At 32.4% G+C, this 72,089-nt stretch overlaps 4 protein-coding genes and 4 pseudogenes across 7 annotated transcripts; all 8 read left to right on the forward strand.

The window, feature by feature from the left end:
• Positions 1-11,027: 11,027 nt before the first annotated feature.
• On the forward strand, positions 11,028-13,965 carry LOC107430643 (G-type lectin S-receptor-like serine/threonine-protein kinase At4g27290; annotated as a pseudogene).
• Positions 13,966-20,332: 6,367 nt separating this feature from the next.
• LOC132800391 (G-type lectin S-receptor-like serine/threonine-protein kinase At4g27290) lies at positions 20,333-22,727 on the forward strand. Its single transcript, XM_060813960.1, has 8 exons — positions 20,333-20,381; positions 20,487-20,678; positions 20,817-21,046; positions 21,149-21,296; positions 21,373-21,480; positions 21,622-21,774; positions 22,417-22,577; positions 22,671-22,727. The coding sequence occupies exons 1-8, from the start codon at positions 20,333-20,335 to the stop codon at positions 22,725-22,727; spliced, it is 1,098 nt and encodes a 365-aa protein (XP_060669943.1).
• A 15,913-nt stretch (positions 22,728-38,640) lies between these two features.
• On the forward strand, positions 38,641-42,159 carry LOC107430653 (G-type lectin S-receptor-like serine/threonine-protein kinase SD1-1). Of its 2 annotated transcripts, XM_048476839.2 has the most exons (5): positions 38,641-38,854; positions 39,277-39,407; positions 39,553-39,672; positions 39,824-40,125; positions 41,274-42,159. In XM_048476839.2, the coding sequence occupies exons 1-4, from the start codon at positions 38,746-38,748 to the stop codon at positions 39,827-39,829; spliced, it is 366 nt and encodes a 121-aa protein (XP_048332796.2). In that variant the 5' UTR covers positions 38,641-38,745; the 3' UTR covers positions 39,830-40,125; positions 41,274-42,159. The 2 variants fall into 2 exon arrangements, with proteins under 2 accessions (XP_048332796.2, XP_048332794.2); XM_048476837.2 differs by having other exon boundaries at positions 38,648-38,854; positions 39,553-40,125; positions 41,274-42,157.
• A 2,053-nt stretch (positions 42,160-44,212) lies between these two features.
• On the forward strand, positions 44,213-49,373 carry LOC107430835 (G-type lectin S-receptor-like serine/threonine-protein kinase At4g27290). Of its 3 annotated transcripts, XM_060819149.1 has the most exons (8): positions 44,213-45,644; positions 45,876-45,989; positions 46,362-46,522; positions 46,612-46,822; positions 46,957-47,194; positions 47,276-47,426; positions 47,567-47,874; positions 48,855-49,373. In XM_060819149.1, the coding sequence occupies exons 1-7, from the start codon at positions 44,372-44,374 to the stop codon at positions 47,870-47,872; spliced, it is 2,454 nt and encodes an 817-aa protein (XP_060675132.1). In that variant the 5' UTR covers positions 44,213-44,371; the 3' UTR covers positions 47,873-47,874; positions 48,855-49,373. The 3 variants fall into 3 exon arrangements, with proteins under 3 accessions (XP_060675132.1, XP_048332785.2, XP_048332791.2); XM_048476828.2 differs by lacking the exon at positions 48,855-49,373 and having other exon boundaries at positions 44,214-45,644; positions 47,567-48,041; XM_048476834.2 differs by lacking the exon at positions 48,855-49,373 and having other exon boundaries at positions 44,214-45,644; positions 46,407-46,522; positions 47,567-48,041.
• Positions 48,996-51,427, forward strand: LOC132800394 (S-locus-specific glycoprotein S13-like; annotated as a pseudogene).
• Positions 51,428-51,734: 307 nt separating this feature from the next.
• LOC132799367 (G-type lectin S-receptor-like serine/threonine-protein kinase SD1-1) lies at positions 51,735-54,412 on the forward strand (annotated as a pseudogene).
• A 1,302-nt stretch (positions 54,413-55,714) lies between these two features.
• LOC132799305 (G-type lectin S-receptor-like serine/threonine-protein kinase At4g27290) lies at positions 55,715-59,965 on the forward strand. Its single transcript, XM_060819148.1, has 7 exons — positions 55,715-57,112; positions 57,272-57,394; positions 58,469-58,629; positions 58,720-58,930; positions 59,065-59,302; positions 59,378-59,528; positions 59,648-59,965. Exons 1-7 carry the CDS (start codon positions 55,840-55,842, stop codon positions 59,951-59,953), a joined length of 2,463 nt encoding a protein of 820 aa, XP_060675131.1. The 5' UTR covers positions 55,715-55,839; the 3' UTR covers positions 59,954-59,965.
• A 7,711-nt stretch (positions 59,966-67,676) lies between these two features.
• LOC112492938 (G-type lectin S-receptor-like serine/threonine-protein kinase At4g27290) lies at positions 67,677-71,431 on the forward strand (annotated as a pseudogene).
• The last annotated feature ends 658 nt before the right edge of the window (positions 71,432-72,089 follow it).

A 72,089-nucleotide genomic window follows, 5' to 3' on the forward strand; every position in this document is an offset into this window, starting at 1 on the left:
TGTACTATATTTCAACTTTATAAAATTAGGATATTTTTGAGATATATTGTTTAGATTAAAACCAATGAATATATATATATATATATATATATATAGGACACCCCAATAAAATATGGAATGGATGAATATATAATTTTGATTGAGTTGTCCTGAAATGACAACAATATTAATATTGTTAAATGCTAAAAATGTCACTCTTACTAATATGTCCCATTTTATTTCTTTTTTAAAACAAATATGAATCATTGAATTGGACAACAAGCATATTTTTATACAATAATATAACTTTTTAAATTACATTGTACACGTAAGTTTTCAAAAGTTTTTATAACATCAAAATTCAAAATAAACATAATTTATTAAGTAAGCATAATCTAAGTTTTATTATTTTTTTTTATCAATTATTATTATTATTATTATTATTTGGGTTTTAACACCTCTGCCCGTCAATTATTAGAATTTTGTTGGTTCGACTTTTTTTTTTTTTTTTTTGCGCTTAGTTCTTAAATTTTAGTTAGTTCTTAAACTTTAGTTATAATTTTAATGTACTGTTAATCATTTAAAACTATCTTTTAATTTAATTTTTAGCTGTTTTAAACAGTACATTTATTACAAAAAAAAAAAAATATATATATATATATAAATTATAAAATCACATATCCCACAAGCATGCATATTGCATCAAATGCAGTGCACATTTCAAATACTAAAAGTTCAAAGACCTAAATGCGAAAATAAATAAATAAAAAACAATAACATAAGCAATAATATTAAAAAAAATATCTGGAACCATCCTGCAGCTACAAAATAATTAAAGACTAGCAAGGTTAAGAACTTTTTTTGTTTGTTTGTTTAATTACTTTATGCAAAGAAAAATGCAAAAAATATTATTTATCAATGCTAATGGATGACCACTAGTAATTTATATAATAAATGACAATTTAAATTATTACTATTAAATGCTCACTTTTTAGAGATTTTAATATAAAAATAATAAAATTAAATGTGTACATTAAAATTTAATGTAATGTATAAGTTAGTGATTGTTATCAATAGTGACAAATAATAAAATTTTTATGCATAAATATTTTGCACTTTTTCATAATTTTATAGCCTAGATAATGATATTTTAAGGCTCCAATATATTCCATGTTAGTTTACCTCTTGCTTAGTTGACTTGTCTAAATTCCCACCCCCCCCCCCCCCCCCAAAAAAAAAAAAAAAAAAGAAAGACTTGGCCAAAATTCTCTATCTCAAGGGACATTGGTGTTCAATTTTCTTTCGGCCCAATTTGGTAAGTATTAAATTTTTTTTTTAAAAAAAAAATAGTTTATTAGAAATTAGTTTTCTAGAATTTGATTTCCTATGAATTAGTTTTTAAAAAGTGTTTGGTTTATATAAATACTAGCATCCATCCCCATGCGATGCACGGTATGTGTAATCATAATAGATAAATTTTAATAATAACATATAATAATTAATTATATTTAAAAATTTACTTAAAAGTTTTATTATTAATAAGTATATTTGAATTCTTTTTTTAATCTATACTATAAAACTTTGTTAATAACTATAAATTTGACAGCTACATATAATATTATTCAATTATATAATTCAACTTCAAAAATGTTTATGTTTCTAATTTTTTAATCTCCATGCGATGCACGGTATGTATAATCATAATAGATAAATTTTAATAATAACCTATAATAATTAATTATATTTGAAAATATACCTAAACGTTTTATTGTTAATAAGTATATTTGAATTGTTTTTTAATCTATACTATAAAAGTTTGTTAATAACTATAAATTTGACAGCTATATATAATATTATTCATATAATTCAAATTCAAAAATGTTTACGTTTCTAATTTTTTCCATTTATGAAATTTTCCTATCTAATTTTTTTATATGTGAAATTTAAATTCAAATTCAAATGTATTTATATAATTTAATTTAAATTCAATGTTTTCATTCTATAGAATTTAAATTCAAATATATTTTTTGATTTTTTGAAAATTATTAATTTTCTTATATTAAATACTAATAATATAATTTATTTATTATTATTATTATTATTATTATTATTTATTCTATAAAAATATTTTTGCCTTATAAGATAAATTATTTATGGAATTCAAATTACAAAATGGTTACCTATTTAATTTTTTCCATCTATAAAATTTAAATTCCAATTCAAATTTAAATATATTTATATGATATTTTTCATATATTGAATTCAAATGTATTTTTTAATTTTTTACAAATAATTAATTTTTTTATGTTAAATCCTTATAATATAATATAATTATATTTATTATTATTGTTATTATTATTATTACTATTATAACTTAATTAACAATAATTTAGATTTAAAAAGAGGTTATATATATACCATATCTACTCTTTTTATTGTAAAATAAAAAGAATATCTTTTATTATATAACAAAAGAAGGAGATTAATTTCGTTATTGTATATAAAATCTTTTTATTTTATAATAAATAAATATAATGAACTAATAAAAATATATACAATAATAAAATATTTTTTCTAATGTTTTCTTATAAGGATATAAAATTTATGTATCCATAAATTTAAATACACTCATAAATGAAGAGAATGTTTTGATGTCCTAATAATTAAAGATGAAAAAAATGAAAATTTGGCTCATATATATATATATATATATATATTATCATAATCTACATTATATTTGACCATATATAAATATATTATCATAATATACATAATAGTTGACTATATATATATATACACATATGTATTATCATAATGAAGAGAATATTTTAATGAATTATCATTGATAAAATAAAATATACATGATAGTTGACCATATATATACATATATATTATCATAATTTTAAAAATATCTTTTAATTGCAACTTAATATATATATATATATATATATATAAGTCATTTTAAACATTTGTTTCCTTTGTTACTTAAGGTATATATATCTATATATATAAAAGTACATCTTAAATACTTTTTAGAATATATTAATAAAATCCATTATTTACTATAAATTTTATGATAAGAAAATAGATCTCATTATTTGTTACCGCATTTTAATTTTATTATTTTATAATAAAATTCTATTTATTATTGACTATATGTATATTATCATAATTTAATATTATCTTTTAAATACAACTTAAAATATCTATATATATATATATATATATAAGTACATCTATATAAGTACATCTTTAACATGTATATATCTATATACATATATATATATATATATATCTTTTGTTAACTTATACATATCTATATATATATATTGTAAAAAGTTTTTAGAAAATATTAAAAAAATACATTACTCATCATAAATTTATTAATAAGAAAATAAATCGTATTATTAATTACTATATTTTAATCTTATTATTTCATAATAAAATTATATTTATTATATATCCATATAATAAAATCTTTTATTACATATATATATATATATATATTTTTTTTTTCCTGATCTTTTAAAATTTAAAACAGAAACCAAATAAAGAGCTTAATCTCATTATTAATTTATTTATTGTTACATATACTTTCTATTTATGGAATTAAAATTAAAATTCAAATGTATTATTTGATTTTTTGAAATTTAAATATATTATTTAATTCTTTGCAAATAAATTCAAATATTATTTACCATGCATATATATTATTATAATCTTAAGATTATCTTTTAAAAACAAATATATATATATATATATATATAGAGAGAGAGGTCATTTTAAGTATTTGTTTCCTTTGTTAACATATATATATATATATATATATTTATGTCATTTTAAACCTTTTAGGAAAATATTTTAAAAATGCATTATTTACCTTAAATTTCTTAGTAATGAGATCAACATCATTATTAGTTACTCTATTTTAATTTTATTATTTTATAATGTAATTCCATTTATTAATAAGGAGACCAATAACATTATTAGTTATTCTAGTTTAATTTTATTATTTTATAATATAATTCCATTTATTAATATACATATATGAATATGTATTAGTATATGTAAATTTTAGAAAAAATATATTTAGTAATAATAAGAAAATCATTTAATATATTCATTTTTTTTTTTACCAAATAAAGAGATCAATCCCATTACTAATTTATTCATATTTAGATATATATTTAAGAAGATCAAATAAGGAGTTTAGTCTTATAATTGAAATATATTTGACTTTTTTATAGCAAAATATATTTGATTTATTTGGTAAATAAACTAAAATTAAATATTTTATTTATTTTAATTTTATTTCAAAATTATTACTGTATGTAGTTATTGGATGCAATAAATGTTGCAATTCCATTATTATAATAATGTTCAATTTTTAAATTATATAATATAATATAATAATAATAATAATATATAATTTAAAAAGATAATAGCTGCGTTCTTGAGTAATGATTTTCATGATTTTTCCTATTCGCTCGTATATACTTGATTAAAATTTGGTCTTCCTAAACCGTCTATCTAATATAATAATAAAAATATATATTAATAGATAATATAATAAGATTAAATAATTTGTTTTGAAAATAAATCTTATTTTACTATGTTTAATAATTATTATTTATGACATTATGTTTTTATATCAAAATAAAAAAATGTCTTTATTAATTTCCACATAACCATATTTATATATATATAAATATTTAAAATATATTTAATTAAAAACACTATATATATGCAAATATATTTTATGTATTTGACTTATTTGGTAAATTAAGTAAAATTAAATATTTTATTTGTTTTAAATTTATTTCAAAATTATTACTATATATCATTTTATACATAAATAAATGAATAATAATTAAGATAAAAATAAAAAATATATTTATGAAGAAAATTTGAAAAAATAGTATGCTGACATATAGTGCATACGATTCTTTTTTTATATATTATATAGATATTTAGGACTTATAAATAATTAATAAATTTAAATTTTAAAAATTAAGGATAAAATTTCTTTTTAATAAAATACATAAAGCTTAATAATGAGAAATCTTAAAATAGCACACGTTTGGAGGAATCATTTTCCATCTATTTTTCTAACTTGTGAAATTTAATTTCTCCTAAACTTATAATTTTCTCCTTCTAAAAACTATTTAAATACAAAAAATCTTTATTTCTTTAAAAATTTTGAAATTCCCATTAATTTTTATACTTTCCAAATTGGATCCAATGTATTTTTTATTTTATTTTTACAAAACTCGCAGCACACTCATTATTTTTTATTTATTTATTTACTTTTTTTTTTTTTTTTTTTTTTTTTTGTTGTGTGTGTGGTCATAGTACAGTCACTTGTTGGTGGCCACAAAAATCATCATTGACCTACCAATTGGGAAACGGGTCATCGACTATTTACTCAGCTTAAAAAATACTCTTCAGGGAAACTACCAACAACCTCTCTTATTGATCATGGCAGAATTTGCTCCCACGTGGATCCCACCTGTATTTATATTGAAAATTTTTCTAATGGCACGTATAGAATGTAGTGTTGACTTGTAAGAAATTTTTGGGTTACTATTCAAAGTTGTTGAATTTTGAAGATGGGATGGGGGTGGGTGTGAATGTGACCACCTGGCAAGAAGCTGTTAAGCATGTTCTAGAAATTTTTATTTTTATCTATGTTTCAATTTATCTTCTAAATTTTTTTTTTTTTATCAAAACAATTTTTTCCGTAGACCATGTCGTGATGTTAAATTCTTTCTTGTATATATATATATATATATATCTATATAGACACTTGATGAATTTCAGTACAGATTCATATCATGCAACTGTTATGAGTGTGTGAACAAAATCCAACAAAGATTACTTCCGCTATTGAGTTACTGTTTAGAGTGGAATTCGAAATATCAAGAAATGGTATCGGAGTCAAAATCTATACAAAATGATTTGAAAAAATTTGATCATTAGCATTCTAATATATAACATATAAAAACTATATGTCTAAATTATGTTTTTTAACAAAATTGATAAAAATTGAAACATATGATATCAAAACCCTACCATAATTCTTCGCCAGACCCTATAATAGTTTTGATTAGGAAAATTCCATTGAAAATTCTACAAAAGGTCTGTTAGCATCTTCTTGGTGAATTGAACTTCCACAAATTTTCCTTGAACTAAAATCACACTCTTAACCTGCATTCGCTTTATTTCTCCTCTTTATTACAAAATTTTTTACAAAATTTTAGTACTTTAAAAAATAAAAGAATATTGCATATAAATAATTAATAAACATAAATAACCTTATATAGATCTCTAGAACAGCAGTTTAATATCAAAATATTCTAAAATATTTTTTTTTTTAAATGTTAATATTACAAATACATTGAAGTAATAATAACAAAGTAAAGGAATAGGGAAAGATGCTACTTGGCACTGTGACAAAACAATGCAGTTGAAAAGGGGTGCACAGCTTGAAAAATTCGTCCACTAACTATTTTAGCCTAGAGAAATGGATTTGGAAAACAAAGAAAACTAATAAGATAGTAATCATTCCAATGAGTGGTATCTATCTAATATTAATAGTAATATTAATGCAAAATATAATAAAATTAATTAATAAAATGAAATAAAATAATAATAATAACAATAATATTGACAATAATAATAGTGATAATTTAAGAAAATAAAATAAATATTTTTAAAAAAAATGGATTTTTCTCTCAAAACTTTCAGTAGTCCACTCAATTTAAAAAGCTAATAAAATAAAGTAAAGTAGAGTAAAATAAAATAAAATAAAATAAGATGAGGCAAACTATTATTTAATTAAATATCCAAAAAATTTTCTTTAAAGTAAATAAGAAAAATTAAAATGAAAAATAATATAATATAATAAATATCATACTTAAAACAATTAAATAAATTAATAAATGATTAATTAATTAATTAAAACCACAAATTAATTAAATCCATTAAGAAATTTAAAAGCACATAAATATTAGGTGTATAGTTGATGCACCACACTATATATTAAGTGATGCCATGTGGTGTTTGGCATCTTAAACATCACCTGACAAGAAGAGAGGTGAAGAGATACCTGAAGTTCGACACCTTGAATCCTAACAATCTATCATCCAACGGCTAAGGGGAGAGCGGCTAATGCGCATATTGCAAGATATCTGCTTACCTTCTCCTATTTTAGCTCCCATATGATGACTAACTGATACATGTGCCCTAGTCAATGATAATGATAGTACAAAACACTAATATTGTATAATGCATCCAAAAACAACATAAATATACATACCTTTACCCAAAACCATTTCACAAATTATACTGAAATATCATACAACGTCAAACCCATATAAAGTATTTAATTGAGTAAAATAATTATAGCAAACCTCAACTAACATTTTGTTCAAAAAAATATACGTAAAATATATCCATAAAACAATCATATATAACAATTTCCTTTAATTCATATAGCGTGGTATTAAATCTAGATTAAAAACAATTATTTATTTAATCAACCCCAAAAATATTTCAAAAAATATATCACTCGCTTAAAAATAGAGACCACTCCAAATCTTCTATGAGATATGTTATACAATTCGCATGGGTACCTAAAACATCATCAAAAATATTAAAATATTAATTTTTATTGGGTATTTAATATATAGCTTACCTAGGGGGTCAAACATAAAACTTAACTAAAATTAGCAATCCATATACCAAAACAAAGCTTAAAGCATAAGGATCACAAATATGATCTTACCTCTCAGAAATTTTGCTGGCGATGGTCGGAATTTCACAAAAAGATTTTACTAACTTCAAGCTTTTGGATCTCTCAATCTAGCTTGAATTGAGCCAAAAAGAAGCTTGGATTTGGATTTATAGGAGTCAAAAATGGTGGAAAAGGATGCTCATTTGGCTAGAAACTCACCAAAAAGAAGTGAACATTGCCGTTGCAACTCACTAGAGAAATTTCTCCAATCTTGAAATGTCGCCGGATTTTAGGCCAAGGAATTTTATAGGGTGGTGGTTTAAGCTCTCTCTCTCTCTTCTCCTTCTCTCCCATTGGTTTGAATGGGCTTATAAATGGACACAAAATGGCCATTGTTCATCCATGTAAGCCACCCAGATGCCAACGCATGGCATGTATCAGCTGATATTTTAATTCCTCATTTTTGCAAGTTTTTCCCCCCCAAAAAAAAAAAAAATACATGGTAAAACCAATTCCAAATAAATAATTATAAGTTTATAAAGCTATAACTTTTCATCCGTAGCTCTAGATTAAGCATGTTGCCAGTGCACTGACTTGTATTGACAAACACCTCACGACGGTACACAAGTCAAAGCCATAACTTATATAAATAAAAAGTCAACCTTGGACCTTACTTAATTAGTCCTGATCATACCTTATTCTGACCATAGCTTTCATATCTTGACTTCGAATTTGGCATACTATTAGTTCATGAACTCGTAATAATGTGTACTTTGCAATGGTGCCCTGGTCAAAATGAAATTCTAGTTGTACCAAAAAGTCAACTATGAAAACCTTTTGGTCAATCCCTGTCAATTCCCGTCAAACTTGATTAAAATGTAAAAAATTCTGATACAATTTGGTACGAGATGTTACATATGAAACAGAACATGTATAGATTTATTTTTTGTAATAAGAGAGAAATTAATTGTTTAGATCCCATCAAGTTCACTCTTTATTTCTTTTTTGTTTTTGTTTTTTCTATTAAATTGTGTGTAAATTACTTACTGTAATTGTTTGTTAATGTTAATTGATAGTAGTTAAAATTTGTTAGATATATCAATTAACTAAAAATGTTAAGGGACAAAAAAAAGATATATCAATTAACTACAAATGTTAAAGAAAAAAAATACACAACTAAAAACTAAAAACTAAAAACCAACACAATTTTAAGTTGTATTTCATTTTCTATTTATTTTTTCTCCTCACATTTATAGTTAATAGATACCTCAAACTACCATTAACTAAACATTATTAAACAATATGAAGTAAGAAATATATATATATATATATATAATTTAGAAGAAAAAAACAAAAACACAAAATAAAAAATGAACTTTTTATCAAGCGGGGCTTTATATTTTATAACACCTCACTTCCATTATCATCTTATTTTCTTTCTTCATAGATATTGTTCTTAATTTAGGCATCATACTCAAGATGGTATAAGATTTTTTGTTCAGACTTGGAGATCTCCTATCTTGTGATTGCTCTTATTAGAATATGCTTAACCTTAGAATTTTGTTGACCTTCGGTTTATAAGAAAGTAGTTATATTTACATCTGAATTATTACCATTCAATACCCAAGCAATGAAGAATTAGATACCATATAGCTTGCTAGTACCCTGTATAGTTAAAATGTTTATTTGAACGAAAATTTTAATTCTTTCCTAATTAATTTTTGTAATTTCTTTGGAATGCTTAACAACATTGACACTCACTTAAAAAATAAAATAAAAGTGATACTCTTTTATTTTTTTGGGTAAATAATAAAATTGATAATACTATGTGCCTATCTAGGTGGCGTCTTTGCATACTGACATCGAGTGGGTGGGATGGTTACGTGGCTAACATGCTTATTCTTTTTTTGTTTGATAAATGAGGGAGTGGGGAGGGATAATGTGCTTATTAGTCAAGCACTTTGTCCATATAAATGTGATTTCAGTGGTTAAAAGAATTCCCGTCGAAATCCTTTGTAATTTCATATACCATCATCATATTTCAAGGCTCCAATAATATTCAAAGGTTTGTCTTTTTCTCCACATGAGTATTTGACTCGTCAAAAAAGTCTACTTTTGCCATCTCTCGGTAGTCATAGTTTCTGTTCGTGCATTTGCAGAAAAATTTCAGTTGCGACCCTAATAAGAATTTTAACTAACTTTGTTTCTTTTGTTTTTCTTTTTCTAACACTGCCGTGTCAATTGAGTAGCGGGTTTCCACGCTTTGCTCCATGGTTTCCCAAATGAGTAGTCGTGTCAAGTAGAATATAGTGGTGAGTGACAACTTCTTGGTCAGCCAACCAATCAACAATCAATGTAACATAAATTGTCTCGTTGTTGCATTAATCATTGTCCAGCTAAGCCTATGCGCATCTAAATTGGAAGCAGAGGGTCTGTTCTGGCCAAGAAAGGAAGAAATGGGGATTCTTTCTTTGACATTTTTTGTCAGTACCGTTTTACTTCCTCTCTTCTCTAAGTTATCTATGGCTGTTGATACTATTTCAGCAACCCAATCCATAAGTGAGGGCAGCACTTTAATTTCCAACTATGGAAGATTTGAAATGGGTTTCCTCAGTCTAGGTGGTTCCACAAAACGGTACGTGGGAATATGGTATAAGGATATCCCAGGTAAAACTGTTGTCTGGGTGGCGAACTGGCAGGACCAAATCAATGACTCTTCTAGGACTTTGATGATTAACAAAACAGGCCATCTTGTCCTTCTTGGCCAGAAGAACACTTTTGTTTGGTCTGCAAGCCCAACTAAATCTATACAGGCTCCAATTTTACAGCTTCTGGATACATGAAATCTAGTTCTAAGAGATGAGAAAGACAATTTGAACTCAGAGAAGTATTTGTGGTAGAGTTTTGATTATCCTACTGATACTTTATTATCATGCATGAAGTTGGGATGGGACTTGAAAACTGGTCTTGAGTGTTGTATAGTATCATGGAAGAGCTATGATGACCCTTTTCCAGGAGACCTTTCTTGAGGGATAAAACTTCATGACTATCAAAAGACTATGATGTGGAAAGGCTCCAATAAGTACTATCGGAGTGGTCCTTGGAATGGCCTTCGAAATAGTGGTTCACCAAAGTTAAAACCAAACCACCCTTTATTCAGATTCAAATTCATGTCAATAAGAATGAAGTTTACTACATATTCTACCTCAAAAATGAATCTGAAAAATCAATGGCAGTTGTGAACCAGATCAATGGTTATAGTAGGGAACGCTATGCTTAGAGTTCAGTGACTCAAAGTTGGGATGTGTTTGCAATGGTGCCTAGAGACAACTGTGACAAGTACGGTCTCTGTGGTGCCTATGGAAAATATCTCATTGGAGAAGCCCCTATTTGCCAATGTTTAAAGGGTTTCAAGTTGAAAGGAGACTTGATGGCCTGGTCTCAAGGCTGTGTACGAAATAAACCATTCAGCTGCCAGGACAAGCATTCATCAGCCTTTGTCAAATTTCATGGCTTAAAAGTACCTGATACCATATATACTTAGGTAAATGAAAGTTTGAATCTCAAGGAATGCAAAGCCAAATGCCTGAGTAATTGTTCATGTACGGCTTATACAAATTCTGATATCAAAGGAAAAGGTAGTGGCTATGTCATGTGGTTTGGGGACTTGATTGATGTTAGAAAGTTCCAAGTTGGTGGACAAGATCTATACGTTTGAATGCACGGCTCAGAGCTAGGTAAGAGATCACCATCTTATCTGTTCATTGCTTAGTTGTTAATAACATTAAAGCAATAATTAGGATCCTTATTTTCAATGAGTTTTACATAATGGCTCTATTTTCATTAGAGTTGAAAAACTTTCCACTTTCTAGCTTCTTTTTATTTCCTTTAAGATGTAGTCATAATACCTTTGTATACTGTACCAAAACTAAATGTGAAGGTGCAATTGCCGAGCATAAGGTGAAAATAGCTGTAGAAGTTTTATCTGCCATTCTTGTGGTCTGTGGGATGTTCCTGTTGGCTCGTTACATTGACAAAGTCAGGGCAAGGAAAGGTTTTGAAGGTAAAATTAAAGTACTTTGAATACCTTTGTAGAACTTGTACATGTTAACAAATTGATGGTCAACTGTAGTTGTCTTGGACTTGTGATCTTTGATATTAAAAAAGCTTTGATTCATTGCTCCTATGATTATCAAATTTGAAACTAGATTCCATTTCAAATCAACTTAGTATATCCAATCCAAGCATATCAATTTTTTTTCCTTTTTCCATTTCTTAATGTGAAAACACCTTTTTTTTTCTATATTCTTTTTCATTAAACAATGCAAAGACCAGCCAATAGTAAAGAATCCAAACAATAAAAGCCAATCATAATACCTGGAGGTCCTGATCTTTGACTTAGTTACAATTTTTAAGGCCACTAGCAGCTTTTCAACAAGTAATAAGCTTGGGGAAGGCGGGTTTGGATATGTTTACAAGGTAACTCTACAACATGTTGAAAAAACTAGTCCAACGACACTAAACCTAATTACTATATATCATAATTGTTCAACAAATAAATTTCAGGTTACATTAGAAGACGGGCAAGAAATAGCTGTGAAACGACTTTCAAGGAGTTCAAGACAAGGACTGAACGAATTCAAAAATGAAGTTAGTCTGATAGCAAATCTTCAACATCGAAATTTAGTAAAACTTTTTGGCTATTGCATTCAAGGGGAAGAAAAAATGCTGATTTATAAGTATATGCCCAACAACAGCCTGGACTCCTTCATTTTTGGTTTGTTTTTCCACATAATCCACCTTTAAATATAATAAGAAAAATAAAGAAATTTCTATAGAAAACATTGAACTTCTTAACATTGTTGTATATATGATTACCTTCAATGATGTTCTTTTCAGATCAAAAGAAAAGTAAACTATTATACTTGTCCATGTGCTTCCATATAATCTGTAGAATTGCAAAGGGCTTTCTATATCTTCATCAAGATTCAAGATTAAGGATTATACATAGAGATCTCAAAGCTAGTAACTTTTAGTTGATACTGAAATGAATCAAAAAATTTTAGACTTTGGTATGGCTAGAACTTTTAGTAGAGATCAAAGTGAAGAGAATACAAAGAGAGTGGTTGGAAAATAGTAAGTATTTCTTAAAATGTTCTTTGTTTCAACCTTTCATTTAAATGATATATGTATCAATGATGTTTTACAGTGGTTACATGGCACCTGAGTATGCCATAGATGGGATCTTCTCAGTGAAGTCTAATGTCTTTAGCTTTGGGATTTTATTGTTGGAGATCATAAGTGGAAAGAAAAATAGAGGTTTCTATCAAGTAGACCACACTCTCAACCTTATTGGATATGTAAGTGACATTCTGTTGTTATTATTGTACATAATTCATTCTCAGTCGATCTCTCATATATATGTTTGAGATCATAAGATCAATAGTGTTTTAACATAATAACAAAGCACCTTGATTGAGAAATTGGTTTTGATATGTTATAGGCATGGAGATTTTGGAAAGAAGGCAGAATTTTAGAACTTATCAATCCATGCTTCAAGGATTCAAGCAATCTTTCTGAGGTGCTTTGCTGCATTCATATCGGTCTATTGTGTGTGTAAGAGCACCCTGGAGACATGCTAAGTGTGATGGTCCACATCCTAGTGGCATTTTTGTAAATATTTAAAGTTCCAGATCTTCGATTCTGGGCCATGGAAATCTTTTAAGAATGTCACTAGAATGGTGCATGTCGAATGGCAGGCTGAGATATAAAGGTTTGCTAAAGAAAACTCCATTATGATTCCTCGCACAAAGTGATATCTATAACTGCCATAATGGAAATGGCTAAATAAGCTCTTTAGGGGAGGTGGTCCGTGTTTGGCTCTCCACGGCCCCAGCTCCAGCTTTGAGCTTGGGCTAAGTTAGCCTCCCATGGGCAATGGCAAGCCATAGGGTGGGCATAACATGCCACAGAGGTAGTCTTATATCTCCGAGGGATAGGAAGTCCTGAGGACAGTATTGGTAGGCGTTACAAGCTGGTATTGTGTGTCACCCCTGTGCCAGAGGCTGAGTGTAGCATTCGCTATGTCGTTTCCTATCGACTATGCTAAAGACACACGTAGGCCTTTGTTACAAGGTTGTGGCAAATGTGCCATTGAGCGGGAGCTCATGTTTTGCCTCGCTCAAGAGGGTTGGAAGCTAAGTAGGCATGGATGGGGTGACACCGTGCCATCAGGTGGCACTCATATGTAGGCTTCCGATCTTATGTTGCTACCTTGGGTGGCATGTTGGTAGGATGCTAGCGTGCATGCCTCAGGGTCATGTGCTATTTGGGATGTGCATGGACCAAGGTCAAATGGAGAGCTGGGTTGCTAGATAGATCTTGGCATAAGGTTGAGCTGTAGGCTACTGAGTGGGCATGAGGTCATCGAGCTAGCTTGTTGGGCGGCGTGAGCCTTGATGAATATGAGGACCTATAGATGGGGCAAGCGTCTAGGCTAATAGCCTTGATGCCGGGAAGCAATCATAGTCGCCTACGTGCGAGACTCGCCAGAGTAAGGGGTGTACAATTGGTATTAGATGGGTCGATATATGAACTCGAATAGTGAGAAGGATGGCCTCGACTAGAGAGTCTTAGCATCGCATGGTCTATTTTTATTGCATAAAATGTAGGACTGTGACAGTTGGTATCAGAGCTTGGTTTGTCCTACAATAGGCAAACCGAGGAACGGACGGTATTAGTTGGTGATGCTTGGATCCATAGAACCCCGATGCTATTGTAAAGGGGGCATTCTTGCATGGTGTATAGATAGTTGTGGCAACATGCCCAACTTGAATATGATGTGGGGATGTTCACCAAATGAGTATCAGTGTGCAATACAAATAAACCTTAATCGAAATACTTGAGCAGCGAGGCAAGTGCAAAGTTTTTGAATGGGACAAGCATTTGGAATAAAGGATTGGTGCTCAGAAAGGAATTCGTGCATTGTTTAATGAGGAGCCGCAAGAGATTGCTAGCCACAATACTCTTATGGGAGTACAAGCCGTGGGTAGTGCAGGGCTTCATTGAGAGAGTATAAGTCGTAAGAGGCGCATTCCTTCTTGAAGACCATGGGTGGTTAATGTACTTCTTTTGGAGGTAGTGTAGTTCTCTTGGGTAGTCGAGGGCTTGTTACCCATGTGTTTCTTTTGAGGTATTGATCTTAAAAATATGCAGAAAATACCAAAAATAGATCCATTTTGATCAAGAGTCTTGACAGCCACAAAGAGTGGGGACGAAAGAACAAGCCAATGTGGTTGGGTGGTAGAGGCCACATTTGTCCAAGGAGAAGGACAACCTTGTCGAAGCGAATGAGAAGTCAAGAAGAGTGGGTGCGGGGGTATGTTCTAAGTCAAACTCCCATTGATTATCATTGAATATGGGGCCATAAGGGCCAATGACAAAGCCACAAGGGTGGTAAGGAAGCTGAGCGGCATTCATTACATGGCCATGTGAGCTAAGTGATAGGGCCAAATTAGTAGTCTGATATAAAGCATAACCCAAGAATTCGGCCATGAAGGGACCAAAGTAGGTGCCATTAAGGCATAGGTGCAGGCGAGAATTGGAGATTAGGCCAATAGGGTCAAACTATGGGTGCCGCGAAGGCACAATTAAGGACAAAATTATGAACTAAGCCAATGGGGCCAAGAATCGTGCATGCCATAAAGGCATGATGGTGAGCGAGAACTTAAAGATCAGGCCGGCGAGGCCAATGTTATGGGTTTCCGTGGAGGCACCAATGTGGGCAACATAGCAGATACGGAAGGGCCACGGTATAGCCAAGATGAGTGATGATGTCGACAAGGTCCATAAATTTTGAAATGCTGCGAAGGCATGGGCTTCGGGAGGAACCAAAACTAGACCATAGAGCTTGGGTAGCCTCAGAGATATTGGTGCAAATGGACACAAAGTATTGGTTATGGAGGTAGAGAGCTTCAATAGAAGCGATAGCCAGGAGGGCATGGTGGTCCATGCCATGAGGGCATAAAACTCTGGTGCAAGTTCGCAAGGAAACCACAAGTGAGCCAGTTCAGTGAGAGGGTAAATGCATGCTTGGGTGGAATTCAGATGAGCACTTAAGGTGGGCGTCAACGGCATAAGTAGGGAGTGTTCATCATGTTGACACCCCATACCTTGGACACAAAGAAGTGGCGATTTTGGAAGCTCTAGCCGAGTTGAGCAATGTACATTGAAGTAGAAGTCTAGTTAAAGAAGTTCATGCGGGACAATACCTTATTCTTAAATTTTTTTTTTTGGCTAGAGTTGGATGGAGCCGAAATAGGCTAACGATTGAGTAGCCTTGTAGAGTTTGAAAGCCATTTGTGGATGGATAAAGGCCAGACAGTTATGAGTCCATGGAAACCAAAAACCTCACAGACCAAGGTGCCAAAAGATGTATGTGAAAGGATGGTGAAGGAAAGTCTTAGCGAAGACCAACAAGATGTCCTTATACTACCAAAAAGGTCAAATTCGAGCGTGGTGTATTGTCGGAGGGCAAAATTTGGTTCAAAGAGGAACGTAGGTCACGTGGAACATTGCAAATTTGGCAGAGGGCAAAGTTGGCTCAAAAGGAGGAGTCAAGATGCAAAGGTGAGCGAGATTGAGGCAAAGAACTAAGGTAAGGACTTAGTTCAGGTTGACACTAGGTGTCAAAAACTGAAATGAGGGGGTCTTAGAAGAGGAGACTTCCATTTAAGATGTGGCAACTCATTGCGTAGAGGATGCCACTTGCACGAAGGATACGCTTTGGAGTCGTGAAGATAGGTGCACACTTAAGGGAAGTTGTGCATCAATTTGGGGTTTGAAGAAGATGATCTAGCTGGAGACTTGCTAGCCAAAAACCATTATGGGGATGGAAAAATTGAACGTGGGAACAAGAGTTGAGAAGGCAACTTAGTTCGTCATGGCAAAAGGGTGCCGATGAAGCATGAAGTGGAGTTCAAGAGAGAGAAGAACTACCATACGAGGAACTCTTGAGTTTAGGTATTGTTGGGGTAGTTGACACATGGGCAACACTTAAGAAGAGATGGTGTGCTTGATGAGAGGGTTAAGATCACCATCGGATTATTTAATAGAGTTCGGTCCATGTAAGGACCTTGAAGGCAAAGGGTGCCTTACATCAGAGCTTAGGAATCTATCCGTCGAAAAGGGACAATAAACGTTGGCTTGGGTACCAACGACTGAAGATAACATCGTCCAAAAGGGACATGAAGTTAGCTAGAGTGATGCCAACAAGTGAAGAAAGCATTTGTCCAAGAAGGACACAAGTTTGGCTAGGGTGCCATCGATGTATATGAGAGGCAGAATTTGTCCAAGACGGACAATATCTGCTTGCGGAGCTGAAAGTGCTAGGCGAAGCACTAATATATGCACATAGAGGTGACTATTTTAAGGAAAGCTTATGTTTGGGTAAATGCATGCAAGAAAGTCCTTGGCCAAGTCCAAGAGTGGGCACGCGAAGGTCGTCACAAAGGTGATTCTACAGAGGTAGAGGGACGAAGTATGCAGGATCTTAAGTTTGAGCTAAAAGAGCTTATGTGGGCGAAGAGTTACATGGAGTGCGGGAGTTTTGAGAATAGCAAACAGGCATGTTGATGAGGATATCAACATAATGAAGTGGGGGAGGATGTGACGGTCCGCACCTTTGGAATGGCCTAGTGGCATCTTCAATCTCGGACCATGGGAATCTCTTAAGAATGTTACTAGAATGTTTCATGTCGAATGGTGGGCGAAGATATGAAGGTTTGATAAAGAAAATCCCATTATGATTCCTCACATAAAGTGATATCTACAACTGCCAAAATGGAAATAGCTAAATAAGCTCTTTAGGGGTGGTGGTCCATGTTTGGCTCTTCACAGCCTCGGCTCTGGCTTTGAGCTTGGGCTAAGAGCACCTCTCATGGGCGACGACAAGCCATAGTGTGGGCATAACATGCCACAGAGGTGGTCTTATGTTTCTGAGGGAGAGGGAGTCTCGAGGACAGTACCGGTAGGCGCTACGAGCTGGTATTGCACGTCACCCCTATGCTAGAGGCTGAGTGTAGCATTCCCTATGTCGTTTCCTATCAGCTATGCTAAAGACACACGTAGGCCTTTGTTACAAGGTTATGGCAAATGTGCCATTGAGCGGGGGCTTGGGTTCTACCTCGCTCAAGAGGGTTGGAAGCTAAGTAGGCACGGACAGGGCGACACCATGCCATCGGATGGCACTCATATGTGGGCTTCCGATGTTATGTTGCTACCTTGCGTGGCATGTTGGTAGGATATAAGCGTGCATGCCTCAGGGTCATGTGCTATTCAGGATGTGCATGGACCAAGGCCCGAATGGAGAGCTGGGCTGCTGGATAGATCTGGGCGTGAGGCCATCAAGCTAGCTTGTTAGACTGCGTGAGCCTTGATGACTATGAAGACCTATAGATGGGGTGAGCGTCTAGGCTAATAGCCTTGATGCCAGGAAGCAATCATAGTCGTCTACGTGCGAGACTCGCGAGAGTAGTTCTCGTCAGTGAACTTCAGAGTTGTACGATTGGTATTAGATGGGTCGATATATGAACTTGGATAGTGAGAAGGCTGGCCTAGACTAGAGAGTTTTGGCACCGCATGATCTATTTCTGCTGCACAAAATGTAGGACCGTGACATCAAGCATGTCTTATGTTGTTGTTATGTTGGGTAGTGAAAATGTCTTGCCTCAACCTAAATAACCTGCTTTTTTATTAGGTAGAGACATTGCTGTAGCGGATTCTTCATTGAACAAGCTTGAATCTTCTGCAACCAATGAAATTACTATAACTCTGTTAGAGCCTCGATAGAGGTTTGTGTCTACAGGTCTAGTAGAGTTACTTTTCGTCATCAATGCATGTCCTGTTTTTGTATTTTAGCAATCTAAATTGTGTGATCCAAACCGAAAAAATTTAATGGTCATGATTTTTTTAGTGTGCCAGTTAACCAATTTGTTCAATCTCTTTATGAATCTAGGATGTAATTACAATTTACAAGTCTACTATAGTCAATTTTAGTGATTGGGTTCATATTTCTAGAAAATTTTCAATACAGATGGTGCAAGGGCTGATTTGGTACACACGGCCAATAATGTTTTAACTTTTACCATGTTTGTAATTAGTACCATGTCACATAAAAAAATTAATGGTTAATACTAGTCTGTTTTAACCTACACAGACATTTATTTGTATGCTTGTACAAAGAATCTCCATCTCATCCAGAAGATGGATGAGCTGGAAAATACTCTCTCTTTGTATATCAGAAGTCCACTATCGATTATTAAAAAGAAACAATTAAAGGGTTTCTGTCATTGACGTATGATGTGACTCTTTCTTTGAACAATTTTGCCTTTCTTAATCCTTATGACTTTGATAAAGTTAAAGTAATAAATTTTGAAAACAAATTTAACATTCAACATCATCTTCCATCTCATCATCTCTACATTTTATTATTATTTTCTTTATCCCTTTGATTAAAATGTATTAAAGCAAATCATGGTAAAAGAACTAAAGGAAAAACAAAACCAAAAAAACTAAATGTTAAATGGAAGAAGTTCTGTTTTATGATAATAAAGGAACGCATTATAATTTACTTATATTGCATATGCCTACTAAGAGGTATAGTAGATACGTATCTTTGCGCACTCATCCTTAACCCTTTTTTTTTTTTTTTTTTTGTCTCTTTATTTATTTACATCTCTAGGTAAAAGATGCGCCGGTTTTGTACCATTATGATGCTTATTATGCTAAAACAGACAAATAAGGGATATAATCCCCATGAAATTTTGTTTAACAAAAAATTTGAATGGTTGGTTGTACCAAATCATAATAGACCAGTCCTACAAATATTTTAAAGCTTCAACAATATCAATAATATATAACAGTTATTTTTCCACAAGTATTTTCTTTCCGCAAGTACTTGACTCATTCCAAAACTCTTTGCCACAACGCGGAACATGGGAGTCCAATTTTCTTTCATTGTATCTGTAAAAAAATTCAGCCACCTTGAAGACTGGAAAAGATTTCTGTGAGCCTACCTACCATTTTATTTTTCTTTCTTTGACAAGAAAAGCTCTTGAATGGCAAGAACTGCAGCATTTACTGGTTTGCAACCTTTCTGTTTCTTTGCTAGTCTTAAAAGTACTGTTTAAGGAAATTATCACTAACCACTCTCACTATTAACGGAACAACTACATAATATAGTATTATATTCAAATGTAGAATTTCTGAGTAACTAGAACTATGGGACCGCTACATTAATATACTATTGCTGCCTTGTAAGAAATTTCTGACTAATTATTAAAATGTAGAATTTTCAGCAGTATACAAAGGCGCAGCTAATGAGATTGTAACTGGGACGAAATCTCGGCAAACATATAGAAAGAATCTGGTCCATGTGACAGGTCTATTCCTGTATATATTTGATTAACTTCTAATCAAGCAGAGAGCTTTGATCAACATAGGAAGACATGAGGATTCTTTTGTACTATTCTAGTCACTTTCTTGTCTGGCATGTCCATGGCGGTTGACACTGTTTCTGTAACGAGTCCATCAGTGAGAACAGCACCTTAGTTTCCAAATATGGAAGATTTGAACCGGGTTTCGTCAGTCCAGGTAATCCCACATACCGGTAGGTGGGAATGTGGTACAAGGATATTCTCGTTATGACTGTTGTTTGGGTGGCAAACCGACAAAACCCAATCAGTGATTCTCCTGGGACTTTGATGATTAACAGAACAGGCCATCTTATCCATCTCAGACAATAAGAGTAGTGTTTTTTGGTCAGCAGGCCCAACTAAATCTGTCCAAGCTCCAATATTAAAGCCTTTGGACACTAGAGATCTAGAACTACGAAATGAGAAATATGACAACTCAGAGAACCATTTGTGGCAGAGATTTGATTATCCCTGTGACACGTTATTGCCAGGTATGATGCTGGGATCGGATTTGAAAACTAGTCTTGATTGGCGTCTAATATCATGGAAGAGCCCTGATGAGCCTTCTCCAGGAGACTATACCTGGCAGATAACACTTTATAACTATCTTCAATCTAACGTGTGAAAAGGCTCAGAGAAGTACTATCGGACTGGCCCATGGAATGGTCTTGGATATAGTGGTGCACCAGAGTTGAAACCCAACCCTTTATTCAACTTCGAATTTGTTTCAAACAAAGATGAAGTTTACTATAATTTTTACCTCAAAAATGAATTTGCAAAATCAAGGGTAGTTGTGGACCAAACCAATGGTTATACTAGGAACCGCTATGGTTGTAATTCAGGGACTCAAAGCTGGGAAGTATTTATGTTAGAGCCGAGAGATAACTGTGATAGACATGGTCTCTGTGGTGCCTAGGGAAATTGTATCATTGGAGAATCCCCTGTTTGCAAATGTTTAAAGGGTTTTAAACCAAAAGGAAACTTCATGGATTGGTCTGAAGGATTTGCACGAAATAAATCATTAAACTGCCTGCACAAAGATTCAGTTGGGTTTGTCAAATTTCAAGGCTTGAAATTGCCAGATACTACACATTCTTGGGTGAATGAAAGTTGGAATCTCAAGGAATGCAAAGCAAGATGCTTAGGTAATTGTTCTTGTACTGCTTATATGAATGCTAATATCAGTGGGAGGAGGTAGTGGCTGTTTCAAGTGGTTTGGAGACTTGAATGATATTAGAGAGTTTCAAGATGGTGGGCAAGATCTCTGTGTTCGAATGCATGCTTTAGAATTAGGTGCACAATCATTTTCTTACCTGCTTATTTTCCATGTCTTTTGCATAATGATTGTTTTCGTTAGAATTAAAAAAAAAAAAAAAAAATACTCATTATAGCTTCTTTATGTTATCTTTAAGCTGTGATGATGTGTTGATACAGTTGTATGCTGTGCCGATATTAAATGTGAAGGTGCAAATGGTGAGGGTAAGGTTAAGATAGCTCTGGAGGTTTTGGCTGTTATTTTTTTGATCTGTGGGATGCTCTTGCTTGCTCATTATATCCGCAACTTCAGGGCAAAGAAATGCTTAGAAGGTAAGCATGAACACCTTTTCGAAACACTTGTATACCATGTTAAATTATAGATTTCCACAACCTGCTTGTACTGTTTATTTGAGTTGCTAGTAACTGCAACACATTCAACTTTGTTGTGTGACATCCTTCAACTTCATAAAGTTACTTCTTTTGCAACAATATCTTGTATGCACATATCCTGCTCCATGTTGTTTTGGGTTACTTTTAAAAAAAACATAATGAACAATGAGTGAGGTCTTATTAAAAATATATACATATATATATATATATATATATATATCTAGTAGGAATAGTTAAAACGAATAGTTTAACTGTTTTAACTGCTAAACTTGGCTTGCTATTTATTGGGCATCCAGAATTAGGAAATTTGAGAAAAGTATAATATTTGGTTAAATTTGCATAGACATCAAAATTTGCATAGACATTTTTTTGTTGGCATGTAGTTCAATTTCATATCATTCCTAATTGTACATGAACTGATCTTTGTTGATAAGAAAAGCTTAGATTCATCGCTTCCATGATTATGAAATTGGAAATAATATTTAGCTTCCATGTTAATATCCAATCCAGACATATTTCTGTTCCCTTTTCATTTATCACTCTCAAACCACATTTTTATTTTATTTCTTCATTCTTAATTAGACAATGTAGGGACCTGTTCAAGAATAAAGAACCAGAACAATGAAGGCCAAACAGAAAACCTGGAGTTGCTATTCTTTGACCTAGATAAGATTAGTGAGGCCACTAGCAATATTTCAAGCAACAATAAGATTGGGAAAGGCAATTTTGGACCTGCTTACAAGGTTATGCTACAACAAGATGAGAGAACTACTGAAAGTAACAGTAATCTTAGTTATTATGCATCATAATATATCCTTCTAGAAGTGTATTTTCAGGGTACACTAGAAGATGGCCAAGAAATTGATGTGAAAAAGCTTGCCCGGAGTTCATGACAAGGACAGAATGAATTCAAAAATGAATTATTCGAGTTATGAAACTTCAACATCGAAATCTAGTAAAGCTTCTTGGTTATTGCTTTCAAAAGGAAGAAAAAAAATGCTGATTTATGAATCCATGCCCAACAAAAGCCTAGCCTTCTTCATTTTTGGTTTATTTTCTTCGCAAGCCTCACAAGTTTAATTAGAATAATACCCTTCAAAGTGTGGAACTTCTCAAAATTGTTTTATATATGAGAACTCAAATTAAACAATGGATTTATTTGAGTGAGGTTCTTTACAGATCAAACAAAAACTAAACTGTTAGACTTGTCCAAGCGCTATCACATTATCTATGGGATTGCAAGGAGGCTTCTATATCTCTATCAAGATTCAAGATTAAGTATTATACAGAGAGATCTCAAATCAAGTAACCCTTTACTTGATAATGAAATGAATCCAAAAATTTCAGACTTTGAACTGGCTAGAACCTTTGGTGGAGATCAAAGCAAAGAGAGTGGTTGGAACATAGTACGTACTTAAAATTTTCTTTTCAACATTTGATCTAAATTATGTCAGGTGTCAAATGATGTCATGCAGTGGTTACATGGCACTTGACTGTGACATAAGTGGTCTATTCTCGATGAAATTTGATGTCTTTGGCTTTGGAATTTTGTTGTTGGAGATCATAAGCGGAAACAAAAACTTATTGTTTTATCATCAATACCATAGTCAAAGCCTTATTGGAGAAGTAAGTGCCAATTTGTTGTTGATTTTTGTCTTTACATAATAAACCAATGTTATATTATGTCATGATATTAAAAGCATAGCTCCCTAATTAAGAAATTGGATTTGACATGTCATATAGGCATTGAGATTGTTGAAATTTTCTATGAAGCATGGAACTAATGTTGCTTTAAATATGAGAATTCAGATTAGACCTTTGATTAATTTGAGTGAGATTCTTTGCAAATCAAACATAAAGTAAATTGTTAGACTGGTCCAAAAGCTACCATCTAATCTATGGAATTGCAAGGGGGCTTCTATATTTTCATCAAGATTCGAGATTAAGGATTATGCATCGAGATCTCAAAAACAGTAATATTTTACTCGACAATGAAATGAATCCAAAAATTTCAGATTTTGGAATGGCTATGAAGGAGAACTCCTAACCATTTAGCAACCAAGTTCAGATACCCTCACCATATGAAGGAGATTGTTTACTGCCACTAAGCAGTGTTGCAAGCTGTAATCATCGATATGTGTGAATTCAATATATAATAGAGATTTCACCTTTTTTTAAAAAAAAAAAAAATTACATTATCAAGTATTACGTAGCTCTGTGTGTGTGCCTCTGAAATTGGTGTCAAAGAATGGAATCGAATAGGGTCTCACTTGGTAACAGACTAATAATTATACATATTTTTTTCTCTCAATTTTAAAGCTTTCACTTTTAATTGACTTTTAGGGAATAACCTAAAACATCAATAATCAAATATGAAAATAACTATTCATAAAATACATAAAAAGCTGCTGGGTTCAAAATGTGTGATTCAAGCTTCACATGCGGTTCTAGATTGAGTTTATATGGATGTTCCCGCCCGAATTGGTTCCCTGGATTCTTGGAGTGGTGGAGTCAAGTGTCCTCCAATTTGATGCTGACTTTGAAGAAGCACCTATTCAAAAGCTATAAGAAAATACCACCTAAAAGAATAAGGAGCTCACGTATATTTAACAACGCTTGATTAACACCCTTTTACATATAGAAAGAAGAAATGCCATAGTTGTAAATAAGAAATTAGATAGATAAACACTCATAACATAATTCCATAAATGAAGCAAACCTAGTAGAGAAAATGATATAGAGAAATGAGAAAAAATGTGTAATCCAAGAGGTAGAAAAATGTATAATCTAGAAGGGTTAAAAATTGTGTAATCTAGATGATAAAACAATGTCTTAACCAGTGAAAATACTACATCTGGATGAATAAAGTAGTGTCGTTCAGATGAACAAAAATAACATATATTTATTTACATACTTATGGCTGAAATAGAGATACTGAAACTAAAGAGTCATCTATGTACATAACATGTAGATATAGCATTGTATAAGGAGAAATATCTGTAGCCAAGTAAAACAATACATATGATCCATATTCAACCCAGACAAACATACAAAAGTAATATTTGGCTATTAATAGAGCCATGCCAAAATATACTTAAACCAAACCAGCATAACATAAATGGGTAGTTATGTATAACAACAAATACAAAAATACTTAACAATCAAATATTCATACTCCATGTTTTTTTATACATATAGAATATGAATATAACATGACATGAATAAAATACCCATACATCAATATATATGCACACGTTAGTACTTCTTTCTTTCAAATATAAATCAAAATGAAGACAAATGTTTAAAAAAGGAAGGAGAGCAAATTTGTGATATATTTATAAATAATTTTTATGAGTTAGCTAAACTAACGAAGTAATAAACTATGAGTTTGAACATAAATAAATTAAATTTCCTAGAGGCATCATGATAATTTGAAGGCATGAATCCTATAGCTAAGGAAGGTGATCCAGAGGCTCTTAGAGCTTGAGCTGTGGTGCCTTGTATAGTCTCTCAAGGAGATTGGAAGAATGATCTAGAGGTTCTGCATGATGTGGTTGAGAGGAGGAAGAAAAAGATCCTTTTGTCAAGAAGGAAGAAGAAAAAGAATAATGTTTGGTTTTTAAGTGTTGGCACCTAGAACAAGAGATCTCTTGTAAAGAAGGAAGCAAAAAAATGTCTCTCTTTTTTTTTTTTTTTTTTTTTCAAAGAAGGAAGAAGGGTCCTTTCTAAAAGAGGAAGCTTCCTATTTGTAGAGGTCCCAAACCATCTTTGAACATCCCTTTTTAATCTATCAATGACTTTATTATCTACTAACCAATGGCAAGATTTAGCAATGACGATGTACAAAAAGGAGGAAAAGTTTAAAACAAGGTTGGATAACATATGGATTAATAAGAGATGCTTGTTGGCAATGTTCAAAAAATCGGTATCGATGTAAATATCAAGAGTTTAAAATACGAAAATTTCCATGAAAATATCGGAAAATATAGAATATCGATAAAAAATTATAAAAAATGATAAAAATTTGTTTTAAAAAGTGGAAATTTTTGTTGAAACTTTAAAATTAGCTTATTTAATCCATTGATTATCAAATTGATTATAAAACTTGTTAAAATATTGAATGGATGTTATATTCTTCTTAGTGAATTGATTTATAATAAGTATTAATGACCATAGATGAATTATTATTAATAAAAATATATCAAAAAATACATATATGGTAAAATTATTTATTAACTAAAATATATAAAACGATTATTATAATTTCATTATAGTTCATAAATGCCATATTAATACCACATAAAATTTTTGGGTGGTTGAAAATCATCGGTTTCTTCCTTATTTTGATTTTGAGATGTCAAATGTGAGAAGTAGTTATGAAAAAATGTATCTCCCTGATAATTTTGCATATAATTATTAATATGCCGACCATATGAATCTTGCATTATTGGTTGACTATGTGCATAACTACTACTCTCTGATGGTTGAGTTTGAGATGGTACCCATGAATTGCTACTTGATGATATTTCATAAATATCCATTGAATAAGGGTTATAAAAATGACTTCCAAACCTCATAGATCCAAAATTCATAGAAATCGAATCTTCTTCTTATTGTGACATCTCCATGATAGATATTAATATGAACCTTGGACGACTTACTCCTAAACTCATATTATATTAGCCCGGATCATAATTAAGCTTAAGTTCTAATGGATTGACCTCGACCCCTAACCAACCTGTAATTAGAAACCTTGGTATAATGTAGACGCCACAATGGGTGATGGATATCCTATTGATAAGTCAAACCAAAACACTCACTCACTAATGGTGTTTTAGGTGTTCAAAGAGAACAAAAAAAAAATTCAATCTCACAAAATAAATTCTGAACATTATTAATGGTGTGTTCTTCCTAAAAAATAAGCCCTTATATAGGCTAAGAAAAAACAAAATAAAACCCTAAAAACTAAAGTAAAAACTGGCCATGCCTTGTTGTTTCCTAATGTGGCCCAATTTTCTCTCTCCTTTCCCAATCTTATTTTGATTAATTAATTCTTTTATTTTGAATTAGAAATTAATTAATTTACAATGGAAATAATAAAATAATAACTTTCCTAAATTTATTTGTCCAGAAAATGAATAAATAAAAACAAAATAAAAGACTAATTTCCTAAAACAAAAAGTAAAAAATCAAATTAGGAAACTAAAATACTATCTTTTGGACTAAGCTGTCTTTGACCAATTTAAGCTCCAAACCATATTCCATATGCCTTTTAGGATGCCAAATAGGATTATCATGAAGTCCCACACGTTGCCATTGCTTGGATCAAAGAGAAAAAGCCAACTTAGCAAAATATAGTAAACCAGCAAGAAAAAATAGCAAAACCAGCCAAGTTTTCATTCCATGCGTACAACCCCTTTTTGGTTGCCTTTGAAGCTGGCTTAACTTAATTCCATGACCTCTCAGACACATGTATTGAATCTATGAATCATTGGAACCATTTCATGTTGTCCGGACTCCATAGATGCACCAAAACCGCTATCCATGCCCGTATCGGCTTCCACCACTTGTATGCTCAAAACAGATCTTGGATCTTCTGGTATGGACAAGCCCTCTTGAGAATGAATTACTCCCTGGATAAAGGCAGCAAGGTTGTCCTTAAACCTTTTAGTTTGAGTCCTAGTGATTGACCTGATCTTCATCCGTATCAGGTCAGTACCCTAGTGGATTGTTGGTTGTGCGGGAGCGAGCGGATTCTCATCAGATTTCTCTTTACATATATAATTTTTTTCAACAGTATCGAATCTTTGACCTGCATCTCTACTCCCATAATCTTCATCTTGTGTTGCATGTGTATAATATTGTTCACTAGTAAATGGGCTTAATCCAACTTCTCAACTTGGTGATACTCTTTGGCCACCACCTTTTCTAACTTCTAATTCAGATACTTTATTAAAGTTATCTTCATTACCACTAAAGCTAGAGTGATTACTAAGAGTCTCAAATTGTGAATGTGTACCACCTGGTGGAACTGAAGCACTAGTAGTTCTAGTTGGCTCTCTCATAAACCTTTGAAATGAATCACCATTACTAGAATTTACTTATTTAGCAATCATTTTTTGAACATTTATTCCCTCTTTTTTAGCTTGTTGAGCAATCTTTGGATCAAGATTCATTTTATGATCATCTAAATAAACATCTCTAATCCATTGGTACATTTGGTTGCCTTGTCCATCATCATCATAATCACTTATTTTGCTTATATCACTAAATGTCTAAAAAGCAATTAAAGGGTAAAAAAACAAAAATATCAATGAAGTTAATTTGATAAAAGTTTTACTAAATATCAATAATATTTATGAATTTTTTTAAAAAAATTAAAAAATTCCATGGATATTTTCAAAATTTCAGTGGAAATTTTATAGAAATTTCAAAAATTTTCATGAAAATTATAGATTTTTTAACCAAATTGTTAAGGATTTGATGTAGATATTTTATGGAAATTTCCATGGACATTTTGGTGAAATTTCAAAATTTTGAATAGATATGGAAGTTATAGATTTTTTAACCAAATTGTTAAAAATTTAATATAGATATTTTATGAAAATATTGGTGAAATTTTAAAAATTTCAATAGATATGGAAATTATAGTTTTTTTAATCAAATTGTTAAAGATTTGATGTAGATATTTTATGGAAATTTCTATGAAAATTTTAGTGAAATTTTGAAAATTTCAATAGATATTATGGAAGTTTTATTTATTTTCATTTCGAACCTAAATTTTATTTCGACCCTTTTAAAAAATAAAAATTTCAAAAAGATATCGGATAGTTTAAAATTTGCTTGTTGGCTCACCTGCATAATTATTGGATTTTTGATCTAGATAAGACAAATGGTACAGTTGATCTTGGGAAGATGAAAGAGAGAGTAAGTTGTCCTGCTAAAAGAGAAAGCATGAAATGATAACTTGCTTGTTCAACCCAACTTCCCTTTAAAATATATATATATTTTCTAAATAAACCGAACAATATTCCTTTATAAAAGATATTTTTGGAACTGTACATATATATATATATATTTACACAAAGCTGATTAATCTATTTATGCGTATATAAAAACATGTTAGAATAAAATATATATATATATATAAATATGAGGCTGAAAGTATATATAAAATATCATTTTTATATGGAAATAATGGATTGAACAAATGTGCTAAGGTTTTGGGTTTCAACAAATGGGCCAAAAGAGATGGATAAAATACAAATGTGTAGGTTCAAAGTGTGGGCTAACATGTGAATAAGTGGGCTTGATTGGTATTATAGGAAAATAGTATTCAATGATTTAATTTATATTATTCATAATTGTAGGTTAAAAATACTTAAATAGGTCACCTTTTGATAAAATAAACTAAATTAAACTAACAATATAAGATTTGTGTTGAGCAAATCATTCTTAACCAAAAACCACAATATGTAGTTTGGGACTACCCTTTGCACATTTTTTATATATAAATAATTTATTTGAGTAAAAATATAAATTTGGGTCTAATAGATCTATCATATTCTTTTTATCAAAGTTGGATATCAACAAAATCAACTAACAAATTTTTAATTATCTATGAAATTTCATGTTGATTTTTTTTTGGGAAGTATTTCTTAGATATATATAGTAATTTTATAATCTAAAATTTATGAATATAATTTAACAATAAATTCCCTAAAAATATATATAAAGACGAATATAATTCTCAAGATAAAAGAATGTAAAATTCTGATTTTCTTAGAAAATAATTTAATTCATGCAATTAAAATTGGATAAAGATAATTAACAAAGAAAAAAATAAAATAAAAAAGAAAAAGAAAAGAACAATGGATTAATTATTAAATATACTACTATTATAATATCAAATGGAACTAAAAATAATATTAACAATTTTAATTAATTAAATTTAAAATTTAAGACTTTAATTAATTAGTATTTGTTGGCTATGTTTTAAATCAAACTAAATATTACAACAAATAAGTTTAACTACAAAAATGAAACATGATAAAATAAATATGTATATTTGTGTGTATGTGTGACGAAACATGATGAAATAAATATGTATATTTTTGTGTGCATGTGTGTGTGCGTGCACGCGTGAGTGCGTGTGTGTATGCATGTGCATGTGTATGTGCACGTGCATGTGTGTGTGTATGTATGTGTGTGATGAAACATGATAAAATAAATATGTATATTTGTGTGTGTGTGTGTGTGCACGAGCGCTTGTGTGCATGCGCATGCGTGTGTGTGTGCACATGCCTGCGTGCATGTGTGCATGTGTGTGTGTGCGTGCGTGTGCGTGTGTGTGTGCATGTGTGGGTGTGTGGGTGTGCATGTACGTGTGCATGTGCGAGTGCGTGTGTGTGTTTGTGTGTGTGTGCATGCCCGTGTGTGTGTGTGTGTGTGTGTGTGTTGTGGGAAAAATAAACTCAAGACATATGGCACAATCATAACCATTTATCTTTAAAATCATCAAATATGACAGAGATGTCAATTTACTCGACCAATTATTAGTCTCGCTACTAAACAATGGTTGTCTCATCTACTTGACCAAAAACTAGTCTCACAACAACTGGATATAATTTTTACTATTAATATTATGTGTGTCATAGAGCGAAGTCTTCGTACACTTGAAATTTGAATGATGACAGACACGATCTATATTTGGATAATTATCTCTATTCCATTAACAAGGTGTCCAAGGATAACAAATAATATCCCATGATTTTCTTATGCTTTGAACTATAATTTAATGAGTTCAAATTCAAATGGCACGATCCAGACGCTCTTATAAATAACTCCCATTTTCTTCAATAATAGTATAATCTCAAAATTCTCTCTACTATCTCTTCTACTAAACACCATAGTCGATTTTTGACTTAAATGTCGAAGTGCATTTTGTCAGTACCACATTGGTATACCAATGGTTTAACTTTGTTTATGATTTCAAGTTTAATAATATGGTAGTGATGAGAATCAAATGGAATGATGATAGATCAGATGGATGAGTAGGTGATTCGACAAACTAGTGGTCGGTGAGACAATCAAATTAAAGGAGATATTGGAGAACAAATTTTTCTTATCAACATTTCATGCTAGAAGGAGGACCAAGCCAATCCAATTAGACACAGTTCTATGATGAGTTCACAATAGCATGTTAGAATCTTAGAGACCTCGACTAGACCTCGACAAGAAAGAAGAAAACACTAAAATATGGTTAAGCTGTTTGGTTAGCAATGCTAGAGAACCAAGTTGGAGACCTCAAGCAGCATATTAGGATTTTGCTTAAGCAAATCCATCCAAATCGAGAAGAACCACCTCTTATTCAAAATGAGCAAGTAGCAAAGATATAAATAGTAAGGGAGAAACTGTTGATCCCTCTTACTATCTATTATATAGTCAACCAAAACATAACGAAGGTTGGCACGATTTAACCTACACCACCAATTGGAGGCAAATCATCATGGTCGATCTGATACATCTAGAGAATTTGTAGTTGGTTCTTCCATTGAAGTTGATCAAAGGAACAAGATGGAGGAGGACTTGAGACAACTAAAAGAGCAGGCGAGAAGCTTCAGACTCATTGCTACTCCCATATTAGCTGAATCAAAAGTTGACGAAGTAGAATTGTCATTCACTATGGAGATTCTATGTGCACCGTTGTCATCCAACTTTAAATTTCCATTAGTTACCATTTATAATGGTGTTGGTGATCTGATGAACATGTGAAGTGGAGTCATTCCATTAGTTAATGGATCTGTATGAACTAAAATCACTTGGCCATGTGCTGAGTGTTTTCCTTCACATTGTTTGAAATAACAATCAAATGATTCAGAAAGTTAAGTCTAAGATCTATTAGTTTATTTTTTCAACTAAACCAACTATTTATTAGTCATTTTGTTAGAAAAAAAAGTACTAAAGAAATATGTTACCTATCTCTTAGTAGTCAAATAGAAGGATTGGGAATTGTTGAAGGACTATATTTTCTGATTCACCATTCAAATGGCATAGGTAGATGACTGCAGTGATGAGATAACACTTGTCGCGATGATGGAATGTATTAATATTGAAAGTTTTCTCTAGTCACTAGGTGAGTACCCCCTAAGGAATTTGCCTAACTTACTCAGTAAAGCATAAAGATTCATTAATGCAAAACAGTTAGTTAAGGCCAAAGAAGCAATGAAAGGAGAATCGAGCAAGAATTATGATCGAAACAAGGAGAAGACTAGTAATCAACAACCTAGTCAAAAACCACCACATGCACCAGAATCTCATTTTTAGAGGTATATCTTATCAAGTACTACTCATAATCAGTAAAGAAAATATTGCCGACTTCAGCAAAATATTGGTGAGAATAATCGATTTCGGCGTTGCTCGACACTGACAAGGGGGGAAGAGATGTCGATGAAACCCATTTACAGAGATGGTGAAGAAAGCCGCTGGTGAAAGCTTGTGTAAAAACAAGTTCACACAGAGAGAGAGAGAGAGAGAGAGAGAGGGTTCTCTGTAAAAGAGATTTCTGCTCAGATCTCCATCATCTTCTTCTTTCTCTTCTCTTGTTTTTATAGAGAGTAGAAGCATAAGACGAAGAGGGTTAATGCGAAGCTAATAAGCCTTTAATCTTCTGAGCAGTTTGCATAGAGAAAGAGATGTTGGGTTGTTTTGCTTTTTCTTTTTCATTATTATTAGTTTTTTTTATTTTTTATTTTTCGCTTGTGCTTTGTGCCAGGTAACTCCATTATTCCAAAGGTTAATCGATAGACGTGTCTCCTATTCATCCACATACCAACTAGTATTATTTTTGTGTAGAAAGTATAAAATAGCTTTTCTGTTGATTCATATTTAAATTAATTGCTTTCTTTATGTTTGTTTTTCTTGTTCTTCTTTAATTTTTTTTTTTAGGACTAAAAGATTTTTTCTATTTAAGCAAAATAACAATTATTAAAGTGAACATTCTATTCTTTTAACCATAACTATTTCAGAATTTTATGTGTTTTAGTATCATTTATTAAATTTTTTATATTTTGATGCTAATAAATATTATATTTTTTATTTATAATAATTTTTAATATACATAAACTATTTTATTATCATTGTATTCTAATTATTATAATTTTTTAATGTAATTTTATTATATTAATTATTTTATATGTAAAAATTTGTATTCTAAATTAAATATTTACATTTTCATAATTTTATCGATATTTATGTTGATATCGACATTTCTATCGATATTTCCATAAAATTATACCCTCAACATTTCCATCGATATCAATATTTTTATTACTACTCATAATTATGTATTAGTGCAAATTAAAAACTAGAACTTGTTGCGATAGCCTTGTAAACTGGCATTTGATCCTCAAACCAGAGACAAGGGAAAATATTACTACTTCCACAATGACCATGGTCACAACACTAGCATATGTTTCAAACTTAAAGGTGAAATCAAGGACCTAATCCAGAGATAATATCTATGTAAGTTTGTAGCTGACAATGAAAATTTGAAAGAACAAATAAATGATCGATGAGGTTTTGGTGGATGATGTCTTGGTCAAGACTAGATCTTGATCGATGAGGTTTTTGTTTATGAACTTATTATTATGATTTAGACCCAGTTTAATAAATTCTTAATCTATTTCACAGACTTGTGGTTGTTGAGTAGTATCATGGACTACTCCTAATAAAAAAAATAAAAAAAGGCAGCTTCAAAGTTGGATCTGCTACTCGGATATAGATGGTTCTGTTTCTAATAAATGATTCACACTACTACATGGTTGTGATTATCATTTTCATACTCAATTGTGGTTAGTGTTTCACTTGAAACAACTACCGCCACTGGTGGATCTATCACTTTCTATCAATATTATCCCCAATTTATTTACGACACTCGTATCAAGTTTTTTGTTCAAAGCTTCCTAATAGGTCACCCATCCTTGGACTACTCTCGTTTGAGTATGCTTAGCTTCGAATTTCTTTTAAATTTTGAAGCCAACTGCTTTGAAAAAGCATCGACATTATAAGAGTCACTATAATTACATTTGAACATTCCCATACCACATTCATATGATATAGGATGGCACACCAAGTAGCAACTAGTTCCTTTTACACTCACCCACTTTGGTCATCACACTCCATCCCGTTGAGGTCCAACATTCTCGCAAGTACATTTCCGACTAGGTACAAGCTCTGATACCATTTGTAACACCTCTTCTCTGTTAGTGCACCTGTTACTTTCTACAGATATTGTCCCTAATTTAACCATCACACTCGATATTGGATTTTTTGTTCTGAGTTTCCTAGAAAGTCATCCATTCATGGACTAGTATCGCCTGAGTACTCTTAACTTCGAAGTTCTTTCGAATCCTAAAGTCAACCGCTCTAAAAAACACTCGACGTTATGAGAGCAATTATCATTACATTTGAACCATCCCTTATACCACACCCAGATGATGTAGAATTAGACACAAACAGCTGGCCAAGGCCTCTTGTATCCTCCCACTTAAGTTGTCAATTACTACTCAGTTGCGGTTGGCATTTTTCAACTACTCCTCTGACTACATGACTCTAACCTGGAAATCATTAACTACAACTACATGGTCTTTCACTACTACTTGTACTTTTTAATATTTGATATTTCAATATGGTAATCAACTTTCATAAATTAATTTTCTATTTACTTAATAAATTTTTTATTTGAGATAGTAAGACTAGGCCATAATTGGCAAGCACACTCACCTCGATAAATGAGATAGTAAGTCCTCGCCTAATTGGTAGCTCACGGTAATGATGAATTTACTATGAAACAATAAATAGCAAATGGTCGAAAAATCAATAAATTATGATGTCACAAATGATGACTACTTTGTATCCTACAAAAATGATCTACTAATTGGTCGACTCACCTACGATATTTTAAGCATCATCTATGATATCTTAGTCATCAACTATGGCTAATCAATCTTCAACTGAAGCATATGTCAAAATCAATCATGAGCTACTTGTGTACACTTTAACAAGAAATTATTCAGTGATACACAGTAACTGGGTGGCTTATGTTATGGGAATTCAAGATACGTGGTACAATCATAATCGTTTATCTTTAAGACCAATAAATACGACAAAGATGACAATCTACTTGACCAAGTATTAGTCTTGCTACTGACCAATTATTGATCATATCTACTTGACCAGGAACAGGTCTTACAATAATCGGGTATAATTTCTATTATAAATATCACAGTTGTTACATAGCAAAATCTTTGTACACTTGAAATTCAAATAATGACAGACACGATTTGTATTTGAATTAATTATCTTTATTTGAATATTACAGTATCCAAGAATAATAGAAAATATCTCATGATTCTCTCATGCTTTGAACTACAATTCGACGAATTCAAATTCGAAAAGGATCTGCATTTTCAAATGCCCAGATGCTCTTCTAAATAGCTCTCATTTTCTCTACGAATGTTACGATCTCAAAATTCTCTCTATGATCTTTTCTACTAAATATCATAGTCGATTTCTAACTTGAGCGTCCGAGTACCTTTAACCGATACCATAATGGTACATCGATGGTTTAACTTTGTCTTTGGTTTCAAGTTAATAATCTAATAGTGACTAGAGTCAGATGGAATGACAGTCGATCTATTGGAGGATGGATTTTTTGCATAAACAATATGTAAATGTTTTTAATCGTACTTACAGATTGACGCTTTTTATAACAAAATCCTATATATAAATATATATATATATATATATATAGTAATGATCTAGTAACCTATCTAGCTCATTTTATATTTGGCTATCTAAGGGTAAAATTGGTAAATAACATATGACAATATTAGTTTACAATTTTTATTTTAATTCTCGTGTTTTAATACTAAAACCTAGTAAGGGATAGTAAACCCTTCAATGACAATTCATTAAATTGTTATATGATATATAAATAACATTGGACTTTTCAATAAAAAATTAAAACTTTTTGTATTTCTCTTTTGCCTCTATTTAATATTGTGTCACATCAATTTTATACACCTTTAGGTGAGCTAGATAGTCTATTAGATCAAAACTCTAAATATAATATATAGACATATGTACATATAGAAAAGGAATAATATAGATAGTCTACTAGATCAAAACCTTAAGTATATATATATACACACATGTATCCAAAAAGGAATAATAATATTACTAAATGGGCATTGAAGATTTCACTTTTATAGGAATGAATAGAGGTGTTAGTTGGTTCCAATCTAATGGATTTGGCCACTATTCAATCTAATCCAATATAGGTTAGTTTATGAATTTTTTAATCCAATCCAATCCAATGGTAAGAAAAAGCCCAATCCAACCTTGGTCAGTTTGGATTGGTTATTTCTATCAGTTTTGGATCAAATTCAATTTTTACCCAATCCAATCTAGTTTTCAATATTACAGTAACATAATCAACAATATGAAAAGCTTCATAATCCGAGTTCAAGTTCCATAAAATTCACTTTGGGTTGCCCTGATTGGCTTTCTACTTCACGTTGGATTCAAGAATTCTCACTTTGACACCTCTTTATTTTCCTATAATAGAAATGGTAACACTTTGTATTATCTTATCTATGTGGATGATATTATATAGTAACAATATTTTTTTGCACCAATTTATTGATACATTCTCAAGAAAATTCTCTCTTAAATATTTTGGTGATCTACACTATTTTCTTAGAGTGGAAGTCTTGCCTTCTAAATCTGATATTCTTCTTTCTCAGTAGAAATATATTATAGATTTATTGGATAAAACTAATATGGTTGAAGCAAGGGATGTCTCTACAACACTGTTTATTTCAAATTCTCTCTCTTTTCATGTTGGCAATAAGTTGGACAGTTCCATTAAGTATCGAAAAGTAGTAGACAGTTTGCAATACTTGTCCATAGCACGGCCTAGCATAGCCTTCTCGGTGAACAAACTTGCCCAATTCATGCACTCTGCCACTAATGTGCATCGGACTGCTGTCAAACAACTATTACACTACTTAAAAGGTACAGGTGATCATGTCTTATTTCTTTGTCGTTCTTCACCTATGGTCTAACACACTTTTTGGATGTCGATTGGGCTGGGGACTAGGACGACAGATGCTCCACCACCTTATATATTGTGTTTCTTGGTGCCAATCCTATCTCTTGGATATCAAAGAAGCAAAAAACAGTTTCTAGATCTTCCAATGTCATTTCGGAGCTCTGTTGGATTGAATCTTTGTTAATTGGTTTGACAACCTCGCCAATGGTTTATTGTGATAACTTTGGGGGCCACTTACCTTTGCTCAAATCCAATTTTTCATTCTAAGATGATGCATGTCGGGGTTGACTTCCATTTTGAACGTGAATGAGTAGCGTCTGGCTGCTTGCATGTTGCTTATGTGAGCGGTGGTGATCAACTCGCCGATGTTCTCACTAAGCCACTTTCTAAATCTTCATATCTTTTTAATTGATCCAAGATTAATCTATGTAAATGCTCATTAATCTTGTGGAGGCATAGTGAGTCATAGTATTTTTGCTCATGTGTTATATTGTTATTTGTCGTAATTGGGATTTTTTAGTGTAGATAATTATGTGTAAACTTATTATTTTTATCTTTGTAACTAAGTCTTCTATATGTACTAGTTTATTATTCAATGCAGATACACTTTTCGCTAATAATTCTCTTCTCCTTTACAAGGTAGGTCTCTGTATCAGCTTCAGAAGATTACTGTGATAACTATGGACTCTGTGACCCTTATGGAGTTTGTACCATCAGTGACTCAACTGCTTGCAAAGATTTGAAAGAGTTTCAAACCGTTTCACCAGAAACATGAGTGACCACGGGGAATAGAGACAAGGTTGCGAACGAAATAAAACATTGAATTGCTAGAACAACAATGGGTTATAATATATGTTGTCTTGAACTTGCCAGATACCAAAAAAGGTTGGGCCAGTCAAGGTATGGATATGAAGGAATGCAAGGCGAAATGCTTGAGCAACTCTTATTGTATGGCTTTTGCAAGTTCGGATGCCCAAGAGTGCCTGTACTATCTGGTTTAGCAATCTAATTGACATTCGGCGTCTCTTGAATGGTGGTGGCCAGGATCTATATGTTAGAATGCCTGCTTCATGAAGGATCAATATTGACCTAGAAGTTTCTAGAATTAACTAGTATATTTGGGATCAATATTGACCTAGAAGTTTCTAGAATTAACTAGTATATTTGATATACTTGGTTGGAAGTAGAGCATTGGAATTTGGGAAAAAAAAATCTAAAATTGAGGATGAAAGCAAGGACATAGTGGAGAAGTCTAGAAGCTTTGAGTAGGCCAAAGCAGCCGACTTTGTCAAGTATAAAAGGAAGCTTTGGCTTCCCTGCTTGGTGAGCTACACAAGTGAGCTCCAAGGAGGCTCGCGGTTGGTGTGAGTGAAAGAGCTACTCAATTGAGTAGAGTAAGCTCTTAGAAAGAGAGAGCTTTCATGTGTCAGTAAAATGTTAAGAGTTGTGTTTATGTGTTAGAGTCTTAATTATGTGTGTGGGTCCTGCTGCACGTGTATGAGTATTTTATATTATGTCAATGTATTTGTTTGTATAAATTATTAGTATAATAGAATTAATTTATTTTCTCCCCCAACACTTCAGAGTTAGGTACAGACGGAGTCTCACTTTTGCTACTTTCAATATTTTGGAGTGATTTTCTGCTTGGCCTATGGTTTTGTCTTTTCTTATCATGGGGATTTTTCTGCTCAAGATCTTTTCCCCTGGATTAGGTTCTTCTCCTTTTTTTCATATTTAGCTAATATTTTAACTATAATTGCTTTGCACTGTGGATTTCAACCATAAAGAAACAAACAATGGAGTTAAAAGTGAAGATTGCTGTGATTATTGTAGCTGTTGTTTCTATTGTCTCTGGCCTGTCGTTATCTGCCAATTATATTCGAAGAAACAGGAAAATATCTAAAGGTATGTCACTTCTCTGTCCAGCACAGCATATGAATAATCATAATAGTGTCAGGATTTTGAGGCTAATTATCATAATCTGAGACGTATTGGGTACTTGATGAATTCGTAGAATATTGGTTAGTGGGTCAAACTTGATGTATGTACAAATTCTGTCCCGGTGGCCTGAACTAAAGCTTGCCTCGTATGCTTCTTTCCCTATACCATAAATGGAGATTATGTTGGCTTAATTTTATTTTAATTCTTTTGTGAGTAAGTTTCAATTGTTATGAATCTATGCAAATCTATAAATGTTTTCCTCTTGTTTCTTATGCAAAAACAGAAGCTGATCTTTTTTTTTTTTTTTTTTTTTTCCTTCTCCCGTACTTCTTTTTTTTCCTTCTCGATACTGACACAAGAGCAAATGGATATCTATGGAATGACAGGTCAAAGCAACAAAGGTCAGCAGGAGGATCCGGAATTGCCTTTTTTTAACCTATCTACAATAGCTAGTGCCACTGATAAATTTTCGTTCAACAACAAACTTGGACAAGGTGGATTTGGAAGTGTATACAGGGTAAATATTGAATATGCTGTATAAGAATATGGCGAAAAGAGAAACTTAGAAGACAATGCAGTTTCTTTTGCTATTTTTTTATTTTTTACCTTTACTTTTATTTATTTATTATGTATTTTTTATATTAAACAAACATAATTTTCAGGGTGCACTCATGGATGGGCAAGAGATTGCTGTGAAAAGGCTTTCGCAGAACTCTGGACAAGGACCAAATGAGTTCAAGAATGAAGTTATGCTAATAGCCAAGTTGCAGCGCCGAATTCCTGTAAGACTTCTTGTTTATTGCATCCAAGGAGAAGAAAAATTGCTGATTTATGAATACATGCCCAACAAAAGCTAGGACTTCTATATATTTGGTTCGAATATCTTAAACCCCTAGTATCCTTTTGTTATTATATTCTCCTTTATGTTCATAGGTTTAAAACTCAATTTTTCCATATGAGTATTCAAATTTCAGAACTTGAATGAGAAAATTTCCGGATCAAGCACAAGGTAAACTTTTAGATTGGAGGAAACGGTTAAACATTATCCTCGGGGTTGCACGGGGGCTTCTATACCTTCATGAAGATTCCAGATTGAGAATCATATATAGAGATCTTAAAGCAAGTAATGTTTTACTTGATAAAAAGATGAACACAAAAATTTCAGACTTTGGAATGGCAAGAACATTTGGAGGAGATCAAACAGGAGGAGTCACAAGAAGAGTGGTCTGAACCCTGTAAGTTGATAGGATACATTATATTCTCTCATTTTTTATCTTCTTTTGTTCTAAATTAGTTTAACTCTGTATCTTGGTTGTTTATCATGTTCTATAATGGTTATATGGCTTAAAAATATGCTATTGATGGTCAATTCTCAGTAAAATCCAATGTCTTTAGCTTTGGCATTTTAGTGCTAGAGATAGTAAGTGGAAAGAAAAATAGAGGATTTTATCGTCTTGATGACAACCTTAACCTTGTTGGATATGTGAGTAACAATATCTGCATTTCTCTTTTGCTACTAACAGTAAGCTGTTGAATGAAAATTATCTATGTTTTAAATTGTAATTGGCATGAAAATTATGGGAAGAAGAAAGATCTCAAGAACTGATAGATGAATGCTTCAAGGACTCATGCACTCTTTCAGAAGTATTGCGTTGCATCCATGTTAGCCTCTTATGTGTACAACAGCTTCCTGAAGACAGACCAAAGTATGTCAACTTTGATTCTCATATTGGGTGATGAAAAAACTTTGCCACAGCCTAAAAAACCAAATCTTTTTATGGGTAAACATTCATCTGAAGCAGATTCTTCCTCAATCAAGCTGGAAACATCTTCAACCAATGAATTTACCTTAAGTCTTTTAGATGCAAGATGGTATTCATTTTTGTAATATGTAAATTAACATATTGCTTATCAACACAAGTCTTGATATTAGTCTAGCATAGGCCCAGAATCAAACCACTCTAGAGTCTATATCCCCAGACATTGTCGATGTCTGTCACAATTTTGCTCTGAGCTTACCCATGAGACAATTTGCAGTTACGTTAAACAAGCATTCAGTTGTTAGTACTCTTTCATCTGTCATCTAGACCACCAGCTGTGTTGTTAAATATATATATATATATATATATACATATATATATATATATAAAATAAAATGAAAAAAAAGAAAAAACTTTTGCAGGTACTCAAAGAGATTTTAATATAAATTTTTTTGTTGATTTTCACTGTAACTTCGTCTTCTGCGAGGCATTTCCTCAAACAAATAGTGTACTTACTGATAAGTGAGATTTTTGCTCACTTATTTAGCCCTTAATGCTTGATTAATTGCTTAAAAACTCAAGCTTTAATTTATTTCTAATACTTTTTGTTGAAAATCTTGAAGGAAAGCTTTAGATTGGAGCTAATGACATATTATTGAGGAAAATGACAAGTTTGGAGCAAGTTTGGCAAAAGATGAAAAGGCTCCATGCCAAAATAGCGTGTACTCCTGCTCCACGCCATGGTCCACACCAAAATAGAGTAAACCCAGCTCCACGCCATGCTCCAAGCTAAGGTCCACGCCAAAACCAGCCCACTTCATGCCAAGTCCACCCTCCATGCCAAGGTCTACGCTATCCATCAGCTTGTTTTCATAGAGACAGTGGCGTGGAGCCATGCCAAAATGGCTGTACCTTTAAGCTCCACGCCACATTTTTTTTACACTTACAACATTTTTTCGGGGATAAAAATGGATGATGAGGTGTCAAAAAGGGAAGGATTTTTGATCAAAAAGAAGGGTGAATCTTCATTCTTGTCTAGGGTAAAAGGGTTTAATGGAAGAAGCAGCCACCATTTTAGAGGAGGTGAAAAAAGGGAGGCACAAATACCTAAAAGGATTTTAGGGAGAGGAGAAGAAGAGCTAGAGAGAGAAAGCTTGGATTGAAGAGGATTGGAGCATTTCAAGACATTGGAGCACCAAGAATCTTCAATTAAATTAGTTTTTCTTTCCCTTCCATTTTTTATTCTCTATTTTTATTGGGTTCATTGTTAATTTTTGAATATTATGTCTTTCTTTATGGATTTTCCCTTGAATTTTGTTATGGTATTTACAAAGAATATGTGGAGCTAAATTTCTATCTAAGATTTTGATGGAACCTCTACTTGGATGATATTTAATTAATGGGTTTATCCAATTTTCTTGTGTTAATCTTGTATTTATTGTTCAATCTACTTTTGCATTTGGGAATTTGCTTAGGTATTGGGTAGATTCACTATTTTATACTTGGGAAGGTAAACTTGGTGAATTGGTCACTAGATTAACACAATCTAGGTTCTAATTAATATTGAAAAATTTAACTAGGATTTGGGTAGCCATAAAAGAGGAGGTTTAAGGCATGAAAACTTAGGAATTTTAGAAAGAAATTTCTAAGTTTCATTGAGTACTCATAGATTTTAATTTCACTCTGGAAAAAGGGATTAAATTAAATTGGAATTTCTTTAGGCTAGAAATTGGATGAAGTATGGTATTTTGTCAACCTAATGAGTTATAGGAAGGGTAGAGGGTACGTCAAAATTCTAGGCTTTTAGTTCATTGTAATTCCATTTTACACTGTCGAATTTTGTATTTGTAACTTAATTCATTGTTTAATTTCTTGCTTTACTTTTAATTTCAATTCTCTCACTTTAATTGAGTGCCTACATAAAAACAATTGGTCAAAATTTTGGTAATTAGTTAATATTAAAACCAATCTTCATAGGAACGATATTCTCTCATCAGTTTATTACTTGATACGATCCGTATACTTGCGGAAAAGTTTACATCACTTACCAAGCAAAATGAAGCATTAAAAAATAATAATAATCAGAATCAGAAATTAAAACATTGGAGAAATAATACATTTAATTCATGGTTGGTATTCTACTCAAAATATTTATGCCTAATTAAGAGATTCACTTACCGGCCTTACATCTTTTTTTATTTTATTATTATTTGTTCGGGATGACTCACGAGCCTTGATGTACACGTAAACCAACACCGGCAATTATCTAATTGGAGAAGCCATAAATCTAGATTTAGACTCAATTCTAAATAACTCTCAACCCACCAGATGTCGTTTCATATGATGTTCCATCGAAAGAAGACTTTTCTCAAACCAAAAAACAAAAACAGAAATTATACCATGTTAACCATATTATATTGAATTACTAATAAATATATACATAAATATCTTTTTAATGAGCAACATTTCAAAGTAATAATATTATTTCATGTAGTGATTTATTCTTATTTTCTACAATTTCCATCTCTTACCGCGAAACATTTTTTCTTTTTAAAAGATTAAAAGATGACGTAAACAAACCGTCAAACAAAGAAAAAGTATGCGAAAACAAGGGCTGGACAGTGACAAAGAGTGAAAGAAAATGCTCGCAAAAAGACACATGGTATGTCCAACTGATGTAATTTTGTACATTTTGGTTTTATCATTGTCAAACGTCCTTGGTTTCTTTCTTATTTTTTTATTTTGTTAAAGGATAACGTATGTGTATGTAATTAATTAATATGTTAGTATCATATTATTAATAAATATAATTTTTAATTTCATTCTTTTTATGTAATTTAAAAATTATATATTAAAAATTTTATTTGAATTTGATCTCTCACACACACACACATATATATATATATATATATGGTTTTTTATTAGAATATGGAAACATATTAAATAATATATTATTTGAAAGATAATATATTATCTAATATTGATATCTAAATTTTATAAATTTAAAATATCTTAAAAAATATATATATATTTACATATATTTTACATTATCGCAGATTGACAAAAACATGTCATTTTTCTTTTTGGTTTTTTATAAATTTTCTCTATTAACGACATGTCATTGCATAAACCCGTGGTAGATTAAAACGTCTCTTCTCTAAACCAAAGATAATAATTAGGTGGCATGTTTCTTTTAGAAAGTTCACAAAGTCAAAGAAATCCATTAAACATTGATGCTTTTTTTGGTTACCTAACATATAAAAAAAATCTTTTTTTTTCCTTTTTTTTATTTATTTTGACTTTTACAAATATCATTCCAACCTTTCTGGGAGTCCATTTCTGTCTGTGGGTCTGTAGAAAATTTTAGCAACTTTAATAACTCGAAAAGATTTATCATTTACTTTGTTACTTTTTGGACAAGAAAGCCCTTGCTTATGGCAACCAATGTGGCACCTGCTGGTTTGTAGCCACAACATTAGTCGTCACTTCATTGCATGCTTTTTTAAGTTTTCCACCAATTTTTCTCCTGATTAAATGGATATTCTAAACGTTTAGGTATGGAATTATTAAGAAGTTTCTTGCTTACTTTTATTGAGATGTAGAATTTCAGCCGGCCAAATAGTGAAGGTATAACATCAGCATGGGTCTATTTCCTTTCGAATGTTCCACTGTTTCTTTAAATAGCTTCATAGCTGAGAGCTCTGTCTAAGACTTTGATGAAATGGGGACTCTTTCTTTTACACTTTTGAGTATCATTTTTTTGCTCATCTTCTTCACTGAGATCTCCTGGGCTGCTGACGCCATTTCTGGGACCCAGTCCATCACTGGAAACAGCACCTTAGTTTCAAAAGATGGAAACTTTGAAATGGGTTTCTTCAGTCCTGATGGTTCAACGAATCGGTACGTGGGAATCTGGTATAAGGATATATCTGCTAGAGCTGTTGTTTGGGTGGCAAACCGGCAGAATCCAATCAATGACTCATCTGGTACTTTGATGATAAACAGCACAGGCCATCTTGTTCTCAGCCAGAAGAGTGGTGTTGTTTGGTCAGCAAACCCAGCTAAACCTATCCAGACCCCAATATTACAGCTTCTGGATTCTGGAAATCTAGTAGTAAGAGATGATAAAGATGAGAATTTAGAGAGCTATGTGTGGCAGAGTTTTGATTATCCTTGTGATACATTATTACCAGGTATGAAGCTGGGATGGGACTTGAAAACTGGTCTCCAAAGGCGTTTGGTATCATGGAAGAGCTCAGATGACCCTTCTCCTGGAGACCTTACTTGGGAGATAGATATTAATAACTATCCTGAGTCTGTTATGTTTAGAGGCTCCGAGAAGTACTACCGGGGTGGCCCATGGAATGGCCTTCGATTCAGTGGTGCACCAGAGTTAAAACCCAACCCTTTATTCAAGTTTGAATTTGTTTTTAACGAAGATGAAGTTTACTATACTTATAACCTCTTAAATAATTCTGAAAAATCAAGGATAGTTGTGAACCAGACCAATGGTTATACGAGGGATCGTTATGCCTGGAATTCAGTGACGCAAAGTTGGGATGTGTTTGCAACAGTGCCAAGGGATAACTGTGACAAGTATGCTCTTTGTGGTGCCTATGGAAACTGTATCATTGGAGAATCCCCTGTTTGCCAATGTCTAGAGGGTTTCAAGCCAAAAGGAAACTTGATGGACTGGTCTCAAGGATGTATACGGAATAAGCCATTCAACTGCCAGGACAAAGATTCATCTGGGTTTTTAAAATTCCGCAGCTTGAAATTGCCAGAGACTGCATATTCTTGGGTGAATGAAAGTTTGAATCTTAAGGAATGCAAAGCCAAATGCTTGAGCAATTGTTCTTGTACGGCTTATGCAAATTCTGATATCAGAGGAGGAGGTAGTGGTTGTGTTATGTGGTTTGGGGATTTGATTGATATTCGAGAGTTTCAAGCTGGTGGACAGGATCTATATGTTCGAATGCATGCTTCGGAGTTAGGTATGGCCTGTAATCACTTTCTCATCTGCTCACTTCTTAACTTGTAATGCCGTTAAATAATTAAGATACTTCTTTATTTATTTATTTTTACGTGTGTTCTGCATCATGGTTCTGGTTTTCATTAAAAACGGAATGAAAACTTTCCATGCTAAGTAATGCTGCTTTTTATTTTCTCCAAGCTTTATTGATATAATAATCCTTTTTGTCTGCTATGCTTAAATTATTATGAAGGTTCAAAAACGAAGCGTACTGTGAGGATAGCTGTGATAGTTTTGCTAGTCACTGTTGTGGTATGTGGGGTGTTGTTGGTTGCTCATTACATCCGCAGAAGAAAATGCTTGGAAGGTAATACTTCGAATAGCTTTGTAAAACATATAGATATACCGACCGGTCATGTCCAAAACTCACTTTAGAGCGGCACACCTTGTCTGTATATGGCCATCATTTCGAGTTCAAAATATGCTCAGTCGTATATCAACTTATGGTGTCAGATGATATTTCGTTCAGGGAATGTGAATGTCATGTATATATACTAAGAGAGCATTTTTTTTTTTTTTTTTGCTTCTATATTTATGAAATGGAATCAACTTATTTATTCAGTTTTTATGGTAAATCAACTTATTTATCCAGTCTAAACATTACGACTTCCTGTCTCCTTTTCATTGCTTAATGTGAAATTACCTTTCCTTTTTCTTTCCTCTTCAATTCCTTCATTAGAACATGCAGGGACCAACGGAATAATAATGAATCAGAACAATGCAGGCCAAACAGAAGACCTAGAGGTGCTATTCTTCGACCTAGATAAGATTGTTAAAGCCACTAACAACTTTTCAAGCAGCAACAAGCTTGGTGAAGGTGGTTTTGGACCTGTTTACAGGGTAACCCACAACATGAGAATAAGAACTGTCAAATTTAACACTTAATCTTTGTTAGTATATATCATAATCCCTTTAGAAATATAATTCAGGGTACACTAAAAGATGGGCAAGAGATTGCGGTGAAAAGGCTTTCAATGAGTTCAGGACAAGGACAGAATGAATTCAAAAATGAAGTTATTCTGATTGCTAAACTTCAACATCGAAACCTAGTAAAGCTTCTTGGTTGTTGCTTTCAAGGGGAAGAAAAGATGCTAATTTATGAATACATGCCCAACAAAAGCCTGGACTCCTTCATTTTTGGTTTGTATTTCATATAATCCTTACAAATTCAATCAGAATTCACACTGCAATTTTTGTAAAACATAGAACTCTCAGTTTTGTCTTCTATGAACTCAAGTGGAATATTGCATTTATTTGAATGAGAGTTTTTCCAGATCAAAGAAAAAGTGAAATGTTAGACTGGTCCAAGCGCTTCCATATAATCTGCGGAATTGCAAGGGGACTTCTATATCTCCATCAAGATTCCAGATTAAGGATTATACACAGAGATCTCAAAGCTAGTAATGTTTTACTAGATAAAGAAATGAATCCAAAAATTTCAGACTTTGGAATGGCTAGAACATTTGGAGGAGATCAAAGTGAAGGGAATACAAATAGAGTGGTTGGAACATAGTAAGTTTTTCATTATAATGCTTTCTACTTCAAATATTCATCCTAAATTTATGAAAGTTCTCTTTACAATGAGTTTTGCAGTGGTTACATGGCACCTGAATATGCCATAGATGGGCTGTTCTCGGTGAAGTCTGATGTCTTTAGCTTTGGTATTCTACTGTTGGAGATCATAAGTGGAAAGAAAAATAGAGGGTTCTATCATCTAGAAACTAATCTCAACCTAATTGGATATGTAAGTGCTATTGTTCTTATCTTTGTTTTCACATTGTTAACTCCTATTGTAAAGTCCATTCTTCGCCCATCTCCTATTAGATTTAATATGATAGCAATTAGCAGAGCACGTGACGAAAAATTGGTCTTGACATATTGTAGGCTTGGAGACTGTGGAAAGAAGGCAGGCCTTTAGAATTTATCAATCCTTTCTTAAGAGACTCGAGCAATCATTCAGAGGTGTTACGCAGTATCCATGTTGGTCTTTTGTGTGTGCAAGAGCACCCTGAAGACAGACCAAGCATGTCTTATGTGGTTGTGATGTTGGGCGGTGAGAATGCTTTGCCTGAGCCCAAACAACCTGGTTTCTCATTAGGTAAAGACACTGTTACGGCAGATTCTTCATCAAACAAAGTTGAATCTTCGTCAACCAATGAAATTACTGTGACTCTTTTAGAGCCCCGATAGAGGTTTGTAATTACATGTCTAGTATAGTCAATTTTGGTCGTCAACATGTGTCATGTTTCCTAGTTTAGCAATCTAATTTGTGCGATCAAAACTAAAATATATATGTATATATATATAAATGGTCATGTTTATTTATTTGTGCAAGTTAACCAATATTTGTTCAACCTCTCACTTCCGGCCATCAATATATTTCCTGTTCATATTTCTAGAAATTTTTCAATACACATGGTGTAAGGGCTTATTTGGTACACACGGCCAATAATGTTTTACCATGTGTATCGGTAGTACCACATAACATAGAAAAGCAAATCAAACTTAACGGTTAACACTAGTCTGTTCTAAGTTCTAAACTAAACAGATATTTCTTCTTCAGTTCTTCTCCACTACGTCCCCATCTCTGTCCTTATCTCTGTATGCTGAAACATCTACAAAGAATCTGCATCTCATCCAGAAGATAGATAAGCTAGAAAATACTGTCTTATAGATAAGCTGGAAAATACTAAAAAGGGTTCATGCCATTGACATATGACTCTTTCTTTTACAATTTTGCCTGTCTTAATCATTTGGACTTTGATTAAAGTAATAAAAACAAATTTCACATTCAACATCATCTTCCATCTGATCATTTTATCTTAGATAGACATTGTTTTCTTTATCCCTTTTGTTTAAAATGTAATGAAACAATGCATAATAATGCTATAGATGGACTATTCTTGGTGAATTCTGATGTCTTTAGCTTTGGTATTTTGCTGTTGGGGATCTCAAGTGGAAAGAAAAATAGAGACCATAGTCAAAACCTTACTGGATAAGGAAGTTCCAATTTGTTTTTGACTTTTATCTTCCCATCATAAATCAATGTTATACTATATAAATCATTCTCGACCAACCTCTTATATGTTTGAGATCTTAAGATATGTGTTGTTTTAATATAATATTAAAAGCAGACCACCCTGATTTAGAAATTAAACTCAACATGATATAGGCATGAAGATTGTGGAAAGAGGTCAGAGCTTTGGAACTTATAAATCCATGCTTCAAGGACTCAACCAATCTTCCAGAGGTGCTGCGCAGCATTCATATTGGTCTGCTTTGTGCACAAGAGCACCCTGAACACAGGCCAAGCATGTCTTATGTAGTTGTGATGTTGGCAAGTGAAAGTGCCTTGCCTCGGCCCAAACAACCTGGTTTCTCATTAGGAAAAGCCACTGTTCCAGTAGATTCTTCACCAAACAAGATGGTATATAACCTCTTCAACCAATGAAATTACTGCAACTCTTTTAAAGCCTTGATAGAGGTTTGTACTTACAGAGCTCTAGTATAATTACATTTGGTCATCAATGCATGTCCTGTTCGGTATTTAAGCAATCCAATTTGTGGGATCAAAACTAAAAAAATCTAAATGGTCATGATTATTTTTTAGTGCATATTAACCAGTTTGTTCAACCTCTCAATCAATATAGGATAGAGGGTTGTAATTACAGGTCTACTACAGTCATTTACGGTCAGCAGTACATTTTCTTTTCATATATCTAGAAATTTTTCAATACATATGGTGTAAGGGTTGATTTGGTACACACAGCCAATAATGCTTTACCATGTGTATCATTAGTATCCTGTCACATAAAAAAGCAAAGTCAGACAACGGTTACCATTAGTACCATCTCATACAGAAGACAGATAAGCTGGAAGATACTCTCTTCATATCTCAAAAGACCCTTACCATGAAAGGGTTTCTGTCATTGAATAATGACTCTTTCTTTTAACAATTTTGCCTTTCTTAATCATTTTGACTTTGATAAAATTGAAGTAAGAAAAAGAAATTTCACATTCAGCATCATCTTCCATCTCATCGTTTTATTTTAGATGGAAATTGTTTTCTTTATCCCCTCATTTAAAATGTAATAAAGCAATGCACGCTAAAAAACTAAGAAACAAAATGTTAAAAGAAGCTCTGTTATAGATAGTGAGGAACACGTCATAACGTACTTATATTGCATATGCTTGTAAGATGTACAGTGGATTTGTATCTTTATGCACCTTTTTTTTTTTTTTTTTCATGCCTAGGTATAAGATTTGCTAATTTTATGTTAATATGATGCTCTTTATACTAAAACAGGAAAATAAGGGATTCTAATGTAATTTTGTTTAATTTATTAACCAGTTCTAAAAATTTGACTGGCTGGGTGTACCACATCATAATCGAGTAACATACCAGTCCTACAAATATTTTAAAGCTTCAACCATATTAATAGTATATAGGAGTCTCTTTTCCACGACTATTTTCTTTCCTTCCAAAACTCTTGCCACCACTTGCGAACATGGAAGTCCAATTTCCATTCATTGTTCTCTGTAGAAAATTTCAGCAACCTTAAATATTCAAAAATATTCCTACAATCTTTTTCTACTTTTTTTGTTTCTTTTTTGACGAGAAATGCTATTGACTGGTAAGAATTGCTGCACTTACTGGTCTGTAGCCACAAAAATGGTCATTGCTGTATCAATTTCGATCTATGAAAGATCTACTCTTAATTTGCTCGGCTTAAAAATAATGTTTAGGGAAAATAGCAACAACTTCTCTCATTAATAATGGAACAACTAGAATAATTTAGTATAGTATTCAAATGTAGAATTTCTGAGTAACTTGAACAATGGGATAACTACAATAATATAATGTTTCAGCCAAAGGATCAACGATGTAAAATCAGTTGTTTTGCTTCCAAGAATCTGGTGCAACAACACAGCTAATGAAATTGTAACCGAGATGAAATCTCAGCTAAAAGAAATAAATAAATAAATAAAGAATCTCGTGCAGGCGTCAAGGTCTTTGCCTGTATATATTTGATTATTAACTTCTAATGAAGCAGAAAGCTTCGACCATCAGAGGAAGAAACGAGGGTTGTTTCTTTTACATTTTTGAGTAGCATTATAATCACTTTCTTCTCTTAGTGGTCCATAGCGATTGAACCATTTTGCAACTCAGCCCATCAGTGAGAACAGCACCTTAGTTTCCAAATATGGAAGATTTGAACTGGGTTTCTTCAGTCCTGGTAGTTCCAAAAGCCGGTATGTCGGAATTTAGTACAAGGGTATTCCAGGCAAAACTGTTGTTTGGGTGGCTAACCATCAGAACCCAATCAATGATTCTTCAGGGACTTTGATGATGAACAGAACAGGCCATCTTGTCCTTCTAGGCGAGAAGAGTAGTGTTGTTTGGTCAGCAAGTCCAACTAAAGTTGTCCAGAATTCAATATTACAGCTTTCTGATACTGGAATTAGTGCTAAGAAATGAGAAAGATAACTCATAGAACTATTTGTGGCAGAGTTTTGATTATCTTAGTGATACTTTATTACCAGGCATGAAGCTGGGGTGGGACTTGAAATCTGGTCTTGATCGGCTTCTAGTATCATGGACAAACCCCAGTGACCCTTCTCCGGGAGACTACCTGTGGGATAACACTGCATAATTATCTCCAATCTATAATGTAGAAAGGCTTATAGAAGTACTATCGGATTGCCCGTGGAATGGTCTCCGATAGAGTGGTGCACCAGACTTAAAACTCGACCGTTTATTCAACTATGAAGTTGTTTGGAACAAAGATGAAGTTTACTAAATTTTTTACCTCAAAAATGAATCTGAAAAATCAAGAATAGTTGTGAACCAAACCAATGGTTATATTAGGCACCGCTATGCTTGGAATTTAGGGACTCAAAGTTGGGAAGTATTTGCATCAATGCCAAGAGATAACTGTGATACTTATGGTCTCTGTGGTGCCTATGGAATCTGTATCATTGGAGAATCCCCTGTTTGCCAATGTTTAAAGGGTTTCAAACCTTAAGGAAACTTCATGGAATGGTCCCAAGGATGCGTACGGAACAAATCATTGAATTGCCTGACAAAGATTCAGATGGATTTGTCAAATTTCAAGGTTTGAACGTGCCAGATATTACATATTCTTGGGTGAATGTAAGTTTGAATCTCAAGGAATGCAAAGCCAGATGCTTGAGCAATTGTTCTTGTATGGCTTATATGAATACTAATATCAGTGGAGGCGGTAGTGGCTGTGCCATGTGGTTTGGAGACTTGACTGATGTTGGAGAGTTTCAAGATGGTGGGCAAGATCTATATGTTCGAATGCATGCTTCAGAATTAGGTAAGGTCTCATTTACATATCTGCTTATTTCCCATGTGTTTTGCACAGATTTTGTTTTCATTAGAATCAAAAAACTTTCCTCATTATAGTTTCTTTTTATTATAATTAAGCTGTGATGGTATATTGATACATTTGTATTCTGTGACAATGTCAAATATAAAGGTGCAAATGGTGATGTAAGGCGAAGACAGTTGTAGACGTTTTGGCTGTCATTTTTGTGGTCTATGGGATGTTCTTGCGTGCTCATTATATCTGCAAAGTCAGGCCAAGGAAAGGCTTAGAAGGTAAGTTTGAACATAAGTTTGAACAGATTCTCAAAACATTTATGTGCCAGAACCATGTTAAATTATAGAATTCCACAACGTCCCAGTTGTGCTGTGTATTTGAGTTGCTGGTAACTGCAGCGCATTGATGTGTGACATCCTTCAATTTCAAAAAGTTGCTGTTTTTGCACCAATATGCCGTATATAAATATCCTGCTCCATGTTATTTTAGTAACCTGGGAAAACCATTATCAAGAAGTGAGGTTATTGTTATCAGTAGAAATCCACTAGGAATAGTTCACCTCTGATGCCTGCAAAAATATAATATTTAGCACGTAAGCCTGACAAAGATATAATATTTGGTTCAACTTGCATAAAGATTTATTGTAAACATATAGTTTATTCTCAAATTTGCAGACATATAGTTTTCTAAGAAGTGATCTTAATTTTTTGATTAAAAAAAAAAAAAAAAAGATTAGATTCATTCTTCCATGATTATGAAATTGGAATTTCATATTTAGTTTGCATGCTAAATCAATTTTTTTGTATTTAATCCCAACTTATCAATTTATGCTCTTTTTCATTTCTTAATCTAGAAAAGCATTTTTTTTTTCTTTTTTAATTTCCTTGTTATGCATTAGAATATGCAGGCACCAGTGCAAGACTAAAGAATCAGAACACTGAAGATAAAACAGAACATATGGAGGTGCTATTATTTAACCTAGATAAGATTGTTAAGGCAACTAGCAACTTTTCAAGAGGCAATAAGATTGGGGAAGGTGGCTTTGGACCTGTTTACAGGGTATGCTGACTGAACTGTGGAAAACAACACTAATCTTAGTTCATGTGTATCATAATATAACCTTCTAGAAATATATTTTCAGGGCACACTAGAAGATGGGCAGGAAATTGCTGTGAAGAGGCTTTCTAGGAGTTCAGGACAAGGACAGAACGAATTCAAAAATAAGTAATTCTGATTGCAAAACTTCAAAATCGAAATCTAGTAAAGTTTATTGGTTATTGCTTTCAAGGAGAAGAAAAAATATCGGTTTATGAATACAAGCCCAATAAAAGCCTAGACTTCTTCATTTTTGGTTTGTTTTTCTCACAATCCTCACAAGTTTAATTTGAATAACACTGCACTTTATTTTAAAGCATGGAACATCTTAATGTGGTTCTCAATATGAGAATTCAAATTAGGCGTTGGATTAATTTGTGCGAGGCTCTTTGCAGATCAAACAGAAAATAAACTGTTAGATTGGTCCAAAGGCTACACATAATCTGTGGAATTGCCGGGGACTTCTACATCTCCATCAAGATTTGAGATTAAGGATTATATGTAGAGATCTCAAAGCCAGTAACGTTTTACAATAATTAAACGAATCAAAAAATTTCAGACTTTGGAATGGCTAGAACTTTTAGTGGAGATCAAAGTAAAGGGAACGCAAAGAGAGTGGTTGGAATATAGTAAGTATCTCTTAAAATTCTCTCCGTTTCAACATTTTATCTAAATGATATGGTTGTCAATGATCTTTTACAATGGTTACATGGTACCTGAGTATACCATAGATGGTCTATTCTCAATGAAGTCTGATGTCTTTAGCATTAGGATTTTGTTGTTAGAGATCATAAGTGGAAAGAAAAATAGAGGGTTATATAATCTAGACCACAGTCTAAACCTTACTGGACAAGTGCCGATTTATTGTTGTTTTTTATCTCTGCATAATAAGCCAATGTGATATATAATAAGATTAGAAGCAGAATACCCAGATTGAGAAATTGGATTTGACATGATCTAGGCATGGAGATTGTGGAAAGAAGGCTGAGCTTTGGAACTTATCAATCCATGCTTCAAGGAATCCAGCAATCTTTCTGAGGTGCTGCGCAGCATTCATATAGGTCTGTTGTGTGTGCAAGAGCGCCATGAAGACAGGCCAAACATGTCTTATGCGATTGTGATGTTGGGTGGTGAAAGTTCGTTGCCTCAGCCCAAAAAACCTGGTTTCTTATTAGATAAAGCCACTGCTTTAGCAGATTATTCAGCAAACAAGATTGAATCCTCTTCAACTAATGAAATTACAGTAACTCTTATGGAGCCTCGGTTTGTAATAACAGGTCTAGTATAGTCACTTTTGGTCATCAATACATGTCCTGTTTCATATTTTAGCAATCTAAATTTTGTGATCAAAACTAATAAAAAGAAAAAAAAAGAAAAAAAAGAAAAAGAGAAATCTAAATGGTCATGATTATTTAATATTGCAACTTAACCAATTTGTTCAACCTCTCAATGAACCTTTGATAGAGGATTGTAATTACAGGTTAACTAGAGTCAATTTTTGTGATGAATACATTTCCTGCTTCATGCTTGTATAAATTTTTCAATACCCATGGTGTAAGGGCTGACTTGGTACACACGAACAATAATGTTTTACCATGTGTATAATTAGTATCGCCTCACATAAAAAAGCCAAATCAAACTTAACGGTTAACAGTGGTCTATTCTACCCTATACAGAAATTTCTTCTCTATATGCTGCAACATGTACAAAGAATCTCCATCTCATCTAGAAGATAGATAAGCTGGAAAATACGGTCTTTTCGTACCTCAAAAGGCCTTCACCGATTGTTAAAAGGGAAAAATGAAAGGGTTTCTGTCATTGACTTATGATATGACGCTTTCTTTTAACAATTTTGTCTTTCTTAATCCTTATGACTTTATTCCCCAAAAAAAAAAAAAAAAAAAAAAAAAAGAAATTCCTTATGACTTTGATAAATTCAAAGTAATAAAAACAAATTTCACAAATTCTAACATCATCTTCCATCTCATCATTTTGTGTTGGATGGAAATTGTTTTCCTTTGCTTAAAATATATTAAAGCAATTCAAAGTAATAAAAACAAATTTCACAAATTCTAACATCATCTTCCATCTCATCATTTTATCTTAGATGGAAATTGTTTTCTTTTGCTTAAAATATATTAAAGCAATGCATACTATATGAATTAAAGGGAAAAAACAATACCAAAAAACTAAATTGTCAAATGAAGAATTCTGCTATGGATAATAAGGATTCAAATATAGAATTTCTGATTTTTTTAGATGGAAAATGTTTTCATTATCCGTTTGATTAAAATATATTAAAGCAGAAGAATTAAAGGAAAAACAATACCAAAAAAACAAATTGTCAAATGAAGAAGCACTGTTGTGGATGCAAGGATTCAAAGGTAGAATTTTTTATTAAATAGAATAATGGGACAGCTATAATAATATAGTATTGCTGCCTTGTAAGAATCAAATTTCTAACAATTGAACTACAGAATTTTCAGCCAAAGGATCAATCAATGTAACATCAGCAGTTTTGCTTACAAGAATCTGGTGCAACGACACATCTAATGAAATTGTAACCGGGATGAAATCTCAGCCCAAAAAAAAAAAAAAAAAAAAAAAAAAAAAAAAAAAAAAAAGAAACAATATGGTGCATGAGTCAAGGTCGATGCCTGTATCTATTTGATTAACTTCTAATCAAGCAGAGAGATTTGACCAACGGAGGAAGAAATGAGGATTTTTTCTTTTACAATTTTGAGTGCCATTCTGTTCACTTTCTTCTCTCCGCTGTCCATAGCGATTGACACCATTTCTGTAACTCAGTCCATCAATGAGAACAGCACCTTAGTTTCCGAATATGGAAGATTTGAGCTGGGTTTCTTTAGTCCCGGTAGTTCCACATACCGGTATGTGGGAATTTGGTACAAAGATATCCCAGTTAAAACAGTTGTTTGGGTGGCTAACCGTCAGAATCCAATCAATGATTCTTCAGGGACTTTGATGATAAACAGAACAGGCCATGTTGTCCTTCTGGGCCAGAAGAGTACTGTTGTTTGGTCAGCAAGCCCGACCGAATCTGTCCAAGCTCCAATATTACAGCTTTTGGATACTGGAAATCTAGTACTAAGAAATGAGAAAGATGAAAACTCAGAGAACTATTTGTGGCAGAGTTTTGATTATCCTACTGATACATTATTACCAGGTATGAAGCTGGGATGGGACTTGAGAACTGGTCTTGAACGGCGCTTAGTATCATGGAAGAGCCCTGATGACCCTTCTCCTGGAGACTTTGCTTGGGGGATAACACTTCACAGCTATCCTGAGTCTGAAACGTGGAAAGGCTCCAATAAGTACTTTCGGGATGGACCATGGAACGGAATTAGATTCAGTGGTGCACCGGAGTTACAATCCAACCCTTTATTCAACTTCAAATTAGTTTCCAACAAAAATGAAGTTTACTACATTTTTTACCTCAAAAATGAAACTGCAAAATCAAGAATGGTTGTGAACCAAACCAACGGTTATATCAGGATCCGCTATGCTTGGAATTCAGGGACACAAAGCTGGGAAGTATTTGCATCAGTGCCAAGAGATACCTGTGATACATATGGTCTCTGTGGTGCCTATGGAAACTGTATCATTGGAGAATCCCCTGTTTGCCAATGTTTAACGGGTTTCAAGCCAAAGGGAAACTTCATTGACTGGTCTCAAGGATGTGTACGGAATAAACCTTTTGATTGCCAGGACAAACATTCATCTGGGTTTGTGAAAATTCGTGGCTTGAAATTGCCTGATACTACATACACTTGGGCTAATGCAAGTGTGAATCTCAAGGAATGCAAAGCCAGATGCTTGAGCAATTGTTCTTGTACGGGTTATACGAATACCAATATCAGTGGAGGCGGTAGTGGCTGTGCCATGTGGTTTGGGGACTTGATTGATATTAGAGAGTTTCAAGATGGTGGGCAAGATCTATATGTTCGAATTCATGCTTCAGAATTAGGTGCATGATCATTTTCGTATTTGCTTATTTTCCATGTCTTTTGCATATTCTGTTTTTATTAGAATTTAAAAGCTCTCCTCATTATAGCTTCTTTTTATTATCTTTAAGCAGTGATGAGATATTGACACATTTATATGTGTGCCTTTATTAAATCTGAAGGTGCAAACAGTGAGCGTAAGGTGAAGATAGTTGTGGTGGTTTTGGCTGTCATTTTTGTGGTCTGTGGGATGATCTTGGTTGCTCATTATATCCGCAAAATCAGGGCAACGAGAGGCTTAGAGGGTAAGTCTATTCAGCTTTCTGAAACATTTATATATCAGAACCATGTTAAATAATAGAGTTCCACAACATCCGACTTGTACTATTTATTTGAGCTGCTAGTAACTGCAACACATTCAACATTGTTCTGTGACATCCTTCAACCTCAATAAGTTACCGTTTTTCCACCAATATGCTGTATTAAATATCCTGGTCCAGGTAGTTTCAGGTTAACTTGGAAAAACCATATCGAGCAAGAAGTGAGGTTACGCTTATCAGTAGAAATCAGTAGAAACAGTTTAACTCTGATGCCTACCAAACTTGTCCTGCTATTTGTTGGGGATCCAGATTCAGAAAAGATTGAGAAAATTATAATATTTGGTTAAATTTGAAAAATATATTTTGTTAATATATAGTTCTATTAAGTTGCCGCCTATACCAAACTTGTCCTACTATTTATTGGGCATCCAGATTCAGAAAAACTTGAGAAAACTATAATATTTCCTTAAATTTGCATAACATTTTTTTGTTGATATATAATTTTATTAAGTTATCATCTATCCCAAAAGAACAATGTTGGGAGAAGAAATTGAGCCTTGCATGTGCTAAACTATGCAAACAGCAATTCAACCAACCTAAACAATAATTCAATACAAATGCAAATTTGGGTACCAAGGATCAAACACATAATTCAATATAAGTACAAATGCAAATTGAGATACCAGGAGTCAAACACAAGACCTTTCGGTCACCAAAACGAAGGATCAAACACAAGACCTTTCAGTCTCCAAGGTTCTGATACCATGTTAAGCTGCCGTCTATCCCAAAAACTTAACCTACTAGGAAATGAGCCCAGCAATGTATATTGAGCTTATTTTCAATAAGTTCAGTTTCATATGATGCTTAGTTGTCCATGAAGTGTCCTTTGTTGATATGAAAAACTTAGGTTCACTACTTCCATGATTATGAAATTGAAATATGGTATTTAGCTTTCATTTCAAATCAATCTATAATTTCGAATTCAAACATTTCAATTTAAGTTTTCCTTTTCATTTATTACTCTGAAACCACTTTTTTTATTTCTTCTTTGTTCATTAGACAATATAGAGACCATTGCAAGAACAACAAATCAGAATAATGGAGCCCAAACCAACAACCTGGAGGCACTATTCTTCGACCTGGATAAGATTGTTGAGGCCACTAGCAATTTTTCAAGCAACAATAAGCTTGGGGAAGGTGGTTTTGGACCTGTTTACAAGGTAACTCCATAACAAGCTTACAGAACTGTTGAAAGCAACACTTATCTTAGTTATTATGTGTCATAACATGTCCTATAAATATTTTTTTAGGGTACACTAGAAGACGGCCAAGAAATAGCTGTGAAGAGGTTTTCCAAGAGTTCAGGGCAAGGACAGAACGAATTCAAAAATGAAGTTATTTTAATTGCGAAACTTCAACACCGAAATTTAGTAAAGCTACTTGGTTATTGCCTTCAAGGGGAAGAAAAAATACTGATTTATGAATACATGCCCAACAAAAGCCTGGACTTCTTTATTTTTGGTTTATTTTTCTCACAACCTCATAAGTTTAATTAGAATAATACTGAAATTTTATTGAAAGCATGGAACAAATATTGCTTTATATGTGAGAATTCAAATTAGACTTTGGATTAATTTGAGTGAGGTGCTTTGCAGATCAAACAAAAAGTGAATTGTTAGACTGGTCCAAGCGCTACCATATAATCTGTGGAATCGCAAGGGGGCTTTTATATCTCCATCAAGATTCGAGATTAAGGATTATACATAGAGATATCAAAGCTAGTAACATTTTACTTGATAATGAAATGAATCCAAAAATTTCAGACTTTGGAATGGCTAAAACTTTTGGTGGAGATGAAAGTGAAGGGAATACAAAAAGAGTGGTTGGAACATAGTAAGTATTTCTTAAAATTCTCTCAGTTTCAACTTTCTGTCCAAATGATATTGGGTGTCAAATAATGTTTTGCAGTGGCTACATGGCACCCGAGTATGCCATAGATGGGCTATTCTCAATGAAATCTGATGTCTTTAGCTTTGGGATTTTGTTGTTGGAGATCATAAGTGGAAAGAAAAATAGAGGGTTCTATCATCTAGACCATAGTCAAAACCTTATTGGACATGTAAGTGCCAATTTGTCGATTTTTATCTTTACATAATAAACCAGTGTTATACTATATAATAATATTACAAGCAGAGCACCCTGAATCCTGATTGAGAAATTGGATTTGACATGTTATAGGCATGGAGATTGTGGAAAGAAGGCAGACTTATGGAACTTATCAATCCGTGCTTCAAGGACACAAGCAATCTTTCTGAGGTGCTGCGCAGCATTCATATTGGTCTCTTGTGTGTGCAAGAGCATCCTGAAGACAGGCCAAGCATGTCATATGTGGTTGTGATGTTGGGCAGTGAAAGTACCTTGCCTCAGCCCAAACAACCTGGTTTCTCATTAGATAAAACCAATGTTGCAGCAAATTCTTCACCAAAAAAGTCTGAATCCTCTTCAACCAATGAAATTACTGTAACTCTTTTAGAGCCTCGGTAGAAGGGCTTGTAATCAAGAGGTCTAGTATGGTCACTTTTGGTCATCAATACATCTCCTTTTGTATGTTTTTGCGTTATAATTTGTGTGATCAAAACCAAAAAAAATCTAAATGACCATGATTATTTTTCAATTCACCAATTCTTCTACCTCTCATGGAATATTAGATGCACCAAACATAAAATTTTTTTTAAAAAAAAATAATGGAAATAAAAATTAAAAAAAGAAAAAGAAAGAAGTAAATGTACATAGAAGAACTCTTAGACCTTTTGCAACCAAGCTCAGATACTCTCACATATGAAGGAGCTTCGACATTACAACTAAGCAGTATTGCGAGCTATAATCATCTTTATGTGTGAATTCAATAATATAAAAGGGGTATCACTTTTATTTTATTTTATGTTATTTTATGTTTTTGTGTTAACACATTATCAACTGTTACGTCGCTTTGTTATGTGCCTCTGAAATTGGTGTCGAAGAATGGAACGAATAGGGTATTTCTCAGTTGGTAACAAACTAACAATTATATAGTTTTTTTTCTCAATTTTAAAGCTTTTACTTTTAATTGATTTTTAGGGACACTAATTCAAAACATCTATAATAAAATATGAAAATAACTATTAATAAAATACATAAAAAGCTGTTGGATCAAAATGTGTGATTCAGGCTTGACACGTGGTTCTGGATTGAGCTTGTATAGATGGTCCTTTTGTCTGTTCGAATTGGCTCCTTGGATTCTTTGAGTGGTGGAGCCAAGTCAGGTGTCCTTTAATTTAATCTAAATTTGAAGAAGACCTAATCAAAATCTATAAGAAAATACCACTTAAAATAACTAGGAGCTCTCGGGGGGAAAAAGTTGGCATAAAGTGGTATATTTAACAATGTTGGATTAATGCCTTTTTACATATAAGAAAGAATAAAACAATGTATAATCCGGAGGAGTTAGAAATCATATAATCTAGATGATAAAACAATATATATGAGTGAAAATAGTACATCCAAATGAATAAAGTATATTCATTTGGATGTATGAAAATAACATATATACTAATGGCTGAAGTAGAAATACTCAAACTAACTAGTCATTTATGTACATAACATGTAGATATAACATTGCATAAGAGAAATATGAATAGCCAAGTAAGAGAATACATATAATCCATATTCAACCCACACAAACATACAATAGTAATATTTTGATATACATATATATATATATATATATAGAGAGAGAGAGAGAGAGCCATACCAAAATATATACTTAAACCAAACTAGCACAACATAAATGGGTATTTATGTACAGCAACAAATATTGAAACACTTAAGAACCAAATATGCATACCCATATGTTCTTTTATACGTATTAAATATGAATAAAATACCCATACATTAATATGTATGCACACATAAATACTTCTTCTTTCAAATATAAATCAAAATGAGGAAAAAATGTTTAGAGGAAGGAGAGCAAATTTGTGATATATTTATAAATGGTATTTATAGGTTAGCTAAGGAAGTAATACGATATAAGTTTGGATATAAATGAAGGGAATTTCCTAGAGGCATAGAGATATATAATTCAATCTTGTAGCTAAGGAAGGTAATCCAAAGGATTTTAGAGCTTGGGCTACGATGTCTTGTATACTCTCTCAAGGAGATTGGAAGAATAATATAGAGGTTCTGGTGGTGTAGTTGAGAGGAGAAAGAAGAAGGTCTGTTTGTCAAGAAGGGAGAAGAAAAAGAAGAACGTTTGGTTTTTAAGTGTTGGGAGATAGAACAAGAGATCTCTTGTAAAGGGGGAAGGAAGAAAGAAGAATGTCTTTTTTGTTTTTTTTTTCTCAGAGAAGGAAGAAGAAGGGTCCCTTGTAAAGGAGGAAGTCTCCTACTTATAGAGGTCCTAAACTTTTTTCTAATATCCCTCTTTATATATTGATGAGTTTATTGTCCACTAAACAATGGTGAGATTCAGCAATGACGATGTATAAAAGGGAGGAAAAGTTTAAAAGCAGGTTTAATTCCCTTATTTGGCATACGTATGGGTAAAATCCAAAGACTCTTTGGAAGTGTAGAATAATGCATAGGTTAAACAAAGATGCTTACTGATTCATGATTTTGGAAAGAAGAGAAAGAGAGAGAACGTAAGTTGGTGAAGGAGAAGGCATGAAATGATGGTTTGCTCGTTCATCCCAACTTCACTTTAAGATATATATATATATATATATATTTATTTTCATAATAAAGGAAAAAAAAAATCCCTTTATAGAAGATATTTTTGGGAGTATATATAGGTATATACATATACACACATAAAGCTGATTAATATATTTATCCATATATAAACACATATTAGAATATATGAGGGCGAAGCAACTTCCAGTCCAGATACGACCACCTTCTCCTGGACACCCCCTCCGGCTGGAACAATTAAACTTAATTCTGATGCTTCTCTAGCCAATGGTTTTTCAAGCCTTGGAGTGGTTTCCAGGAACCAATTTGGTGCCGTTCTGAAAATTCACGTGGCTAGAACGCCTATCAACTTGCCCGAAGCTGCTGAAGCGGCTGCTATTTTACAGGGGATTCTTCTAGCTCTTCAATGTGTTATTCTCATATTTGCTGTGAAAACGATTCGAAATCAGTTATTCAGAACATCATCAACCCTCGGATAGATAATACTCACTGGACCTCCACTGGGTTTATGAGGAAAATTCGAGACTTATGCCCTCTCTTTCATTCCATTTCTTTTGCTTGGACTCCAAGGAAAGCAAACCAGCTAGCCCATTTGGTGGCTCGCTGGGGCCTCTTCAATGACAATTGAAGCGCTGTTTATACTTTATCCTATTCTAGTTCTTTTGTAGACTCGTGGAGACAGGATTATGGTCTTCTTTCCACAGACTGATCTCCCGGCACAACTTATTGTAAGCTTTCTGTCCTTTTGGTTAATATAACCCCCCATTTTACCCAAAAAAAAAAAATATATATATATATATATATATATAAAATACCATTGTTGTATTAAAATAATGGATTGAACAACTGTGCTAAGGTTTTGGGCTTCAAATTGACAAAAAGAGATGGATTAAATGCAAGAATGTGGGCTAGCATGAGAACAAATGGGCTTGATTTATATTATAGGAAACTATTGCTTAATGAGTTAATTTACAGTATTGTACAATTGTAGGTTAAGATTCTTAAGAACCCTTAAATTCGTCACCTTTCGATAAAATAGATTAAATTAAACCTATAATATAAGGTTTGTGCCAACCAAATCATTTTCTAACCAAAAGCTTCAATATGTAATTTGAGAATACCTTTATATATTTTATATATAAAAATAATTTATTTGAGTAAAAATATTTTATATATAACAAATTTTTAATTTAATGTAACTAGAATGGACTCTTTGAAATTTCACGTTGATTTTTTTTCTTTGGAAGTATTTCTTAGATAATATATAGTAATTTTATAATCTAAAATTTATGAATATAATTTAATAATAGTTTCTGTAAAAATATATATATAAAACGAATATACTTCTCAAGATGAAAGAATGTAAGACTCTGATTTCTTAGTAAATAATTTAACTCATGCAATTAAAATTGGATAAACATAACTAACAAGAAAAAAGTAAAAAATAGAAAAAAAGAAAAAATAAAGAACATGGATTAATTATTAAATATCCTACTATTATAAACTATCAAATGGAGCTAAAAATAATATTAAAAATTTTAATTAAGTAAATTTAAAATTTAAGACTTTAATTAATTAGTATTTGTTGGCTATGTTTTGAATGAAACTAAATATTAAGATAAATAAATTTAACTACAAAAATGAAACATAATAGAACAAATATGTTCGTACATATATATATATGTAAATGTTTTAGGCGCTATGCTCTTTGTAACAAAATTCTATATATAATAATGATCTAGTGATCTATCTAGCTCATTTTATATTTGATTATTTATGAGTAAAATTAGCAAATAATATATGGCAGTATTAATTTATAATATTTATTTTAATTTTTATGTTTTAATACTAAAAATCTAGTAAAAAAAAAGTTAAGGCTTCAATGGTAATCCATTAAATTGTATGATAAATGAATAATATTGAATTGTTTTCCTAAAAAAATTAATTTTTTTATATTTTTTATTTTGCTCTATTTAATATTAAGTCCCATTAATATCAAACACTGTTAAATGAGATTAGATAATTTAATAAATCAAAACTCTAAATATATATATATATATATATATGTACACATACATAAAAAAAAAAAAAGAATAATATAAGTAAGTCACTAAACTAAAATTCTAAATATATATATATATATATATATACACGTACATAAAAAACAGGCATAATATAGGTAAGTCACCAAACTAAAACTCTAAATATATATATATATATATATATATATGTATGAACAATAGTCTTGTCAAATGGTACTGAAAATTTGACTTTTACCGAAGTGAGCGCCAGCCGTTTAATTTATTTTTATAAATAAATATAAACCACGTGACAGGAACTATTTTCAAAAGGTCAAAACAAAATAATAATAATAATAATAATAAATAAATAAATGAAACCAAACAAAAAGTGAGACGCGTAGGCCCCATGTGCGTCCTGAGAATGCACAAAAATGAGAGGGATTTTATATATACTTCATTTATTTATTGAAAGAAATTTATTTTTTAATAAAAATACAACGTATTTAAATTTTTATTTTGATTGATTTATTATTTTTTATAGTTCTGTATAAAATTTTCAATTATTGTAGGGAAACAAATATTTTTTTCTTCATAAGTTTCTAAAAAATAAATATAATTTTTTATATTTATAAATAATTAATAATGTTTCTAAATGTTTTCTATTTAATATGACTAGTTCTCTTAAAAGAATAATTTTGAAAATATTTACTTTTATCTTTTTAATACTTAAAAAAAAAAAAAAAGCCAAAACCAAAGTTAAATGTGCCAAACACGATAAAAAAAAATTAGGAAGACATTGTAAATTATCCTCGATTAAAAAATAAATTAAATTTATATTTTTATCAAAATAGATGTATTTATCAATTTTTATTGATTAATTTGAACAAATGTAGATTAAAAGAGGTTAAAAATAATTAAATAAAATTACAAAAATACAAATTTGATTTTTAATCGGTGAAAACTAACAAATGAGAAAGTTGATTTTTTTTTTTTTTTTTGAGGGGGAAAAAACATGGTTAGTGAATTAATTAATTATCATCATTATTTTATGCATAATTAATTGGTAATTTTTGTATATTGAAATTGTTAGTTATTTGTGGACGAAAACCCCCAGCTGATGGGGACCCAAAAAAGCTTCTTTAGTTATTCCCGATTCCTCGGTCCTTCGCCGCCTTCTTAAACAAATCCATAAGCATCTTTCAGAACCGCCATCCTCAAAGAAGCAGCCGGTTTGACCCGGAAGGTGGAATTCTATAAATAAAGAATGCTGCAATAATAATTAGGCCATGACCACCCCATGAGAGAGATCTTGTTAGGTATTTCAAAACAAAGGGCCCCACTGATAGAGAATAGAAGAGAGGCAAGCTCAAGTGTGAATTCTCTCTCCATCTCCATGTACCCTTCAATTTTGACAATGACTACACTAAAAAATTGATTGTCATATCTTCTATGGTCTGCATCCAAATTTAGTTTTACCTTAGAAAAAAAGAAGATCCGAATCTCTCTCAGCCCCACCACCGTTGCCTGCGTGTTGTTCTGCCCCCCACCATACACTTCAGGGTCTACCCTTGAGAGAATGAATGGACCATGTGAAAAAGGCTAGCAGACACAAAATGCCAGGAAATTTCAGCAAACGTCTTTAAAAGGCTAGCTGACCCAAAATGCCAGGAAATTTCAGCAAACGTCTTCCAAAGGAATTTCATAACTTGTCTATTTTCTTTTCATACTTATTGACAGGACAAAGAGGCTCTTCTATGATAATAAAATTAATAAATGAATAAAATAATAAAAATAAAAGGAGGCTCTTCTATGATATAAACGTCAGTTTTTTTTTTTTTTTTAATTTTTTTTTAGACTTAAACATTTTCAATATTATTAGAATTCTATCCTTTTGCTCCATAGCATTTATCTATCTATTGAATAAAGTTTATCATGATTTGTTTTGATAATTATTTTATATTTAGAAAACACTTTCAACAAAATTTGTAAATCTATATTTCTTAATATGATTATAAGATGTTTATTATTTTTTATTTTTATTCTTAATTTGATATATATACAACTAAATTCATTTTTATTTTTTTTTATTTTTTTCTTTCATAAAAATTTAAGGATAGAGATAAAATCGTATTTATAAAAAGGTGATAAATTTTTATTGTTTGTTTTTCTAATAGTATTGTTACAAAATATTTATTTTTTAAAAATCTATTATGCATTTGTTGTGTGTGTGTGTGTGTGTTTTTTTTTTTTAAATAATTTGTTACTTTTAACAGTTTTTTTTTAACTGACTAGTGAATATATATATATATATATATATTTTGAATAAGTTAGTTAATTTAAATATAGGTAAATTACATAATCCTGAACTATTTGATATTTACAAATAACTATGCCCTCTCAAACTATTAAAAACTTACAAGTTAAAAAGAAATGTATACTAAAAAAAAAGAATTTTTTTTAGCATTTTTAATGAAAATATTATTTTCTATATTTTATTTTTTGAGGAAATATTATTTTTAATATTTAGATGATAAAAAAATATTTGGATTAAAGTTTTTGGAAAATAGTATAATGGATATGCTACAAGGGTATTTTTGTCAAAGTAAAATGTTTTTTATCTTTTAACTGGTTTGAGAGTGGCAATGTGTATACAAAATCATAACTAGTGGAGGGGTTTATTTGTCATTTCAATAGTTCAAGTATATTATTCGTAAGTGTCAAGTAGTTTGGGGGGATTTTGGTGTAATTTACCCTTTAAATAGTTATATTCATAATAATGTAAAATTTGATATAGTTATATTCATAATAATGTAAAATTTGATGTAAATTTTATTTCGTATAAAATTAAATTCATATGTGTAACAAAGAAAAAGAATTTTACTTTAGATTTTTAATTTTGAAATAAATAACTTTTGCTTATATATTTACAAAAACAAACCTTAATACATTCATACATTTTTTTTTTTTTTTTGGGAAAGGTTTCATGAACAAAAATATTTGATAACAATTTTGGCCTTTCAATAGATAGCTCCAAAGATGCATAAATCATGATTTTAGCTTTTTATTGCTTATTTACTGTTGGATCTATCCATTTAAAAGTAGAAATCATTTGTTAAACATATCGGTTAATTGAAGTTTTGTTCATCTATGCATACTAATGTTTGCAATTTTTTAAAATTAAAATGCTAATGACTTATACATATAGATATGATAACTCATAAATTATTTTTATGGTAGATTTTGATTCAAGTTTTGATGAGCTTTTTTTGTTTTTTTGTTTTTTTTCCCATAAATTTTATTTAATATTGAAAGTAGGGAATTTGAACACGGTAATTATTGTCCGAGGAGTGAGCACCGTAGGCAGTCCCGGCAAGGCTATGTTTTCAATTGCCTTGGGTACACGTAGTTGACCATTTAGCACTGGTAAGAGGTGGTGATAAGTAACTACCAAACGTTCCAATCAATAGTCGTCATGTCTTTATTACAGGAGTCAACCTCAATGGCTGCATATATTTCCAAGGAGAGCTCTGGCCATGACACGAAATGGGGATTCTTTCTTTTACAGCATTTTTTATCGCTACAGTTTTGTTATTTTCCTTTTCCAACCGTTCCATAGCCATTGACACCATTTCTGGAACCCAGACCATCACTGAAAACAGCACCTTGGTTTCCAAATATGGAAAATTCGAACTGGGTTTCTTCAGTCCAGGTAGTTCCACAAACAGGTACGTGGGAATTTGGTACAAGGATATTCCAGATAAAACTGTTGTTTGGGTGGCAAACCGGCAGAATCCAATCAACGACTCTTCGGGGACTTTGATGGTTAACAGAACAGGGCATCTTGTCCTTCTCGGACAGAACACTAGTGCTGTTTGGTCTGCAAAGCCGACCAAATCTGTCCGAGCTCCAATATTACAGCTTTTGGATACTGGAAATCTAGTACTAAGAGATGAGAAAGATGATGAGAATTCAGAAGAGGGCTATCTGTGGCAGAGTTTTGATTATCCTGGTGATACTTTATTACCAGGTATGAAGCTGGGTTGGGACTTGAGGACTCGTTTTGAAAGGCGTTTAGTGTCATGGAAGAGCCCTGATGACCCCTCTCCTGGAGACTTTGATTGGGGCATAACACTTCATACCTACCCAGAGTCCGAAACGTGGAAAGGCCCCAAAAGGTACTTTCGGGATGGACCATGGAATGGAATTCGATTCAGTGGTCTACCAGAGTTAAGACCCAATTTTTTGTTCCGTTTCGATTTTGTTACCAATGAAGATGAAGCTTACTACATTTTCCAACAAAAAAATGAATCTATAAAGACTAGGCTTATTTTGAACCAGAGCAGTGGTTATATCCGGGTACGATATGCCTGGAATGCAGTGAGTCAAAGTTGGGATACGTTTTCAAGACTGCCAAGAGACACTTGTGACGAGTACGGTCTCTGTGGTGCCTTTGGGAAATGTGTCGCTTGGGAAGCCCCTGTTTGCCAATGCCTAAAGGGTTTCAGTCGAAAAGGAAACTTGTTGGACTGGTCTCAAGGATGCATAAGGAATAAGCCATTCAACTGCCAGGATAAAGATTCATCTGGGTTTGTCAAATTCAGCGGCTTGAAATTGCCAGAGACTGCAAATTCTTGGGTGAATCAAAGTCTGAATCTCAAAGAATGCAAAGCCAGATGCTTGAGCGATTGTAATTGTACGGCTTATACAAATTCTGATGTCAGAGGAGGAGGAAGTGGATGTGCCATGTGGTTTGGGGACTTGATTGATATTAGAGGGTTTGAAGATGGTGGGCAAGATCTTTATGTTCGAGTGCACGCTTCAGAGTTAGGTAAGCCATAACTTTCATATCTGTTCGTTCATATTAAAGCAATTTTATTTATTATTTATTTTATTTTTTACTTGTGTGTTTGCATAAGATTACTGGTTCTGTTTTCATTATAATTGAAAAGCTTTCCCGGTAGTAGCTTCTTTTTATTTTCTTTAAGCTGTGATGATATAATGATACTTCTGTATGTTGTGCCAAAATTAAACGTGAAGGTAGAAATGGTGAACATAAGGTGAAAATAGCTGTGGTAGTTTTGGTTGTCTTCGTTGCGGTCTGTGGGATGTTCTGGCTTGCTTATTACATCCGCAAAGTCAAGGCAAGGAAAGTCTTAGAAGGTAAAAGTCAAGCACTCTGAACACCTTTGCAAAATATTATATATAGAGATCCATATTCAACTGTACAGTGCGACAAAATCTGACGTAGTGCCTATTTTTCTTTCTTGAGTTGCTACCCATTCAGATTTTTGGGGGAAATACTTTAACTACAAAAAGTTTCTTCTTTTGCACTAATGTGTTGTATGTATCCTTGTTTATGTCATTTTGTGTAACTTGAAAGAAACCAGAACTATGAGCAAGGTTATTCTATCAATAGAAATCCAGTATGAATCAAGAAAGCTTTACAAAAACATACTACTAGGTTCAATTTGCGATGAACATGTTCTTGTATACACATTGTATTATGCTTAGTTCTTTATGAAATTATGATCTTTGATACCAGAAAGGCTTAGACTCATTGCTTCCATGATTATAAGATTTGATTTGATAATTAGCTTACATGTTAAATCAACTTACTGTATTGAATCCAATTGCATCAATTTATGTTCCCTTTTTAATAAAACCACCTTTTTTTTTTTTCTTTTTTTTTTTTCATTAGACAATGCAGGGAGCAGTGCAAGAAAAAAAAATCAGAACAATGAAGGACAAACAGAAGACCTGGAGGTTCTATTCTTTGACCTAGATGAGATTGTCAAGGCCACTAGCAACTTTGCAAGCAGTAATATGCTTGGGGAAGGCGGTTTTGGACCTGTTTACAAGGTAAATCCACAACATGCTGACCAGAATTGTCCAAAGCAATACTAATCTTAGTACATATCATAACCCTTCTGCAAATAAATGTTCAGGGTACACTAGAAGATGGGCAAGAAATTGCCGTGAAGAGGCTTTCAAGGAGTTCAGGACAAGGAGTGAACGAATTCAAAAATGAAGTTCTTCTGATTGCAAAACTTCAACACCGAAATCTAGTTAAGCTTCTTGGCTGTTGCTTTCAAGGGGATGAAAAGCTCCTGATATATGAATACATGCCAAACAAGAGCCTGGACTGCTTCATTTTTGGTTTGTTTTACTCATAAGCGCCACATGTTTAATTAGAATAATGCTGCAATTTTCACTAAAACTTGGAGCTTCTCAGTGTTTTTTGTATATTTGAGAATTCAGCTTAAGACATTGGATTAATTTGAACAAGGTTCTTTTCAGATCCAACAAAAAGTGAACTGTTAGCCTGGTCCAAGCGCTACCAAATAATCTGCGGAATTGCAAGGGGGCTTCTATATCTCCATCAAGATTCGAGATTAAGGGTTATACATAGAGATCTAAAAGCAAGTAATGTTTTACTTGATGATGAAATGAATCCAAAAATTTCAGATTTTGGTATGGCTAGAACATTTGGAGGAGATCAAAGTGAAAGGAATACAAAACGAGTAGTTGGAACCTAGTAAGTACTTCTTAAAATGCTCTCTGTTTCAACTTTTCATCTAAATGATATCAGCGTCCATGATGCTTTTGCAGTGGTTACATGGCACCGGAGTATGCCATAGATGGGCTATTCTCTGTGAAGTCTGATGTCTTTAGCTTTGGGATTTTGTTGTTGGAGATCATAAGTGGAAAGAAAAATAGAGGGTTCTATCATGTAGACCATGGTCAAAACCTTATTGGACAAGTAAGTGCCAATTTTTTTGTTGATTTTTATCTTCACATAGTGAATTATTCTCTACCTACCTCTTATATGTTTGAATCTTAAGATCAATGTTGTTTTAACATGATATTAAAATCAGAGCACCATGATTGAGAAATTGGTTTTGCCATGTTATAGGCATGGAGATTGTGGACAGAAGCCAGACCTTTGGAACTTATCGATCCATGCTTCAAGGACTCAATCAATCTTTCCGGGGCGCTTCGCTGCATTCATATCGGTCTGTTGTGTGTGCAAGAGCACCCAGGAGACAGGCCAAGCATGTCTTATGTGGTTGTGATGTTGGGCAGTGAAAGTGCCTTGCCTCAGCCCAAACAACCTACTTTCTCATTAGATAAAGCCACTGTTACAGCAGATTCTTCACCGTATAAGGTTGAATCCTCTTCAACCAATGAAATTACTGTAACTTTTTTAGCACCTCGATAGAATTACAGATTTAGTATTGTAAGTTTTAGTCATCAATAAATTTCCTGTTTCATATTTTAGCAATCTAATTTGTGTGGTCAAACCTGAAAAATAAAAAAATGAATATGATTCTTTATTGAAAATTAACCAATTGTTCAACCCGAAAATGATATCCGATAGTTTACAGCAGATTGAAATATAAATTATATAATGGCTTGGTGATGAAACTATTATTAAACTTATCCTTCAAAAGAAATATATATATATATATATATATGTATACATATATAGAAAAAGGCCATATCTGCAGATATTAACTAATTTCGAATTACAACTCACAGTGGATGTAATTTCTTGCCGTTAAATCTTGACACCTTTTAATCAATTAGACAAAATTTTATGAATATTATTCCTGTTTTGTTTGCAGACGATAACCTAACAAATGGTCATTGACCTTTTTTTTTTTTTTTTTTTTGTCAGCACAGTCATTGACCTATGACTCTTTCTTTTAACAAATTTTGCCTTTCCTAATCCTTTCGATTTTGATAAAATTAAAAGTAGTAAAATCAAATTTCAGATTCACCTACTATTTTATCCCTTTGTGTAAAATGTATTAAAACTATATGTATGTATACATATATATATATATATATGTAATTAAATAAAAAAAATCCATCAAGGGCAAGAAATAAAAATGAAGAAAAAAACGGAAGAAACAGCGGAAAAAAAAAAA

The sequence above is a fragment of the Ziziphus jujuba genome, chromosome 1 (genome assembly GCF_031755915.1).
Source record: "Ziziphus jujuba cultivar Dongzao chromosome 1, ASM3175591v1".
Taxonomy (NCBI): Eukaryota; Viridiplantae; Streptophyta; class Magnoliopsida; order Rosales; family Rhamnaceae; genus Ziziphus; species Ziziphus jujuba.

Excerpts from the sequence above, each read along its gene's own strand:
- LOC132800391 (XM_060813960.1), top strand. The coding sequence starts at position 20,333 with ATGGAAGATTTGAACCGGGTTTCGTCAGTCCAGGTAATCCCACATACC. Across the intron at positions 20,382-20,486 it reads CCAGGTAATCCCACATACCG|AACAGGCCATCTTATCCATC; the intron begins GTAGGTGGGAAT and ends GATGATTAACAG. Across the intron at positions 21,047-21,148 it reads CAGGGACTCAAAGCTGGGAA|GGTTTTAAACCAAAAGGAAA; the intron begins GTATTTATGTTA and ends AAATGTTTAAAG.
- LOC107430835 (XM_060819149.1), top strand. The coding sequence starts at position 44,372 with ATGGGGACTCTTTCTTTTACACTTTTGAGTATCATTTTTTTGCTCATC. Across the intron at positions 45,990-46,361 it reads CAGAAGAAAATGCTTGGAAG|AACATGCAGGGACCAACGGA; the intron begins GTAATACTTCGA and ends TTCCTTCATTAG. Across the intron at positions 47,195-47,275 it reads AATAGAGTGGTTGGAACATA|TGGTTACATGGCACCTGAAT; the intron begins GTAAGTTTTTCA and ends TGAGTTTTGCAG.
- LOC132799305 (XM_060819148.1), top strand. The coding sequence starts at position 55,840 with ATGAGGATTTTTTCTTTTACAATTTTGAGTGCCATTCTGTTCACTTTC. Across the intron at positions 59,303-59,377 it reads AAAAGAGTGGTTGGAACATA|TGGCTACATGGCACCCGAGT; the intron begins GTAAGTATTTCT and ends AATGTTTTGCAG. Across the intron at positions 59,529-59,647 it reads GTCAAAACCTTATTGGACAT|GCATGGAGATTGTGGAAAGA; the intron begins GTAAGTGCCAAT and ends GACATGTTATAG.
- LOC107430653 (XM_048476837.2), top strand. The coding sequence starts at position 38,746 with ATGGAGTTAAAAGTGAAGATTGCTGTGATTATTGTAGCTGTTGTTTCT. Across the intron at positions 38,855-39,276 it reads AAACAGGAAAATATCTAAAG|GTCAAAGCAACAAAGGTCAG; the intron begins GTATGTCACTTC and ends ATGGAATGACAG. Across the intron at positions 39,408-39,552 it reads GATTTGGAAGTGTATACAGG|GGTGCACTCATGGATGGGCA; the intron begins GTAAATATTGAA and ends CATAATTTTCAG.